This window comes from Silene latifolia, chromosome 7 (genome assembly GCF_048544455.1).
Source record: "Silene latifolia isolate original U9 population chromosome 7, ASM4854445v1, whole genome shotgun sequence".
NCBI lineage: Eukaryota > Viridiplantae > Streptophyta > Magnoliopsida > Caryophyllales > Caryophyllaceae > Silene > Silene latifolia.
The window spans coordinates 83238615-83310703 of record NC_133532.1 but is presented as its reverse complement, the minus strand read 5'-3'; the positions used below and the strand labels follow the sequence as shown (position 1 = coordinate 83310703).

At 39.5% G+C, this 72089-nt stretch overlaps 1 protein-coding gene and 3 non-coding genes across 4 annotated transcripts; 2 read left to right on the top strand and 2 right to left on the bottom strand.

Moving 5' to 3' along the window:
• The first annotated feature begins 13276 nt into the window (after positions 1 to 13276).
• Positions 13277 to 13383, top strand: LOC141593271 (small nucleolar RNA R71). The gene has a single exon (XR_012521371.1). It is a non-coding gene; the product is annotated as a small nucleolar RNA R71 (small nucleolar RNA).
• A 30295-nt stretch (positions 13384 to 43678) lies between these two features.
• LOC141590302 (uncharacterized) lies at positions 43679 to 49093 on the bottom strand. The gene is made up of 3 exons (XM_074410901.1): positions 48257 to 49093; positions 46308 to 47872; positions 43679 to 46214 (listed from the first exon to the last, which is right to left on the bottom strand). Exons 1-3 carry the CDS (start codon positions 49091 to 49093, stop codon positions 43679 to 43681), a joined length of 4938 nt encoding a protein of 1645 aa, XP_074267002.1.
• Positions 48645 to 48751, top strand: LOC141593810 (small nucleolar RNA R71). Its single transcript, XR_012521872.1, has one exon. It is a non-coding gene; the product is annotated as a small nucleolar RNA R71 (small nucleolar RNA).
• Positions 49094 to 66215: 17122 nt separating the features above from the next.
• On the bottom strand, positions 66216 to 66323 carry LOC141593895 (small nucleolar RNA R71). The gene has a single exon (XR_012521950.1). It is a non-coding gene; the product is annotated as a small nucleolar RNA R71 (small nucleolar RNA).
• Positions 66324 to 72089: the final 5766 nt, after the last annotated feature.

Genomic DNA, 72089 nt, shown 5'->3' with positions numbered 1-72089 from the left:
ATCTCTACGACCGTACATATGCATTCCAACCAACAAATGACCATGACACATGCCGAGGCAATTTTGGATATGTGAGGTATGGGTAAGAAGAGGCAAAACGTTTTATGGAAATGAGGAGGTACAGGTGATCAAGCTAGTACCAAAACGGAACCATGTGGCAACATCCACCTTCTTGCTCAAAATCAATCGAAACGGTGCTATAGCAAGCACAAAACTCACAATCTCCGGTATAAAAGTAATCAACTAACTCCCCATAAGATATAAGTGAAACATGGGAGCAAAAATCGCCATAAGATAAGGATTTTTGAATTATGCGAATTGATTCTTTCGGAACCCAGTCGATCGACCAGAAGTAGCAGTCGATCCACCGCTTTGAACAGTATATAACTCTTTTTCTCTTTTCCTTCGAATTATTTTTTTCTTTCTTTTTTCTTTTCTATTTCTTTTTTCTTTCTTTCCTTTCTTTTCATTCTCCCAACAACATCTCAATCGAGCAAAAGGCTACCAAAAACGAAGTAACAATCCCAAAAACTAAACTACTAGCTTGACAAAGGCAGGCTAAATGTAGGATGTAGTAACGGGACAAAAAGGATATTTTTGGCAGTGTGGAGCTTATGGGTAAAATGAGAAAAGGAAACCTCTTCCACATGTGTCAACAAACCTCAAACCGAATGCATACAGGTATTAAGCAGATTAAGTTCATATTTATGCACATTGATGTAACATGTTTCATAAGGAGTACTACTCACATTCCTAGATAAACTGGTCATGAATGTCACCAGTTATAGGCTCTAATTCTCAAAAATATGATGTAGTTTGCCAATTTCCAAAGTCAAGTCTGAAGTCCAGCAAGAAATTTAACGAAAACTCGTAGATATGCATATGTGATTCTACTAATAACATGTTAATTAGCAAGGCTTAGGCAAAACAGATGCAAATGCAATGTCATCATGGAAATACTACCGTTCCGACTCAACCTATATGCTAAAATAAACGTGCATTTTTTTATTGATTTTTTTTGAAATTTTTTCAATTTTTTTGGTATTTTGTATATATAAGAAATGAAATAAACAATGCAAAACAGAAATGTAAACGTGAATGCAAAAAAATAAAATGCAACGCAAAACCCTTCCCCAAACCAAATCGCACAATGTCCCCATTGTGCAAAATCATGTAATGAAGAAAAGAGAAATGGGAATTTTGCGTGAAAATAAACAAATAAATATGACATGAAGTGGAAATCGGGAACTCACAAGACTTTAAGCGCAGCAAAGGAAACCTCCCCAAACCAGCGTAAGCTCGGAGGTTTCAGTAGCCAGCAGTGCTACCAATAAGTACCTGAAAAGACAAACAAAGTACCACGCATAAAATCGAGAAAACAATAATGAAGCGGTATTATGTGCAAAATCGAGAAAATAGAAGAAATATATAAAATAACGGAAGATAAAGTGGAGTAGAAAACTCCCCTAATTCCGCAAATCGACCAAACATAGCAGGAGAGAGGTCGTAAACAGGTACAGCAGTGCAGGGCGGTCGATCGACCATTTAGCCCAGTCGATCGACCAGGGTGAAAGGAACAGTAGCTCCTGGAAACTGCAACGCCGTCGATCGACTAATGTTGCCAGTCGATCGACCGAAGATACTGCTGTAACTTCTTATTTCTTCGTATTTGCTCAATAACTTGAGCTAATGAGGTCTAAAAACCTGCAAATGCACAATAATACGCGCCCAAAATTGCGCAAAACCCAAAGTAAAGTCTAAAGCGTATAAAATCCTAAGCAAGCAAAATAAAATGCGAAGTCTCGCGCACACAAAAGCGATATAAAGTGTCTAACAAAAGCAAGTAAATAAAGATTTTTTTGATAAAACATGTGATCAACTAGTAGTTGATCAAGAACGGCCACGGAATGGCCCACTTGGTCGGCTTCTGGCTACTAGAGGTAGCCTCAACGGTGCTTATCTTATCAGCTGCACCCTTCTTAGCTTCCACGTCCGTATGGCTCAACGGATCAACACTTTCATCATCTCCCCAGTCAATGATCTCTTCGGTGTTGGAATATGTGTCCTCCGACAATAATGCGATCACGACTGATGATCATGATGATCACATGTTTAAGTCTCGTTAAAATGAATACAATTGGGAAGTAATATTGTTACTGTCAACTGGTCAACATATATCGGTAATGATTGGCTGACTAGAGTTTGACATTACTGTCGTGTGACGGTGGTGATCAGTTGACCCCCTAGGTCATACCTAAAGGGCAACACTCTTAATTGATTATTTAATTAATCGCATAACGTTGCGAGTTAATTAAATTACTTGAAAATTGACGGACAATTTTGGAAGTAAAATTTACGTATCAAATTGAAATGTGATTAAATGAGATACGGTCTGAGTAATTAAATTGTATAATTACTCGGATGAAATAAATTGTTTAATGTAACAATTAAATTTGAATGAATTGTTATAAATACAATCCGTTGTAATTTATAAATGGTAAAATATTTTGGCACAAGTAATTATAAAATTACTAAGTCGATTTTTGTATGTGAGGTATTTTTATTAATACGTTGATTTTTAATATGTTCAAAATACATAACAAATTTATATCACATATGACATGTGACATATTGACAATTGACAAAAATAATATGGAATCCATATTATTAAGTGGGCCGAAAATTAGAGGGTTATTGAGCTAATTATATGTTGATTGTAATTAGTGGAAAGCATAATGATTGCACTAGTCACTAGCCATGCAAGCCTATTGTTCATTGTGAAAAACAATTTTTCCATGCATTGGCTCCCCTAAAGCTCTCCTCTTACACGGTTTTGGGGAAGAAAAACCATCATTGTTTTTCTATATTTTTACCTAATAATATACTAAGTGTAGTGTATTATTCATTCATTTTCTATCCATCATCCAAAATACAATTTTTAGAGAGAATAAAAATCCTCCTCTTTTCTCTCTAAAAACCGAAATATTCAAAGTGTTAAAAATATTTTGGTTCAATTTTCTTCTTGATTAATATTATACTAGTATTTGTAATATTAATTAAAATTAAGAGTAGCCTTGGGTATAAAGCTTAGGGAGAGATCTTATACTTAGATCTTGTTCATCCATAAGGAAAAGCTCAAGATCAAAAGAGAAAGGTGATCTCTTTTGTGCCCTTAAATCCGAAATCAACAATGTAAGGACATGATTTCTCTTCTATTATATTATTTGTTTGCATGCATAAAATCCGTTTTAATTTTATGACAAATTAATTTCGACATATAATAGTATGTTAGTATGTATATGAATCTACATTTCCATCAATTGGTATCAGAGCTACGGTTGTTTGCATGCAAATTGGTTAAAAGTTTTTCCGAGTTATAAGAATAACAAATAAAACTTGTAAAATTTGTGTTATTATGATATATCACGAAATTATTACATGCATGTTAATATTTCTGGTCCTAAAATGTTTTAGGATATTTTGGTTAATTTTTCGGATTTTTATTGTTCATAATTTACAATAATGGCATTTAAATGTGATTTTATGAGTAAAACTGTCATTTTTGGTCTAAAATTAGCTATACTTCGAATTTTCACTTGGTTTTTGGATATGTTGTCACATATATTATTTTGAGATAACCTATAAATTTTCATAATTTTTGGACTTGTTATGCTCAAAAAATGAATTTCTCATTATTAAATTCGGATTTAAGTGAAAAATAGGTTAATATGAGTTAAATTTCGAATCTGGTCATAGAAAATTAATATGTTGTCACATGCAATTTTAAAAGATGTGTGTAAAATAATTGGCTATAAAGAAGTCTTTTTGCATGATTTATGAATTTTTGAAGAAAAATAGCATAAATAGTGACATTATTAGTGGAAAATTAATAAAACATAATCTATGACTTAGGAAAACGTCTAATGTTGCATTTTATTATATTTTTCAGATCTAAAATTGAAAAGTTAATGAATATAATTTTTCCATGTTTTTATGATTATTTTATTAAAATCGATAAACCGCAACATTGTTTTTCCGGAAAAATTTCGAAATTTTAACCTAAGATTTTGAACATTATGAGTGTCATAGAAATTTTCCAGAATGTTCATGAATTTAAATTTCAAATTTTGAATTTATTTGAAGTTTTGTGATTTATTTGAAGTTTAATAGCTTATTTTTGTAATTTTGGTCCATTTATGAACAATTTTATAAAATATGGGTTAATTATGGTCAAATTATTAGTGAAGACTAAATTTTGAGTCCTAAGAGGTTAGGGTAATTAACTTATGCATAAATATGAGTTTATGTATTTTTGTGATTGTAAAATGTTGAAATCACGCAAATCCGTAAAAACCAAGTAATATACGATATTGGCACTTTAAAGGCGATTTAGCATAAAAATTGAGCATGTTCATACATATTATAATGCTGCATTTTCTTTATGATTGTCATAATTTTAATTTATGTAATTTTTGAATTATGTAATTTTACTTAGTATGGCCTTAGATTTAATTGGTATTTCCCGAAATGTATGGGAATATCGATTCGGTTGTAATTTTTATTGTGATCTCGTATCACCGTTTTGTAATTTAATAGATTTATTTTATTTTAGTTACAAATGTATAATAGGAAATTATGTAATTTATTATGTAATTTTATTCATTCCGGAGTTCCAAAAGACGGATTTCTTCAAGAATGGCGATACATAAAGACGGTGTTACCTCGAGATGTGTGCCACAACCGAAGTTCAAGGGACCAATGGAGTTGGTTTCCGAATATGTAATAGTTAAATAGTTTTTCTATTTTAGGAAAGGGCCATACTAGGATTTATTTATCTTTATGCTTGCATTTTATTTTATGTCACATGCATCGCTAAATCGCCATAACTAAACATGCATTGTCTTTTTATCGAGTTTATCGACCGTGTCAATTAGAATTATCGTAGTTGACCGCTTTAGTTCACTTAAAACGTGATAGATAATAAATTGACATGACCTCTCGCTAAAACTATCAATTGAGACATAGCCTTACCAAATAGTAGAAACCATGAAAACCTATTTCGTGAGGGAGTGCACTCGGCCACACCGGGGTACAAACCTTGTTACGTAGGGGAAGTGGGTGATGAATGTTAATCCACCGAATTCATGTTGATGAGGGATGTATCGGCCCCACCGTGCCCAAGTTAATGTGGGTTTGGATCATGGACACATTTATTCGAAATTTGGATTGAACTCAACAAAAGTATTTGATAAGGGATGTATCGGCCCCACCGTGCCCTTGTCGATGTGTTTTGGGCTATAGATAATTGTTAATGTAATATTATCGACCAAGAGTTCTAAAAGTAGAATCGATTAAACGTTAATCCACCGAGTTATATTGATAAAGGATGTATCGGCCCCACCGTGCCTAAGTCGATATGAATTTGGGTCTTGGAATCATTTATCTAGTTGGGTAGAGGTCACTAGAAAAATGCTTATAACTTGTTTAAATCATACATTTTTACGAGTATTATTAAAACGACAATTGTTTTACTCCTTATATTTTGTTTTGTAGACCACTTCTTTTTCATAACAAATGGCAACACCAACTCCTAATGCTACACCTCTCGCTAGTTCGTCTTGGCTCCGATCCTTCATGGATCGATGTAAACTTGAAAAGAATGAGTCAAATTTCTCCGAATGGGATGCCCAACTCAAATTAGCCGCCGAAGGTGACGACAAGCTTCATTACCTTACCGAGGCCTCTCCACCCGAACCCTCCACTAGGTCCACCGCGGCCACTAGGGAAGCATATGAGGCTTACCAAAAGGAGTCCGCCGCAATGAAAAATGTCTTGATATTTGCGATGGAGGCGGACCTCCAAAGGAGAGCCTTTAAAATGGGCAATGCTAATGAGATTTACTCCAAACTTGTGACCATGTTTTCACAAACTCCGCGGATCGTCCAATATGAGGCGGCCGCGGCATTCTTGATCTGGACTTCAAAGAGGGCCAAAAGGTTAGCCCTCATGTGCTCAAACTCATGGAGCTTGTCGAGACCTTGAAAATTCAAAAGGTTGAAATCCCCAAAGAACTCATCGTAGATAGGATTCTACACTCCTTGTCCAAAGTCAAGGCATATGTGCAATTCCGGGTGAATTTCAACATGCAAGACAAGGATGTGTCTCTTGAGGAGTTGCACAAGTTACTTGTGCAAGCCGAGAGGGACATGGGGTTAAATGTGAACCCTCCCAAGGATGTGCTTAACATAAGCACTAAGAGTAAGGGGAAATTCAAGAAGAGTGGAAGGAAGGGTAAAAAGCAAGCTCCCACATTCACCAAAGCTAAGTCTTGTGAAGCTAGCACCTCCAAAGTCAAGAAGGGTCCTCTTGATAAGTGCCATTATTGTAATGGCATGGGACATTGGAAAATAAATTGTTCCAAATACCTTGGTGATATCAAAGCTGGAAAGATCACTCCAGTAGGTAAATGACTAACCTTCTTTTATGTTTCTAATTCAACTATGGTATTATGATGCAAAGTTGTGATAATGTATCTTCCCCTTTTTATTGTAAATAGGGCCTCCACCAAGCAAAGACAAGGGAAAAGAAAAACAAGCATGAGAAACCATGGAGAAGCTAAGGATAGCTTTTATGGAGCTTTGTTTTTCATTGTCTTATTTTAAGTAATGTTTTGGATTTTTAGAACTTTAAGTTTCCATGTTTGACATGGAAAGGTATTTTGGATAATGGGTTGTATTTTGGATAATAGTGACTTGGTTTGCAACCCAAGTCACCCGTTTTATCATTTATCCTTTTAATGTTCTAAAATTCATCTTGAAATGCTTGCGTTTTGAAACATAAGATTATTCACTTAAGTGATCTAAATAGACAAATATAATGACGGGTTTCATTATGTGTCCACATGCTTAAGGCGTGTGTATGATCATTTATAAAGCGATTTTGAGTCTATGAACTCTCTTAAAGGAATGTCAATCACCAAGAACACATATGAAATCAATAACTATTAGTCTATCTATGAGATAGTTCTCCTTATACTTCAACATCATTAATTTGTGTCTCATATGCTATCTTTGAATGATTAGTGTATTTATTCTAAAGATAGAGTGGGAGAAAAATGAGGACACCAACACACAAGGCAAGATAAAATTGTGTACTTGTGTAAATAAAGATCTACGCAAGAGAAAATGATTTGAATGAAGGTATATCTATTTACATAGTATGCCGAATAGATGAGATCTATGGTCTCAAGTTAACTCTATATGACTAAAGAGACCAAGTGTAATTATCATGAGAGAATATTCTCAAGATAACTACACGAGGAGACCAAAAGAAAGTTTTGGAATAAAAATGACTAATGTAAAGTCTTAACAAGTTTTTGACTAAGTTTATGAAACATTTGACCAATAGTTTCAACCTTGAGATTTACTTAAGAGCCTAAATGAATCATAGTAACATACTAGTTATGATCGAGTTGCAAAGATTGATATATCGATGTCTTCAATGGCCAAAGTTTTAACCACGTAGATGTCATGCTTAACCTCACTATGAAATGGTTAAACCTCCTTCCAAAAGGGTATTTGCGAAGGATGTATTCTAAATATTGTTTATATTTAAAAATGACATTACTACACATCATTATGACATGAGTGTGTTGGAGATTTAAAATCTCTTTCCGTAAGGTTAAGATAAGACCACTTCAAAATAGGCATTTTGAAAGGATATGATGGGAACATATATGGTTTTATCCTAATAACTTGGCAATGCAATTTATATTTCAATTCTTGATAAATTTCGATTGAGAAGTAAATTTCGAAATGTGTAGAATTGAGTGGGAGTTAGGAAATTCTCATGTGAAGACATGGAATTTAGTGGGAGCTATCATCCTTTGAATGTTTACAACTCATCACTCATTAAAGAATGACGAGCAAATACCTTCTTTCATAAAGAAGCTTTTGAGTTTTCAATTCTGGATGAAAATGGACAATGATGAATCCAATTACATCAAGAGATGTTGGATTAGTATTAAGAGATACACATCATATCAACATTCACATAGGTTATTCATGTAGATGAAAATGGAATTACCATTAGCAGTCATGGTCGTTCATTGAACCTATGAACAGTTGATCTCATGATTATTAGTAACTAATGTTTCCGCCATTAGAATAATCATATACATGTCCAATTATGAATCATATGCATAAGAGCATGATGATTGATTGGTAAGCCATAATAGAAACGTCATGAATTCTCGAGTAGAATCCGATGAGCGATTTCAGTGATTGACGGAATGTTCTATTGTGTGTCAAGAAGTTGCACATATTGTAGAAAATCCGAGCACATATGAGGATTTATGAGAATCCCAAATCTTTCAAGCCCAGAAAGAGAAATAAGAAGTTTTGGAAAGATGCTTGGTTGAATAAGAAGTTATTCAAAGATAATCTTTCCTAGTTAAGCTAGGACTTGTGAGAAGTGCTAAGCTAAATAATCTTGTCAATTGTTACAAGATTCTACAAAACATATACCTAGTGCATTGTGTGTGGATGAAATACTTGATCAGTACAAGTTATATATTATTCATCACAAATTCGTTCGTTATGTGATAGTCGATAAGAAAGTTCTTTCAAGTTAAAGAACCGAAACCAAGGTCGGGAACCTTGATGTGTACTTGATAAGATTCATGCTATGAGAGAGAACATGAATGTGAAGGAAAATGCAAGTGTATGAAGTTTGAACACATGGACACATGGGATGTTAAACTTCTATTGCAGTCAATGAGTGTTTACACTTATGATATACATCACAAGGTTGTAATATGATATTGACTACCCGAGTGTGATGTCGACATTTGTCGTTTGAGTTATAATTAACTCACCTTGTACATTGTTATATCCAAACGGGTTGTAGAGACAATTGAACCCCGTTAAAGTGAACATGGATTAACATTGTTTTTGCCCATAGTCACTTGTATGAGGTGACGTCTCGAAGTGACTAGAGTGTGATGCGATTGATGGCAAGTTCAAGTGCCATAGAGTCATGTGAGATGACTAGTCGATCACATAGGCAGATTATTAGGAACTTTTTGTCGGGCCTAATGACCGCTTATAGAGTTCTGCAAATTTATATAGCCTGGTCGTGGCGAGAGCTACTATAGTATTCAAATGAGTCGATTCTTTTGACTAAAGACTATTCTCCTAAGATGGCACAGTTTCAGATTAACTTTGATTTGTGTTACTACGACCTTCGTAAATGGGGTCAAATGGGCATATTTTGGGTTATGATGGCTGTGGCTAGTCGAAGGGAATGAGTGCGATAGGAATTGTCCACCCCTAGTCAGGGTTATAACAATATCTCAGGGCCACTCGAGGAGTAATGAACTGGAAATGCGTGGCCACGCTCGGAAGGTATCCAGAGTGGATAAATCCGGTCAATCAGTTATTCTCCAGATCGAGGAAACCACTCTCGATATGATCACTTGCAAGTACGACCTGAAAGACACCTTGCATTGAGTGGGAGATAGTAATAGGACAAGAGAATTGGTGACGCACACTTGTCGAGGACAAGTGGGAGATTGTTGGAATATGTGTCCTCCGACAATAATGCGATCACGACTGATGATCATGATGATCACATGTTTAAGTCTCGTTAAAATGAATACAATTGGGAAGTAATATTGTTACTGTCAACTGGTCAACATATATCGGTAATGATTGGCTGACTAGAGTTTGACATTACTGTCGTGTGACGGTGGTGATCAGTTGACCCCCTAGGTCATACCTAAAGGGCAACCCTCTTAATTGATTATTTAATTAATCGCATAACGTTGCGAGTTAATTAAATTACTTGAAAATTGACGGACAATTTTGGAAGTAAAATTTACGTATCAAATTGAAATGTGATTAAATGAGATACGGTCTGAGTAATTAAATTGTATAATTACTCGGATGAAATAAATTGTTTAATGTAACAATTAAATTTGAATGAATTGTTATAAATACAATCCGTTGTAATTTATAAATGGTAAAATATTTTGGCACAAGTAATTATAAAATTACTAAGTCGATTTTTGTATGTGACGTATTTTTATTAATACGTTGATTTTTAATATGTTAAAAATACATAACAAATTTATATCACATATGACATGTGACATATTGACAATTGACAAAAATAATATGGAATCCATATTATTAAGTGGGCCGAAAATTAGAGGGTTATTGAGCTAATTATATGTTGATTGTAATTAGTGGAAAGCATAATGATTGCACTAGTCACTAGCCATGCAAGCCTATTGTTCATTGTGAAGAACAATTTTTCCATGCATTGGCTCCCCTAAAGCTCTCCTCTTACACGGTTTTGGGGAAGAAAAACCATCATTGTTTTTCTATATTTTTACCTAATAATATACTAAGTGTAGTGTATTATTCATTCATTTTCTATCCATCATCCAAAATACAATTTTTAGAGAGAATAAAAATCCTCCTCTTTTCTCTCTAAAAACCGAAATATTCAAAGTGTTAAAAATATTTTGGTTCAATTTTCTTCTTGATTAATATTATACTAGTATTTGTAATATTAATTAAAATTTTTTTTGGGAAAGGTTAAGAATATATTATAAATCAAAGAATAAGAGTGTTTTTGTACAACTCATCAAACTCAAACTACTACATCAAAACAACAGCAAACTAAAACAAGACTAAATCATTGAATGCTTCGAATCCAGGCCAAATCTTGTTGCTTCAAACTAGTGATGTTCCCCCTGTTAAATCTAGCAAACACCTCAGCAAGAATAGCTTATTAATTAAAATTAAGAGTAGCCTTGGGTATAAAGCTTAGGGAGAGATCTTATACTTAGATCTTGTTCATCCATAAGGAAAAGCTCAAGATCAAAAGAGAAAGGTGATCTCTTTTGTGCCCTTAAATCCGAAATCAACAATGTAAGGACATGATTTCTCTTCTATTATATTATTTGTTTGCATGCATAAAATCCGTTTTAATTTTATGACAAATTAATTTCGACATATAAGAGTATGTTAGTATGTATATGAATCTACATTTTCATCATTCGGACACGTCAGAATCTAAATCGGACTCTCTCACTTTGACCGGCTCGTCATCAACTTCCTCATCAGTGGCATAGCTAAGGTAACCAAGACCGCCTCGTGAAATGATTGGCTCCTTCGCAGCTGGAGCAACTTGCAGCTCTTCCTTCCCCAAACCAGCTCCTGCAATATCAGAAATAGGCGAATCCTCCAATTTGCTCCCAATCTGGGGCGGAGGTGTCACAACAGGAGTAGAAATAGAGACAGGCATGTCAGGAAGCACAAAGTAGGATTTCTTTTCAGAAACCGTATTACAAGTTACAGGCCACATGGGGTCTTTCTTCTTAGCAGGTTGGGCAAAAACAATGGAATGCTTCCCTACTTTAAAGGTCAAAGTTCCCGAACCTACATCGATGACTGCACCGGCAGTGTGCAGAAATGGCCTACCCAATATGATAGGAATATGGGCATCCTCAGGCATATCAAGTACGACGAAGTCAACAGGGAAGAAGAACTTCCCTATTTGCACGGGGATATCCTCTAAGACTCCTATTGGCTGGACCGCAGATCGGTCAGCCATCTGTACTATCATGTCGGTCACTGCAAACCTAGTCAATTTGAGCTTCCTAGCAAGACTCAAGGGCATTACACTTATACTAGCTCCTAAGTCACATAATGCCTTCTCAATTGAGAAGGTACCTATATTGCAAGGAACAGAAAAACTACCCGGGTCTTCTAGTTTGTGAGGTGCAGTATGAGACAAATAAGAGCATGACTCTTTGGTGAGTGCGACAGTATGCACTGTTTCAAGTGACTTCTTCTTAGATAAGAGTTGTTTCATGAATATAGTGTAAGCAGGCACTTGATTGACTAACTCAAGGAAAGGCACTTGTACATTCAAGCTACGAATAACTTTTTCAAATTTATTGAAAGATACATGTTCCTTCGTCGGCACTAGTCTCTCCGGATAGGGGGCTGTAAGAAGTAGCTTAGCCCTCTCCTCTAAATCGCGCATGCCGGCATCCGTGGACTTAGGCTGAAAGTCCACCACCTTTTCCTTGTTGAAGCTTGACCCCTCTTCAGACCGTCTCAAATGTGAACCATTGATCGACATCGGGTCGTACTTCGGAGCCGGGACTGACCCATCAGCACTCGGGTCTTGCCCCAATATTTTCGGGACTGTCGTACCCCGAAACAAATGATCCCTCAAGTTGTCGGGCATCGGAGGACGAAAAGGCTCACTATCAGCAGCGATCTCAGTCGATCGACCAGTGATGTCAGTCGATTGACTGAGTTGAACAGAACCAGAAGCTTCTGTAACTCGCACTTCAGTCGATCGACCGGGTATGTCAGTCGATCGACTGATATACCTGGTAGACGCCTTTTTCTTTCCTTTGCTCGTTCCAGCTTTGTTTTGACTCGGTTTCGCCTCATCTTTTGCAGCATCGTCCTCGACCATAGCAGGCCCCTCCAGGGTGGACCCACTCCTCAAAGTGATGGCATTAAGGGTCTCCTTCTGGTCGGTTTGAGTCGGTAAGTGTCCCGGAGCTCGAGTGGTATTCTTGCTAGCCAATTGAGCAATTTGGCTCTCTAGAAGTTTCATTCCGGCCTCTCTAGCTTGGGACTCCTTTTGCAACATATTCTTCAATTCAGCAAAGTCGGAATTTTGGGATTGTTGCTGCTGCGGCACATAGGGAGGTTTCTGATATGGTTGTTTGTGAGGGGGCACATAAGCTTGCTGCTGCTGCTGCTGCTGTGGAGGTTGAGTCGGATTTAGTACATTCTGACTACTCCACCTCAGGTTGGGATGAACATTAGGCTCATAGTAGGTGTTTGTTTGCCTATAATGTTGAAAGGCAGCACAAGACTCAAAGGGACTAGGACAGTTCTCTGACACGTGTCCCTCAGCTCCACACCTTTTGCAGACGAAAGGACCGTCTGAAACAGCATTAACATGGTACATCCCCCCTTTTGAAGCTCCTCCCAACTCATATTTGTCAAACCTTGCAGTGAGAGCTTCTAGTGCAGCTACAAAAGAAGATTCAACAGCTCTCCTTTGGTTTCCTCTTGAATTCCCATATTCAGCCTTATGAGTGGCCAAATCATCGATGATCTTCCACCCCTTGGTTTCTCCCATATTCTCAGCAAATCGGCCATTGGCTGCAACATCCAAAATAGCCCTCTGATCGTCATACAGCCCGTTATAGAACTGATTGCAAAGACTCCATTTTTCGAACCCATGGTGCGGTATGGTTCGCACTAGCTTCTTGAAACGGACCCATGCTTCATGAAAGTTCTCATCAGGTCCCTGTTTAAAGCTCGTGATCTGAGCTCTAATGGCATTTGTCTTCGAGGCAGAGAAGTATTTCTTGTAGAATGCCAGGGCTAAAGAATTCCAATCGGTGATCCCATGGGCAGCCCGGTCCAGATCCCTATACCACTCCCTAGCAGCATCGCGGAGTGAGAATATAAACATAGTTTCCTTTATCTGGTCCTGGGTCACACCGGCCGGCGGGGGTATAGAGCAGCAATAATCGATAAAAATCTCCATATGCTTGGTTGCATCTTCATTTGCAGCTCCCCCGAACTGGTTTCTCTCAACCAAGTTAATATAGGAAGGCTTTGGCTCGAATTTTCTTACCTCCCCTGGTAGTTCGAATCCTTTGTAGAGATTCGCAGCTGTCGGCTCTGAATGACTTGCTATAGTTGCTTCTTCAGCCATGACTGGAATTTCTGGAGAAGTGACTGTCTCAGCTGATGAAATAGAAGCAGGAGATGTAGGTGGATCTTCCTCGAACAGCTCGTTCTCGTAAAAGCTTGACAGAGTACTCAGCTCTTCCTCTGTCGGTAATACCCTTTGTGATCGTCTCAACTCACGCAAGGATTTCTCAATCTCAGGATCAAACGGTAATAGTTCACCACCCTATGACCTGCGCATAAGAAGAAACTACAAAAAGAATATAAGAAAAGTTTAAGGAACGGATGTCCCTTAAACTAAGAAAGACTAAAAATAAAACAACTAAAAATTAGAACAATCGCCTCCCCGGCAACGACGCCAAAATTTGATACCCGTCATGAGGTGTCAAAAATAAATTTATAATCTCCAACTACAACTATAGCTAGCGGCAGTCGAGTCGAACCACAGAGAGGCAGACGTAATTTCTAGTTGTTTAGTTTCGGTCTAAGGTAGCAATAAGATGGGGGTTTGATTGGATTTGGTCTATAGCTAATAGCAATAAAATAAATGTAAACTAATGAAATATATGAAATCAAATATAAAAAGAGGTACTAGGATGGTCGATTCACTATAGTTTCGGCGGCAGCATACTTAACAGGTCTAAATCAAACACATGAGGCGGGAAATAAAGAGGTCCTCTCGGTCCACTCTTAACAAATAGCATCTTTCGATCTCGCTATAGGTCCCTAATATCACTAATACTAACTTCCGTCCTGAAAAGTGACTAACGGTCTAAACTTTACCTATCTTTCGATCTCAGCATAGTTTAGTCATTTTAATTGGTGATCTAACAACTGTCCCTATCTCTCGATCTAATGGGTCAGTCATGTCCTAAACATTCAACTAGTCGTGTGCACTCGATTCGTCGAATAAAGAATTAAAACAATTAAAACGAAGTAAAAACCTCACGTGGTCAGTCGATCGACCAGGTATGGCGGTCGATCGACTGACACGCGATTCAGTCCATGTTCATTCTATTGCCGCCTACACTATAATTCCCCTACATCCTAGCACGAATAATTTAGCTACTCATACTGAAATTAAAGGCAACAATAATATTAAGGATTAAAACTACAGAATTCTTGCTTAATATGATAAAATAAACAATTAACAAAAGATGGCAATTCGGCTTGGGAACTGATCTAGCAATTCGATAACTATGAATGAAAGCAAAATAACAGAATAAAACCAGAGAGTACCGTGTGAATTGCGAAGGAAAAGAACAAAGCCGGAATTGTATTGAATGCGAAAATATCGAAACCCTAATTAATATTCTAAAACCGATGAAAACTGAATGTAAAACTAGGTAAATTTCTGAATGAATAATCTGATGTTCTAGGTTACGTTATATAGGAAATATACGTAACACTTATTATCAAAACCTAAACACAATGGGCTTGCGTTTCCTCGATCTTTTAATTCTCGTCTGGGATAGCGGCTTGGTCGATCGACTAAGGGTAGTGGTCGATCGACTGAGTAGCAGTGCACAGTAGCTTCTGGAACCCGCAACTTGGTCGATCGACCAAGGGTACTGGTCGATCGACTGCTTTAGCTGATACTTGACTTCTATAATCTCGTGGATTTGTCTTTTGGGCCTTGGATTGCGCACCAAGCTCGTTCCCTAAGTGAATACTTCACGTCAAATGCAATGCAAGACACTCGGGGACGGATTTAGCTCAATTTCCGTTGAATTCTTCACATTTCTGCAATAATGTACAAAACACGAAAGTAGACGGAAATAGGGGAAATGGTAGCTTAAACTACACAAATGAGCTCTGAAATGCGTGGAAAATAGGATGTAAAACATCATATAAAAGACACGCATCAGCACCTTGCAAGAATGCATTATTAATGTCGAGTTGGCGTAAACACCAACCCTTGGTAAGCGCAAAAGACATTAAAATATGTACCGTGGCGGGTTTTACAATAGGACTAAAAGTCTTAGAATAATCGACACCGGCATGTTGTAAGAAATTTTGTTGGGAACCAGGCGAGCTTTATACTTGTCAATAGAATTATCGGGTTTGTACTTGATACGTAAATCCACTTACACCCAATAACATTATAGGATGGGTTAGGAGGAATGAGTGTCCACATTTTATTGTTCTATAGAGCAGTAAATTCAGCAATTATCGCATCGTGCAACAAAGGATCGACCAAAGGTTGTTGGGTAGTGTTGGGTAGATCGGATGGTGGAAGAAGGGTAGCAAGCTTTGAATATTTGGTATTAGGTTTACGAATGTTGTTGAGCAATTGGATGACAGCGTATGAAGGTGGTGGCGGTGGTGGCGGGGGTGGTGGTGACGAGATAGGGGAAGTAGTGACATGAGATATATGGGAAGGGGTGAGTACGGTTGTGACAGGCGAGGCAAGGGAAGAAAAAATAGGGGAGGTTGGTGGAGTGGGGTTTCGGCGAGGTGAGGTAGGTGGTGTACTAGGTGGAGAGGCAAAAGGGTGGTGTTGGTGAGCAGCGGATGAGTGGTATAGAGTTTCATGAAACCACAAGGAGGTGTGAATGGGCACGGGGGAGGTTGGTGAGGTGGTTTTAGCAAGGCCAGGATTTGGGAAACAATTTTCGACAAATTTTACATGTCTAGAAACAAATACATTGTGGGTAGTGGGATCAAGACAGTAAAACGCACTCTGTATGGGTAAATATCCAACAAACACATAAGGTTTCGAGCGAGGTTCTAATTTGTGAGACGTATAAAGCCGAAGCCATGGGTAACAAAGACAGCCGAAGCTGCGAAGTTTGATATAATTAGGGTGATGGCCGAAAAGATTGAAATAAGGGGTGGAGTTTTGTAAGGTAGTTGTGGGTAAGTGGTTTATAAGATAGGTGGCGGTGGAGAAGGCATGAGTCCAGAACGTTGGTGGCAGACGAGAATGGCTTAGTAGTGACAACCCGGTTTCAACTATATGACGGTGACGTCTTTCATCATACCCATTGAATTCGGGGGCGTGAGGCGGAGTAGTTAGGTGTCCAATGTCGTTATCACTGAGTGTATGAGCCATTTTAATATATTCGCCGCCGTTATCAGAAAAAATTTGTAACATAGGACGTTTAAAAAATTTCTCAACAAGTTTTTGAAATCGAACAAAAACGGTTGTGGCATCGGATTTCAATTTGAGTGGATATAACCAAATATATTTGGTGAAGTGATCAACAAAAATAATATAGTATTTGAAATTTTCATAGGACATAATAGGAAAAGATCATAAATCGGTAAAAATTAAATCTAACGGATCTTTAGATAATAACGTGGAATTGGAAAATTCTAGTTTATGGCTCTTTGTATATTACAAGAGTTACAAAAATCAGTTAAAGCACTTGGAATGGAAATTGAAAATTTATTAACTAAATAATGTAATATTTTTGCCGATGGATGTCCAAGACGATGATGCCAACCACAGTCTTCAGAGTGTCGGCTAGTGTAAGCGATCGGTTTTGGAGGATGCCATTCATAGATTCCACCATTAGACATCCAGCTTATGAGAATCCGATGAGTTTGAAGTTCCTTTATAGAAAAAGAGTTTTGTGAGAATTCAAATTAAGCATGGTTATCTTGACAAAATCGGGATAAGACAATATATTTCGAGAAATCGAAGGTACAAATAAAAAATTGTTAAAAAATAATTTAGTGGTAGAAGTAGCGGAAGCAAAAAAACGAACCTATGCGTGACATGGGTAATGGGGAGCCGTCACCAATCACAAGTTCATCACTACCATCATAAGAGGCGTGTAATGCGAGATTGTCAAGGTCATTGGTGATGTGATGCGTGGCACCACTGTCGACAAGCCATGGGCGAGATGGGTCAGAAGATGAAGTATGAGTAGTAGCGGTGTGGGCTAGAGGTTGGGTACAGTTTTGTCTAGCAGAGGGAAAGTCATTCCAGGGTGAAAAAACAACATCGAGATAATCACGTTTGAACTTATAACAACTCGAGATCACATGTCCTATAACACGACAATACATACACTTCCCTTTGAATGGGGCAGGGGGTAAGTATCACCAGTGGGAGGTGGTACGGTTGAGGTTGAGGCACGGTTTTGGTTGGGTGTGTAGTAACTGGTGTTGGCTCTACTGACTTGGGCTTGAGCAGGGTGTGGCGAGGCTGGAAAAGGAGTTGGTTCGGTGAGGTTTTTCTGAGTGAGATCGAAATTGATTAGCTTTTCATGTAAGGCATCGAAGGAGATAGGGTCATCTTGTACGTTAATGGCGCCAATGATGGGTTTCTAAGTTTCGTAGTCTAAGCCATGAATAACTTCAGCAATAATATCATCGTTGTCCATAGGTTTGCCTAAGATAGCGAATTTGTCGGTGCAAGACTTTATGGAGTGCATAAAGTTGGTGACAGATTGGGTTAAGTCTTTGGAAATAGATTTGAGACGGTCTTTGACTTGTAGTATGTGACCACGAGTGGATTTGGCATAGGTGTTGGTGAGGACAATCCACACATCATGCGAAGTCGGAGCTCGCATAAATGGGGCATGGGTTTCAAGGGTTAAGGTGCCAAGCAAGACGCCCTTAATGAGCTGATCTTGGCGTTTCCAGGTGTGAAACGCAGGGCTAGGAGCGGTGGCGGTTTTGTCTGTGTCAGTGGGAGCGGTTATGGTGTCGGGTGGGCATGGATGGGAGCCGTCAAGGTATTTGAGAAGGTCGTAGCTAATGAGGAATGATGCAACTTGTAATACCTCGTAGTTCTAAGGCATTCACATGATCGAGTAGACCGAGTGGAACGAGTATAACCAATAGTAGACTTAGTGGAGTTGTTATAATGTCCGTCTATAGAAGGGTCGTCTTAAAACTGTCATAACTTGAGATCTAGACATGATATTGATGTGATTCCATATGGAGGTGATAGATTGTTCTCTTGCGATTCCAACGGTACGTCACACGCCCTAAATGACCATGAAGCATGTGAGATATGACTATTTTACAAAAACTAGTCATTGCTGAGAACTGTGTCGCACTCGACCGAGTGAGGTTCACTCGACCGAGTGGACCGGCACTCAACCGAGTGAGCGACACTCGACCAAGTGAGTGACAGTCGACCGAGTGGACTATCGAGTGCCGCTGTTTTCAGAACACGGGATTTATCCCTTTCTCCCTGATGAGCGTGTCGTTGTACGCTCTCAAACACATTTATACCCAACTACTAGCATAGCAAGCAAGTCGGGGTCGAACCCAAAGGACGGGGGGTACTCAAATTGTTCAATCTAATTGTAGTTGTACTAGGATTGTCACAATTGGTTGGGTTGATGATTCTAAACTAATGAAAGCAATAAAAGGCAATGCAAGCAACAAATGAAGGGATGTAAACAAATGATTAAAAGCACTAGGATGTCATGGGTTCATAGGAGACTCATGGTGGTGATCTTACAAACATGTTTACATAGTTGCAAGCAAATTATTGTTGTAGTAGAATCGAGTTAGTTTATCTCTTACAATTCCTAGGAAGATTTGGGTCCCGGAGCCGAGTCGGTCAAGACTGTACAACACCTACAAGTCGACTTAGTTTCCTCATAGTCACTTCTATGCATGGTCTAACAAGACTCGAGTTAGTTTATATCTTACAAGTCTTGTTAAATAGATAAGACATGTGTAAATACAAGGGTTCATAGTCTAGCATTTCATCAAACATAACATGTGCATAGGTTGACACTACAACAAGCAAGCAATCTCATGAGAACATATTAGATTAAGTATGAATCTACTCCCATGTTATGGTTCCCCTAATTCCCCACTAATCCTAGTTAGGGAACTATTCACTCGTTATCATGTTAGATATGTTATCAATGGTGTCAATCAACTTAACAAGCATAAACATGATGAAAGAGTGAAGAAATAAGCAATAAAGAGTAAAGAGATTATACCAATATTAAGATGAACAAATGGAAAGCAAAGAGTAATAGAAGAGAACTTGATTGATTGATGAAAAGTTGTCAATTCTCCAATAATAACCCAATAATCTTCAATTACCCAATAATAAATCTTGAAAAATAATTAAGGAATGATTAAAGTGTAATTTTGTGGAATGATTGAGACTAATCTATTCTAATATACTCCTAATCTAATCTAAGAAAGCTTGGTAATTAGCAAGGTAGTACAATGGGGTATTTATACTAAAAACTAAGTACAAGAATTAGGGTTACAAAGGGCTTAAATGACGATTAAGTCCTTAAGAGAAGATTGGTGTCTTGCAAGTCCCGCAAGGCCACGCACATCCTAGCTTCCAAGTCCCTCAAGGACACGCACGACTTATCCTGAGTAAGCTTCTTCCTGCCGAACAATCCGCTCGACCCGAGCTGAAATCGCGCGTCTTAACCTTGAACTCGAGCCGGTTGAGCTGTAACTCAGGCTACTTGATCTTGACCCGAGCGGGTTGAGGTGTTGTTTCCCTTTTTCTTGCTTTTAGGCCTATGATCCTTCTATATACTCTTTATTCCTACATCCTTGGTCATCATTCTTGCCTCCTTTTCATACTAGTCCATCCAAGATCATCAACAAGCTTCGGAATATTTGCGCGAGACGGGAATTCCGCCTCATTATCTCCTTTCCTATAAAACATATAAAATGCACTAGGAAAGCAAAATAGAAAGGATTTGACGGATAAATGGCCATAAAATGCTATATTAGTATGCAAAATTAGGTTCAATTTGGGGACTAAATGTGCGCAATTAAGAGCCACATCACTCCCCTAACCCTAAAATCATTTCCACCTTCCTCTTTATCTCTCCAAACTCTCTCCCTTCTCTGTAAAACCCTCACAAACACCATATTAGGGGATTCAAGCTTGGTTTAGTGGATTGCTCACCTTCCTGCTTCCTTCCTCTTGATTTGTAAGTTAAGATCTACCCTTTTCTAGTCTTATAAACCCTAACTTTTGGGGGTTTTCAATTGGGTTGATTAATTAGCTATTAGTATGTGTTTATGGGTAATTAGAGGGTAATAATAAGGGGTTTTGTATTGTATAATAGATTAGGATGTATTATTGACACGGCTGTCGCTAACCTATTAAAAATAAACCAACCGGCTCAACTAATATATAGTAGAGGTAAGTCGGGTATCGTACTCTACAGGAAGGCTATTATATCTACTTGCTATCCTAGTCCGTCACGGTAACAATTGGGTGTTCGAATTTGTTTTCTAACTACTAAATAAGATTAAGGCAGAGAGAAAGAGCAATACGAATAATAAAGAGAAGGGATGTAATCAAATAAGCGGAAGAATGCTAGGATGTCGGTTCACCATGGTAATTAGCCAATTCTGTCATAATGAGATCAGTCGGTCTAATGTGAGCAGGGTAAAGGAAAGGTCCTCTCGGTCCACTTTCTGCCCTAAAATACAACTAACTTAGCTCCCGCCCTCGTTAATGTAGTCTACTGTTCATAACAGATCTATTCATTCCAATCTCTCGAACTAGGTCTGAATTTAACCGGATTAAGTATTTTAGAAGCGTGCACTCAACTAAACGATTACAATTATATTGTTATAAAACAGTTCTCACATGTAAACCATCTAAAATATTTACAACATTATTAATTCACTACCATGGCTCCCCTAATCCTAACATAAAAGGAATTAGCTACTCATGTTTATGATGAAACTAATAACAATAATCGAAGAATTAAACAAAGACATGATATGGAGATTAAAGGAATGATATTGCATAAACTAATAATAACAATTAAAAGCAGTAATTAATAAAATAATAATTAAGAGTGCAAAAGATGAATTAAGTTAAGTGTAAAGAGTAAAGAGAGATTACAAAGTCTCGAGATCCGGCAATAAGAACAAAGCAACGTACGATCAAGAAGAGAGAAAAGTAAGTCCGCTTAAGAGAGTAATTAAGAACTGATTAAGAGAGTAAAAGATAGATTAAGAGTTATTTTAACCTAATGACGTCTTCACCTTATATAGGGAAGATATTCATTAAACAAAACTAAGATACGAATTAAGTTTACACGAAATAAAATCCCGTGTAATATAGCAAAGTGCTCGATCGACTGATTTGAGACTCCTTGATCGAACACTATTCCAGCAAATCCTCTCGATCGAACAGAAGATGGACTCGATCGAGAACCTTCAAAACACCACCCTTCGATCGAGTACAGCAGGGACTTGATCGAACACTCTTGACCACCATCTTCACTCGATTGAACAGAAAATGCTTCGATCGAGTACCGGCCACTGAATCAGCTCGTTCTCTTCATTGTTTAGCTTCCGAGACCACTTCACGCTTCCCGAGGCATAGTGATTCCGCTTCAAAACTTCCATGTCCATAAATGCATGGTAAGGGGACTGAAAAAGGTACAATTCCGCTACTTTCGAGTTCGTTCCTGCAAATAAGGCAAACCAAACCAAAGTAGCCTATTCAGGGCATTTTGCAATACAAAACTACGAGAATTACATGGAAATGCGTGCATAAGAGGCCAAAAAGGACTATGTAAAATGCACGTATCAAATCTCCCCAAACCGAACCTTTACTCGTCCTTGAGTAAACTACATGCAAACTAATGGAACGGAAAAGAAAACTCAGAGCTAGCTACAAGTTGTCCACGTAAACCGGTTAATGCAAACAAAATGACACTTATAGCCACAACAGTCAAGTGCAAATGAGTTGTATGATGTTTATAAATAAGCTGAACTGTCGACCTTGCAAGACATTTAAAAATGGACTCTCACGGGTCACTCTTCTCTCATGAAGCAAAGGGTAAGCATTTACATGTAAGAGAGAAGGAAAATAGTCGCTCACCTAAACTACGACCCACATAAACATGCATGCAGCTAATATGATAGACAATTCTAACTTTCAAACATACATTCCAACCAATCAAGGTCCGTCACAGCCGAGGCCTTACAAAAGATATGGTAAAGTGAGGCGATGGGAAAAGAAAAGGCAAAATATTTATGGGATTGTGAGGCAATAGTCAAGCTAGCTACCTAACGAAACCATACTAAACAACATCCGATTCCTTACTATCTCAAAATTTAAGCACAATGCCCTTAAATTGGCACAACAACTCACTCAACCAGACAACAACTCCTCAAAAGATAGTGATAAAGCATAGAAGTGAAACCGTCTCATCAATACAAAGTCTTTTTTTTCTTTCTTCTTTTTCACGTTTTTTTTTTCATTTTTTTTTCTTCTATTCACGTTTTTTTTTTCATTTTTTTTCTTCTATTCACGTTTTTTTTTCTTTTTCGTTTCTTTTTTCATCCAACTTCCTTTTTTTTTTCAACATATCCTCTTTTTTTTTTTACCAACTCCAAAACAATAAAATACAAACCAAACTCAGCACAATAAAATATATACCATAAAATACACACTAAACTAGCTTGACAGGCAGACTAAATTTGGATGTAGTTAAGGGTTAAAAAGGCTAATTTGGCTAAAAGTGGAGTTAAATGGGTAAAAATGAAAGAAAGGGAAATTGTAAGCACCTCCCTGCATGTGACACCAACCACAAACCGAATGTATGCAGGCAACAAGCAGTTGAATTTCATATTTGTGCAAATTAATGAAACATGTTATGCAAGGAGAATACTACTCTCAATTCCTACATGAACTGGTCATAAACGACACCAGTTATACGGCTCTAAAACTTAGAAATTGTAAGTAGGTTGCCAAATTTATCAGGTCAAGTCTATTTGATCAGCTGTATTTTTAACATTAACTCGTAGATTATGCAAATGACAAAGCTAATAAAATGACAATTTGTTGCAAGACTTAAGTGAAATGACAATTTATAGTGCAATATCATCACTGAAATCTACCGTTACGACTCGACCTAAACGCAAAAATAAACGTGAAACAATTTAAAATTTTTGAAATTTTTAATTTTTTGATTTTTTTCATTATTTTTTGAAATTAAAATACAATGCAAGCAGAAAATAAGTAAACGTGAATGCAAAACAGATGCAAATGCAGACTCAAAGGATGCATTACCCTCCCCAAACCAAAACGGACAACGCCCTCGTTGTCCTCTAGCATACACCAGCAGAATAATGGGGAAATGGGAAAATATAACCAAAGTATAAACAAATGAAATAAATGAAATAAAATGGAGATTAAAAGAAATAAAAGCAGAAAATATTCACAGTATATACGAACTTCCCCAAACCAGCCAGAAAACCGGGGAAGTGAGTAGACCAGCAGCTACTCCTCAGCCTCCTCCTCCTCGTCATCCATCGTAAAGGTGGGGTCCGACTCCTCCTCTCCTCTCCTCTTCTGACGCCGCCCTGCAGTAAGGTCAGCTCTGTACCTCTCCTCTCTCTCAGCTATGTCCTCCTCGGTAGTGGGATATGGGTACCCCTCCGTCGGGTACCGGTAGAAAGAAGGGTGTGGCCAGCCGTAAGGAACAGGACGCCCTCTCATCATGTGGTACTCATATAGAGGGAATAAGGCAAGTGCTTGATCCCGTTCTATACGAGCCACTCTACTGCACATCTCTAAAAGCAGAGCGTCACGACGCCCTTGGTTCATGACCTCAGGCGCCTCAAAAGCAAGAGGAGCAACATAATTAGTCGGTAAAGCTGGCTAAGGGATAAAAGGAGTAGGAATAGGGGTCGGGATAGGCGTAGGCGTAGGCATAGACGTAGGCATAGACGTAGACGTGGACGTCTGCCTAGCCTGTGTCTGTGTGGACCCCTCTCTGGTCTCTCTAACAGTAGTGTCAGATCTCATCCACTTCCTAGAAGCTGAAGGAGCAAGTGTAAGGCGGTAAGAAGGTGGAGGTGGTGGTAACCTACCCGACGCAGTAGTCAAGGGCAAAAGACGGGGTAAGTCGGGTGAAGGTAAAGTCACGGACGTAGAACCACAAATCTTCCACGTCTGTTTGTCTTTTGCTAACCAAAATATAGCCAACATGGCTTGAATATCAATGGCATTGTCCCTATCTAGATGTTTAAGGCCGCGGGGAAAGTCAGTGAAAAGGCTAGGGGCAACGCGGGTTGCCAACCCGCCACAGGAAATGGTGCCCTTCACTTTCTGCCCGACAACGTTAAAATGTTGAGCCGTTAAGTAAGAAATGTTAAGAACAAAAGGGTCACCACAGTCAATGTTCAAGTAAACCACTAAAATCGACAGCTCAACGTTGTTAACGTTGTTAGGCTCGTGGCATCCAAAGATCGTCTCTCCTAGGAGACATAGGAAGTAACGGGTTGGGGGAAGGTGGACGTGAGCAACACGTCTCTGATCAAAGGGAGTCTGTGCAAGTGTGGTCCAAAGCAAAGCCAGGAGCTTCCTAGGAGGCTCCCGAGGACCGTCACTAACTAAACTTAACCGCGTCCCAAACTCAGCTAAGGTCCAGGTGTAGGTTATGTTAAACAGTCTAAAGGAAATGCACGTGCTCCCTGGGTCAGTCTGGTAGGCAGCGGGTGAAAAGGTGAAAGAGCTAAAAAATTCTAAGGTCACTTGTTGATAGGTTAGCTCTCTCATCGTGGTCAAAGCCGACATCCCAGTCCCGTTAAGTAACTGAGCCACGGGCTCAAAAATCCCCAACTTTTCAAGGGAAGGTCGACACAAGAACCTAGTCGACGTAATGTCACAGTCCATCAAATGTGTAAAGCGAGTGCAATGAAGCGGGTTAATAAAGCGTACCTGTGGAAACTCAGGCAGAAAATCCAGAAAAGTGTCAGCAGCGTACCTGGTAGAGGTACGTAAGTTGGCAGCTCTAAAACCCGTAGTCTTCCCCCAACCCCCACCCCCCCGAACCCGGCCGGGAGAAGCAAGAGCGGCGAGCGAGCCCGGAGCGGTAATCGATCTGGTCTCGGTACAAGGGCATAGGAGGTGACGGTGACAGCTGGTATCAACACAGCAGAGGTCGACACCGGGATAGGGACAGTAACGGCAGCGGCAGTAGTAACCACCGTAGCAGTGGTGGTAACAGGGGTAGTAACAGCGGTGGTGACGGTGATGGCAGCAGGGACCACCGTCTCAGAAACGGACGAAACTGTAGCAGAAGCAGAGGCAGAAACAGTGCTACTATCCATCCTATAATTACAAGCAAATGCTAAAAATCAGAAAGCAATCAACCTACTAGATTTTTCCCCAATTCACAAAATCGAAACTCTAATTTCGAATTTTAAGCACAAAATCACAATTAAACATTAAAGATTAGGGGAAAGAACTTACTTGTGATGATTACCCAACAAAGGAAACAATTAAAATCAACAGAAAACGCACAAATCAATCGAAATGAATTCGATTTCCGCGAAAACCCTAATTCCGCAAAAACCCGTAAATAAGACGAATCTTGATGGGGCAAATAAGGGGAAAGATTTAATTGATTATAGGGGAAAGATTTGGGTAATTAGTTTGGTAATTTTAGGGGAAGAAAAGGTTGATTTGGGTGATTAATTGAGAGTGTCGAGGGGTTTTGGGGGAAAAGTAAACTGAGCAAATGAAAATAGAATAGGGAGAAGAAGACTCCCTCGCGTATTATCAAATGATGTTGCTCAATCGAGTGATTTGAAACCACTCGATCGAGAGCTTTTCCTCGCCATTTTCTTGATCGAGAGTTTGGAAAGAGCTCGATCGAATGCTTTCCCTTTTACATTGAATTCCACTCGATCGAGAACGGTTGGGTGTTCGGTCGAGGACTTTGGCTCTTCAATTCTGCTCGATCGAGTACAGTGAATCACTCGATCAAAGGCTTTTCCTGGGCAATTTGCTCGATCGAACACGAAAAGTGTTCGATCGAGGGCTTTTCCTTTGGCACGCCTTCCAATGATCATGTCTCTCCCCAAACCTGTATAAAAACACAAAAATACTTCCCGTAAAAATACCAAATTCACAATACGCAGTCTATATTCGGTCTTACGCTAATAAAACTAACTAATCTAAGCTAATGTCTAAAATCAATTAAAAAAAATCTTGCAAAAACCCAAATTACAAATTGTTTTTACAACGGGACAGCTTCCCGTTTCATCTTTCGAAACACTTTAATAGCCCAAAAGAGGGCTTCTGACTGGAGGAGGTCCCCTCAGCATCGCGGACCGTGCTTTTTAGCTTCCATAAACTTGAATGAATTGAAGAAGAATAATCCGCATCAACAACGCTTTCACTTTCTTCTTCTCTTTGTTCCGTCCTTTGTCTTTGGCATCTTCTTTGGCAGTGAGCTCAAATTTTATTGTACTTTTATCACCTGGATCTCCAATGTCAACTCCGCCTATATCTGTAACAACATAATAGATAGAATGGTCCTCCATATTACTCCCAATCTGGGACGGGGGTGTTAAAATCACAGCAATTCAACATTATCCATTGGAGGATCTGTGTCAGGGTCTGTAGAGGGTAGTGCATTGCAGGGCTTGACTTGCATAGGAGCCCTGCGAACGCTAGACTGATAAAAGGTTAACTCCTCATCTCCTACCTGAAAAGTTAGAGTCTTTCCCCCGACATATATTACTGCGCGAGCGATAAATAGAAATGGTCGTTCTAAAATGATAGGAGTGTAAGAGTCTTCGGGGATGTCCAAGACTAAAAAGTCAACGGGAATAAGGAACTTCCCGATCTTAACAGGTATGTCCTCTAAGACACCTAAGGGTCGTGATAAAATACGGTCGACCATCTACACAGTCATATTAGTACAATGAAATTTGGTCAAACCGAGTCTCTTAGCAAGAGACAACGGTAAGACACTCACACTAGCTCCCAGATCGCATAATGCATTATCTATTAAGTGGGTCCCAATATGGCATAGAATAGAAAAACTACCCGGGTCAGACAATTTAGGTGGGGTCTTATTTTGAATTAGGGCGGTGCCTACTTCAGTCAAAGCCACCATCTCATGGTAATTAATATGCCTCCTACGTGTTCAAATTTCTTTCATAAATTTCATGTAGGAAGGTACCTGGGTTAGCAACTCGGCGAAGGGAACATTAACATGAAGGCTCTTCAAAATTTTAGCAAATTTACCAAATTGTTGCTCGATCTTCTTGTTCTGCAATCGCTTGGGAAATGGGACCGTAATCGAAATAGCTAGCCCTTCATTCCTTTTTGCCAAAGAATTATCACGCTCATTGTCAGATTCACTCGATCGGGAATCATTTCCCTTCGATCGAGTACTTTTATCAGCAGGAGTGCTCCATTGAGCACTTTCATTAACTCGATCAAAAGCTCCCTTTTCAACAGTTCTCGATCGAGCACATTCACCTTCTCGATCGAGAACGTCCTCAGCAATTCCCCTCGATCGACCTCCAGATATCAATCGATCGAGTACCTTTTTTGGATTCAGCAATATTTCGTCAGATGACGACTGTTTCTGCACAGTAACTTCAACTTCCGGGTCTGATTTATCATTTTCAGTCGTCATTTTGGGTCCCTCATAAGAAAGACCACTCCTCAGATTAATTTAATTTACCGTCTCATGATGTTTCTTGTCAGGTTGTGACGTTAAATGACCCGGTTGCCTCGAAGCTTGATTGGTAGCCAGTTGAGCTATTTGTGATTCAAGTGACTTAATGGAAGCATCTTTCTGTTGGTCACTTTTCTGCAATTGAATGGTCAATGATTGTATCATCGACTTCAACTCAGCTACATCACTTATGCCACTAGAAGAGGCATCGTGTTGTGGCGGGGGGAAAGATGGAGGCTTTTGAAAGCCTTGTTGTTGAGCTTTGTGAGGTGGTACATAAGCTTGTTGTTGCTATGGTGGAGGCGTTGGATTTAAAACATTTCGACTTGTCCATCCCAAATTGGGATGGACTCCACCTTGATTATTGTAATAGGAGCCCCCTTGCCGATATTGTTGAAAGGAAAAGACTTGCTCCTTCTCAGCTAGACAATCCAAAACACTGTGACCATCATTACCACCACATCTCTCACATAAAACAGTCTCTTGTCTAGTCAACAAGTGAACCGTTCGTTGATCCCCCGTAGCCTGCAACTCAAGTTTATCAAATCTGGCATTCATGGCTTCCAGCTGAGCCACAAGTGCACTATCAACAGTAGAAACCGTTCTAATGCCGCCTCTCAGATTCCCATATTCAGCACAATGGGTAGCCATCTCCTCAATAATTCTCCAACCTTGTCATCATCAACATTTTTTTGAAACCGACCGTTGGGTGCAGCATCTAATATGGCACGGTGGTCATCATACAACCCATTATAGAACTGATTGCACAAAAACCACTGGTTAAACCAGTGATGAGGGACGGATCGCACCAATTTCTTAAACCGACCCCACGCCTCATATAGATTCTCGTCCGGAGTTTGCTTGAAACTTGTAATCTTTCCTCTCAATTGGTTAGTTCTCTACGGAGGAAAGTACCTGATACGGTCGTTATGTACCAAAAATAAATACCTAAGTTACAACTAACAGAAGCTAGCAGCAAGTAGGGTCGATCTCCACAGGGAGGCTAAGTTGCTAAATATCTGTCTAATTTGGTCTGTCGGATGTCACAGAGTGGGGGTTTTGAAAGTGGTATTCTAAACTAAAGAGAATAAGGAAGAGGGGAATAAAAAGAAGGGAGAAAACAGATAAAGAGGAGCAGCTAAGACAGACGGTTCACCATAATCATCCGGTCAAGTAATCTAGGTCTCAGGTCAATGCAAATACGATCTAAGGGGTAACGAATGTCACCCTTCGGTCCTTAATTCACCCTAAAGTGTAAACAGCTTAACTTTCGCCCTCACTGCAATACCCTATTGTTCGCTACTAGTCTTGCCTCTTCCAACCTTTCGGTCCAGGTCGAGGATCACTAAGAATTATAGGTCTAATTGCGTCGACTCAATCAGACGGATACAATTAATGCTGACATTTAACCAACAAAGACAATACCAAAGATTAACCCAATAAATCGATTACTCTCCCTTCATAATTATGGATCCCCTATAGTCTTAGCATGAGAAAATTAGCTATTCATTACCATCGAATTAACAACAACAAGAAATAGATAATTGAAATTCAGCATTATAAAAAACTAATAAGAATTGAATTGAAGTAATTACGATAACTAATATAGGGAAGAAGGAATTAAAGCAATAAAAATTATTAAGAGATTAAAGAAGAATGAAAAGTACCAGTAACAATTAATCCGAATTTAGAGAGAAAAGAAGAAGCGTCGTCCGTCCCCTCTACTGAGTCCAGGGAATGAATGAATGCTTTAGGTCTAACTTAGTATCTCTTATATAATGAGAGATAATTATTATTAATCTAATTATAAGATAAAACTAAGATATAATCTAATTATTGTCGACTAATATCTTCTCGCTGTAGCTAGTACTCGATCGACCTTAATTCTACTCGATCGAGTACTTTCCAGCGCGCATTTCCTGCTTTGCGCACTGAACTTCAAACGGTTGCCATTTCTTCGTTACTTGGGCAAACAGGGCGATTCCGGTGGCGTTGGAAAGCTAAGAGGACAAACTTTCATCTCCAATTAGAATCACCTGAATATCTGTTGTAAAACTCGAGATATAGTTCTCCAAAGCAGGCACTAGCAATTTGAAGTTCTTCCTTTCCTCGCCTAGCTATTTTACTTCTTTGCGCATCTCAAGACAACTACATTTCCGCTCCAAATTCACTCTTCCTCCAAATGCATGCTAAACGAACGGTAAAAGGCTTGATTTCACTACTTTCTGGTTCATTCCTGCAAATAAGACAAAACAAACCAAAGTAGCATATTCGGGGCATTTCGTAGCAATAAACTACGATAAAAGCATAGAAATACGTGCATGAAATAGGCTAAAAAGACTATATAAAATGCACGTATCAAATCTCCCCAAACCAAACCTTTACTCGTCCTCGAGTAAACTAAAATGCAACTAATGGAACGGAAGTGATAACTCAGAGCTAGCTTAACTTGTCTACTTGAACCAGTTTAATGCAAACTAAAATCAACAGTTACAGCTACAATGGTCATTACGCAAACGAATTATAAGATGTCCATAAATAAAACTGACCTATCGACCTTGCAAGACTAACAAAATCGGACTCTCACGTGGTCACTCTTCTCTCATGAAGCAAAGGGTGAAAGTATATGTATAAGAGAGAAAGAGAAAACAGTCACTCACCTAGACTGCGACCTACATAACATGCATGCAACAAAAATGATAGACGATTCAAGTACTACACATACATTCCAACCAACAATGTCCGTCACAGCTGAGGGCTTACAAATGATATGGGAAAGTGAGGTTCAGGTGAGAAAAGGCAAAACAAAATTATGGAAATGTGAAGGTAAAGCGTCAAGCTAGTTCCTAAACAAGACCATATAGGACCATCCAAATCTCCACTGACTGAAAAATCAAACACAAGTGCCCTTCTTTGGCACAAAACTCACTACCCAATACACAATCTCCTCAAAAAGATATGAATAAAACGTAGGAGTGAGACCGTCACAATATAAAGATAGGCACATACGATCTCAAAAATACAAACCAGCTCAAATATTCCAACTTTTCTTCTTTTGCTTACTTCACTGTATAACGTGATTTTTGATGATTTTTTTTTTTTTGATTTTTTTTTTCTTTTCTTTCACGTATCACTTTCCTTTTTTTTCAATTTTTTTTTTTTTTTTTTCATTCTCATTCTCCTTTATTTTCCACCAACTCCAACAATACACACGAGCCAAACTTGCAGACGGAATAAACATACCACAAAAGACATACTAAACTAGCTTGACTAGGCAGGCTTAATTTTGGATGTAGCTAATGGGTCAAAAAGGCTATATTTGGCTAAAGTGGAGCTAAATGGGTGAAAAATATAAGAAAAGGAAAATTTGCAAGCACCTCCCTGCATGTGACACCGACCACAAACCCGAATGTATGCGTTTGACAAGAAATCGAATGTCATAAAAGTGCAAAAATAATGAACATGCTATGCAAGGAGTACTACTCTCAATTCCTACATGAACCGGTCATGAATGTCACCAGTTATAAGGCTCTAAAACTCAGAATTTGTAGAGTAGGTTGCCAATTTATCAGGTCAAGTCTACACGGTCGGCTAAATTTGAACAAAAATTCGTAGAAATGCGCAAGACTCAGCTAATAAGTGTCAATAAAGTGCAAGGCTCAAGTAAAAAGACAAGTTAAAGTGCAATTTCATCACGGAAATCTACCGTTCCGACTCAACCTATATGCAAAAATAAACGTGAATATTTTTTTTGAAAAATTGAAATTTTTCAATTTTTATGAGATTTTTGATTTTCATTTTTGATTTTTATGAAAATAAACAACAATGCATACTGAAATTAAACGTGATAACAGAAATGCAATAAAAACAAGATGCAGACACAGATATGGATGCAAAACCTCCCCAAACCAAACTGTACAATGCCCCCATTGTACCAAAACATGGAAAGGAAAATGCAAACTAAAGGAGGAAGATAGTAAAAGCGAAAAACTTACAAGACGTCATAAAGAGGGGACCTCCCCAAACCGACCATGAACATGGGAGGTTGCTAAAGACCCGGAAAATCGTCACAAGAAGCTAATCCAAGTCAACACGTGAAAGGGCATCCAAAATCAGCTTGATCGAAGAGAATTGTGGTCGATCGAGCAAAATAGCGGTCGATCGAGGAAATTTTTTTTTTTTTTTTAATTATTTTTTTTTTTTTTAATTATAATTTTTTTTTTTTTAATTATTTTTTTTTTATTTTATTTTTTTTTTTACTCGATCGAGTAGAAAGTTACTCGATCGAGTAGAATTCAACTGAAATTAAATAAAATGCAGAATAAAATCGCCGGGTTGCCTCCCGGGTAGCGCTAGCTTCAGTCAGGTCCCAGCTCGACCTTCTTCTTCTCACCCAACACCATAAATCATTGGTCCACCACTAGGCCTCCGTTGGGACGCGGTAGCTTCAAAGAATCGTCAAACAGACATCCGGTCTCCACTGACTTGGCAATGTAAGAACAAAGCTGACTTCCCACAAAGATCCGGGTCCCAATCTATCACCTCATCACGCAGACTTTTTCCTAGACGGTGTAGCTTTATCAACACCTCCTCCCGGGTCGTCTATCCAGGCAGTTCCAGACTTCATGCTAAGAGCACCCATCTCACCTCCCGGGTCTTTGAACTCGTCAAGACTCGTAGAAAGAGAAACAAAGACACGTTCCTCCATTCGCTCCCAGGATGGGGCGGAGATGTTACAACAGCAACGACAATATGTGACTCAAAATACGGCTCTGACGGAATGTCAACGGAGTCTACAAGGGGAATATCAATGCAAGGTATGATAGGTATGGATTCCCTAGGGTCATCGGACTTAGTAAAAACCAAGTCCTCTCCTCCGACCTGAAAGGTAAGTGTCCCAACCCCGACATCAATAATTGCGCCAGCAGTGCACAAAAATGGTCGTCCCAAAATAATGGGAACATTGCGGTCTTCGGGTATGTTTAAGACAATGAAATCTGCGGGAATATAGAAATTCCCGACCCTAACAGGTACGTCATGTAAAGCTCCTTTGACCCGTACATAAGAGTAATCAGCCAACTGTATAGTCGTCCTAGCGCGCGTAAACTTAGTCAATCTCAATTTCAACGCCAGCGACAAAGGTAAAATGTTGACACTAGAATCGAGGTCACATAAAGTATTATCAAACGAATGGGTCCCTATAGAACACGGAGTAGGAAAACGACTTGGGTCAGACATATTAGGGGGGGTCCCATTCCGAAGAAGTGTGCTACACTCTTCAGTCATAGCTACATTCATTATCGTCTCACCAGCATCCCTCTCAGACCAATCAATTTGAGAAATAAAATTAGCATAAGTAGGTACCTGAGTGATCATCTCGTCATAGTGAGCAGCGACATTGAGAGCCCGTATGCGGTCCAGAAATCTACGGTGTGGCAGCAATCGTTGTGGATACGGGACTGACCGAACAGTAATATTACTTGATCGAGCAATTTCCTCATCATCTATAATCGGTTGAGGATCAGTGAGTAGCTGAATGAGAATTTCTTCCTCAAGAGTCCTCGATCGAGTATTTACATCCTCTCGATCGAGGGTTACAAAGATTCCGCTTTCGATCGAGCGAGTGGCGTGAGCTCGATCGAGTGGCTGTCCTCCAACCTATTCGATCGAGCACGTGAGTTACTCGATCGAATTGATCACCCAACGGAGCTCTTAAATCAGCGTGCATATCAGTACTGTGGGCTGCGTGAACAGTACCAGTGAAGCTCGAGTCATCAACATTAGCAATAATAGGCGATTCGGGCACTTCATAAGACGGAAGGATTTCGGTGTTGATAGCATACACCGTCTCATATTGCTCTTGGGTTTGCTCGACAGCTAGTTGGTTCACCCAAGCCTCTAGCTTCTGTATACGGATGGAAAATTCCTCACCAAGTGCCCTTATCATTGACTTAATTTTTTCAGCCTCATCATTCCGAGCAAGTGGGGGAATTGGTTGCGGTGAGAAGGAATAACAAGGCGGTGGGTAGCCTTGTTGCAGCAACGGTTGTGGTCTAGGCCTCAGTGGAGGAGCAGCATCATAGTGATTACCACAACCCCAAGATTCTTTCCTCTCCCCATTAGTAGATCTTTCAGTTTGAGCTTCAAACTGAGCAATAAGTCGAGAGACGGACGTCATCTTGGCAAAAGGGTCGAAGGTACTCAAGCCTTCCCTTCGACAATCTCCTTCTAAAATCTGTCTAATAGACTGTAAGACCTATCAAAACAAAGACTAAAGAAAAAGATAAGAACGGCCTCAAGGTACTCGGTCTTCCCTTGAGGCGAAAAACAGACAAAATTAAAACAGATAAAAAGCGTCGCCTCCCCGGCAACGGCGCCAAAATTTGATACGGTCGTTATGTACCAAAATTAAATACCTAAGTTACAACTAACAGAAGCTAGCAGCAAGTAGGGTCGATCTCCACAGGGAGGCTAAGTTGCTAAATATCTGTCTAATTTGGTCTGTCGGATGTCACAGAGTGGGGGTTTTGAAAGTGGTATTCTAAACTAAAGAGAATAAGGAAGAGGGGAATAAAAAGAAGGGAGAAAACAGATAAAGAGGAGCAGCTAAGACAGACGGTTCACCATAATCATCCGGTCAAGTAATCTAGGTCTCAGGTCAATGCAAATACGATCTAAGGGGTAACGAATGTCACCTTTCGGTCCTTAATTCACCCTAAAGTGTAAACAGCTTAACTTTCGCCATCACTGCAATACCCTATTGTTCGCTACTAGTCTTGCCTCTTCCAACCTTTCGGTCCAGGTCGAGGATCACTAAGAATTATAGGTCTAATTGCGTCGACTCAATCAGACGGATACAATTAACTGCAGCATTTAACCAACAAAGACAATACCAGTATTAACCCAATAAATCGATTACTCTCCCTTCATAATTATGGATCCCCTATAGTCTTAGCATGAGAAAATTAGCTATTCATTACCATCGAATTAACAACAACAAGAAATAGATAATTGAAATTCAGCATTATAAAAAACTAATAAGAATTGAATTGAAGTAATTACGATAACTAATATAGGGAAGAAGGAATTAAAGCAATAAAAATTATTAAGAGATTAAAGAAGAATGAAAAGTACCAGTAACAATTAATCCGAATTTAGAGAGAAAAGAAGAAGCGTCGTCCGTCCCCTCTACTGAGTCCAGGGAATGAATGAATGCTTTAGGTCTAACTTAGTATCTCTTATATAATGAGAGATAATTATTATTAATCTAATTATAAGATAAAACTAAGATATAATCTAATTTTGTCGACTAATATCTTCTCACTGTAGCTAGTACTCGATCGACCTTAATTGTACTCGATCGAGTACTTTCCAGTGCGCATTTCCTGCTTTGCGCACTGAACTTCAAACGGTTGCCATTTCTTCGTTACTTGGGAAAACAGGGCGATTCCGGTGGCGTTGGAAAGCTAAGAGGACAAACTTTCATCTCCAATTGGAATCACCTGAATATCTGTTGTAAAACTCGAGATATGGCTCTCCAAAGCAGGCACTAGCAATTTGAAGTTCTTCCTTTCCTCGCCTAGCTATTTTACTTCTTTGCGCATCTCAAGACAACTACATTTCCGCTCCAAATTCACTCTTCCTCCAAATGCATGCTAAACGAACGGTAAAAGGCTTGATTTCACTACTTTCTGGTTCATTCCTGCAAATAAGACAAAACAAACCAAAGTAGCATATTCGGGGCATTTCGTAGCAATAAACTACGATAAAAGCATAGAAATACGTGCATGAAATAGGCTAAAAAGACTATATAAAATGCACGTATCAGTACCTTTTATAAAAAGCAAGGGCTAAGCTCTCCCAATTATTGATGCCAACTGCAGTCCTATCTAGATCAGTTAGCCACTCTCGGGCTCCATCAGTAAGTGAGAAAGGAAAAAGGACTTCCTTTATCTTATCTTGCGTCACTCCCTTAGTAGCGGGAATGGTAGAATAATAATCAGCAAAGACCTCCATGTGCTTTCGCGGATCCTCACCGGCTACTCCACGATACATATTTCTCTCGACTAGATTGATGTAAGATGGCCGAATATCGAATGTATTACCATCTTCAGTTGCAAGGTTGAAACCTTTGGGAATAGAGTCAGCAGTAGGCTCAGAATGGCTCGCAATATTAGGCATCTTCGCAGATTTGGCTGCAGAAATAGAAGTATCTTCTTTGAAAGATTAGTCTTATGCAAATATAAAGTGTTCAAGATCAGGTTCAAAAGTACTCAAGGCTTCCTTTTGACGATTCTTTCTCAACAAGCTCTGTGTATGATGAAAAGTCCGCTCGGGATCAGGATCAGCGGGTACTAATTATGACCTTTTAGAACTGGGCATTAATAAAACTAGAAAAAATAAATAAGAACTGTCTCAAGGAATTAGAAATCCCTTGAGATGAAGACAGACTCGAAATAAACAAATAAATAGACTAATTGCCTCCCCGTCAACGGCGCCAAAATTTGACACGGCTGTCGCAACCCTATCGAAAATAAACCAACCGGCTCAACTAATATATAGTAGAGGTAACTCGGGTATCGTACTCCACAGGGAGGCTATTATATCTACTTGTTATCCTAGTCCGTCACGGTAACAATTGGGTGTTTGAATTTGTTTTCTAACTACTAAATAAGATTAAGGCAGAGAGAAAGAGCAATAAGAATAATAAAGAGAAGGGATGTAATCAAATAAGCGGAAGAATGCTAGGATGTCGGTTCACTATGGTAATTAGCCAATTCTGTCATAATGAGATCAGTCGGTCTAATGTGGGAAGGGTAAAGGAAAGGTCCTCTCGGTCCACTTTCTGCCCTAAAATACAACTAACTTAGCTCTCGCCCTCGTTAATGTAGTCTACTGTTCATAACAGGTCTATTCATTCCAATCTCTCGATCTAGGTCTGAATTTAACCGGATTAAGTAGTTTAGAAGCGTGTACTCAACTAAACGATTACAATTATATTGTTATAAAACAGTTCTCACATGTAAACCATCTAATCTATTTACAACCTTATTAATTCACTACCATGGCTCCCCTAATCCTAACATAAAAGGAATTAGCTACTCATGTTTATGATGAAACTAATAACAATAATCGAGGAATTAAACAAACACATGATATAGAGATTAATGGAATTATATTGCATAAACTAATAATAATAATTAAAAGCAGTAATTAAGAGACTAATAATTAAGAGTGAAAAAGATGAATTAAATTAAATTTAAAGAGTAAAGAGAGATTACAAAGTTTCGAGATCCGGCAATAAGAACAAAGCAACGTACGAACAAGAAGAGAGAAAAGTAAGTCCGCTTAGGAGAGTAATTAAGAACAGATTAAGAGAGTAAAAGATAGATTAAGAGTTATTTTAACCTAATGACGTCTTCACCTTATATAGGAAAGATATTTATTAAACAAAACTAATATACTAATTAAGTTTACACGAAATAATATCCCGTGTAATATAGCAAAGTGCTCGATCAAGTGATTTGAGACTCCTCGATCGAACACTATTCCAGCAAATCCTCTCGATCGAACAGAAGATGAACTCGATCGAGAACCTTCAAAACACCACTCTTCGATCGAGTACAGCAGGGACTCGATCGAACACTCTTGACCACCATCTTAACTCGATCGAACAGAAAAGTCTTCGATCGAGTACCGGCCACTGAATCAGCTTGTTCTCTTCATTGGTTAGCTTCCGAGACCACTTCACGCTTCCCGAGGCATAGTGATTCCGCTTCAAAACTCCCATCTCCATAAATGCATGCTAAGGGGACTGAAAAAGGTACGATTCCGCTACTTTCGGGTCCGTTCCTGCAAATAAGGCAAACCAAACCAAAGTAGCCTATTCAGGGCATTTTTCAATACAAAACTACGAGAATTATATGGAAATGCGTGCATAAGAGGCCAAAAAGGACTACGTAAAATGCACGTATTAATTATGATTGTTATTATGTGATTATTGTAGGATGAGACGGTTTTATGAGATGGACTCTGGTTGTCTTGGATTAGCTCATGGAGTATGCTAAAAGATAGATTAATCCTACTCGGTTTCAATAATATGGTGTTGTTTATGTTGATGTTGTGATTAGTCTCACATAATTAGGGCATTTGCATTATAACATGTTTAATGTTTAATTACATCATTAAGAGGATGATTATGATATGTTGGGTTATAATTCATGTTTTGGTTATTATTGTGTAATTGGAGGATTTGTTGTTGTTGTTGTTGAGGAGATGTAAGACGGTTGCGAGACCGTCTTGCGCTTGAGTCGCCTCTTGGAGCTTCCCACTCCAAGAGGGATGTGCACATTAATGGCTTGAGTCAAGGAGGGACTCGTGTGGTTGAGACACGACGTATGGCAGGGGATCCGGTTGGCTTCCGGACCCGGTATGTCTGAGCGTGTCCCGGTACCTATTTGTGGTTATCGGTATGTCTGGGCGTGTCCCAGTACCAGTGTGGTTGTCGCTATGCCTGAGCGTGTCCCGGTGCCGTGGTGGTGGTCATTCGATGTTATGACATTCATACTAGTAGTAATGTTTCATGTTCACACTTGAGTCGTGTCATCTTTTACTTGTTTATTGAAACTGACGTTTGTGTATCTAAGCATTGTCAGCTATCTCTTTTGGGGTGGCCTGTGTCGATCCATATGATATCCCTTGGTCATATGGGGAGCAGGTTAAGTCCAGATAGTTTGGATAGCACGTGGGAGACGAGACGAGCTTGATGAGTCACGACACGAGTATAGTTGGCTAAAAAGTATAGATGTTATGAGATGTACTTTTATTCATTTATTTACGTTTATGTAATTCACTAAACATTATGTTTATTTATAAATTGTTCTTTTATCGAATTTTTAAAACACTACCTCGGGAAACCGAGATGGTAACGCTCCAATTATCTTGGCCGGATAGTTGGGGTGTTACAAAGTGGTATCAGAGCGACTATTTTGGAACCTAATCCACTGAACCAAAATGAATCTAGGAGTGTCTGATAAAATGAACCCGACCTGAGTGCAATAAGAGGTCAGTTTTAGGTGAGTAGAATCCCTCATTTCAAAACTAGATCATATTGTTTCGGTTGGTCACTACGTGGGTGGTTATGAGTCGGGAAACGTGAAGTGCAATGTTGTGTGATTTCATATGTGCAATGTTAAGTTGGCAAGTTATTGCATGACGTGGTTTTGTATATGTTGATACGAGTTCATAGGTTTCTTGTCTTGCTTGATATAACCTTTCATTGGCATTTGATAACATGTGGTAGTGGAAATGATGAAATTTGAATGTTTACTTTAGTAAGATATATGTGATATGAATAGAGAAATTTTTCTTTTATGTGAAATGCTTTCCTTTGTATGATTGTTGCGTGTTTGGATATGATGAGTTTGAAACCGTAAATTTCATAGTTGATATGATTCTTACATAATGTAGTTATTCATTTGGTACATGTTTGAACTCTATTAGTGCTATAGTTAGAATGTACTTAGTAATGTTTCTTAGTAGATTAGTCATTAGTATAAAATGGTATTTGTTAGTCGAGAATTGCAAACCATAGAGGGGCACCGAACTGAGTGCGACCTAGTACCCGGCCGAGTACAAGTCACTCGATCGAGTGAACTCGATCACTCGATCGAGTGGACCATTTTCCATAATCCTGAAAGTTTCTGGAATTGGGTCACTCGACTGAGTGGAGAAGGCACTCGACCGAGTGGGCATGCACTCGACCGAGTGGACTCAGCACTCGACCGAGTGTCATTTTCTGGGTTATGAATTTTGCTAAAATTGTGTTATTGCCTTATTTTATCTCTTTATTCATTCATTTAAAATCATTTTTTTCCTTGTAAACTTCATTGTTGACTGTTTATTGCTAGAATTCAAGTTCCTAGTCTATTTTAATCCCTTAAATTGGCTAATTTCACCGTGCAAGTGACGCTTTCTTTCCTCTCATTCTTCCAACTTGATTTTTGTGTGTAAATCTATGTTAATTCCTTCACATTTTGTCAATTCATTACATGTTGTGTTAGATTCATTATATTAATCACCTCTTACTTTATTTATGATGTCAAGTATCAAATTCTTATGTTGAATTTTGCCCAAATTTTTTTTATGAACTCGAAAATATATATTCTGGTGTGAATAATTTGATTTTGTATTTGTTGCTTGGTTAATTGTTTAACAAGGACCAAGGTTTAGTTGTTATTGCTAACTTTTGTCGTATATTTGCAATTTGTCTTGAAAATTTATTCCAAAATTTTTGAAACTTTGATGATCATGCTTAAGTTTGGATTTTTGCGTTTGAAGCCTGGTTTAATTGGCTAATGAGGTAACTATCCATGTTAGTAACGACATGTATCATATTGATTCAAAATTTCATCTTAATTGTGGCCCAAAATTTTTGGAATTTCATGAATTTTGATTTTGCACTCAAACATGACTTAGTTAATTCTTGGTACTTAGTCCTTATTGATGTAGTATTATGTGATCCAAATGTTGTTTGTTGATGCTAGGTATGGTCTTAAAATTTGAATATTTTGTTTTAAAGCCTTCTTGATTTAATTGAGTAATAAGACTTCAATTTTGTTAATAATGATATGCATTGCTTTAATTTGGGAATCTTATCTTAAAATTTTGCTAATTTTTTTTATATATACCATAGGGTATATGATTAAATTTTAAATCTTCATGTTTAAAACATGGTTTCCTTGTCTCGTAGTGTTGCAATCTTCGTTTATAGTGTGATGTTTGCTTATATATGTGTCAATGCCTTGTTTACCTTCCGGGTTGTATGGTCTTGATGAGTAATGTCGTGTAGACATATATGGTTGTGTTGGAAAGGATGTGTAATGGGAGTGAGTCGATGTGTTTATGAGGAAAAATGGGGTACTAATAGTATGCAAGGAGTGAATAGAGTATCTTGAGAGTTAGGAGCGAGAGACATGGGTTATGATAAGTTGCTCAATGGATTTGGATTTGAGCCAAGTAGAGAGTTACATGTATGATGTGCTAGAGATTAAATTGGAATTGGTTAAATAGTGATGAAAGTATTGTGAGTAAAGGGATAGTGAATGGAAATGGGTGTTTAAAAGCATATGTTACCAATGTAGAGTATAAATTTAGAGATATGAGAACGTAACATGACTATTGACTTTTGAAGTAGCAATCTTTCATGCTAAGTAGTGTTGTTTCGCGATTAAGGAACTATTATTTTGGTGATCCAAAGTTATGCCAAAAACTTGATGGTCTCAAGTTAAACCTCGCAAGTGCACGATTTTATCGTTGTACACTTAAAAGGGTCGATCCCACAAGGAGTAGGTGGAGTACTAATCGTTCTAATTCACCGGTTTAGCTAAGTCGATAAATAACAAAGAGGGTAGTAACAATCTAGTGCTAAACTATCAAATTTAAAGACAAACAACAAGATAAGGTAAAAACAAGCTAAAGATAAAGGAAAGATCAAATAAAGAGAAGGACTAGAACTCGGTCCGACCATAAACATGAGTAATTCCACATACTAATCGTCTCGGCTAATCAAAAGGGGTAGAAAGGTAAGGGGGAGATGGCTCTAATTCGCCTAGAACCTCCCTTCCGGTCTCGCACTAGGACACTAGCTACTCCGACTAACCCCCCTCCCGGGTTCGAAAGTCGGTATCCCTAACTCAAAACTCGACAACCCCAAGAACATGCAGTTTCCCAAGGAGGTCGAGTGAATGGTCAAGGTCATTAAGCCCTCATCATATTCCGGGTCATCCCACTCCCCCTTCCGGAGGTCGATTTCAAACGCTAGCCTAGAGGCACCCTCCCTCGGTTCTCCCTTCCGGTCTCAACCTTAGTTGGTGACAAGGGTCGGTCCCCAAATATTCGACTAACAAGCTAACCAACTTCCGTTGGTGGACGAGGGTCAAAAGCCGACACTACCCGGAAACCAAACCTTAAGCATGAAAATTCCCCTAGACTACCCTAACCAATTTTCCCCACAAATTAGCCTTGGTGACAATTAGTTAGTGAAATTACCCATATCGGGTCAAACCGAGTCCTAGACGGAGACTACTCACTAACCATGGTCCTAATTGCAAAATAAACAATAAAGATGGAAACTTTGGTCACAAACATGGTGAGGAGATGAATCTTACTACTAAGCATGCAACAAATCAACAATAATTAAGAGAAGAAGAGATTATTTCTAATAACAAGGTTAACTAATCTAAAAGGCACAATCTTTAACCAAATCAACTCAAAGATTAAGTCTTTGAGGACAACTATCCAAGGATGAACAAATGAAAGAGAATCAAAGCAAAGAGGGACAATGAAAAGGTGAACAATGATGAAATCAACAACAACAAACAAACAACAACAACAATTTTAACATAAACAATCAAATAAACTTGAGGGAAGAACAAAATGTAAACAAATGAAAATAAGGAGAGAAATAATACCAATCAAGAAGCAAGAAAGGAATTATGATAGAATAAATAAGTATAAACTTTCAATCTTCTTCTTACAACCCAAATTCAATCACAAATTAATTGAATTACTAGTCTAATTAAGGAATGATTAGCAAAAGGATTAGCAAAGTTTTAAACTTGAAAGGGAAATATTCTCAGATCTAGGGTTGTGTTTTGCCGGTTGGTGAACTGGCAGCCGGTCTGCCGGTAAAACGCACTCTTCCTTTTTCCAATTTTTCGAATTTTCTCCACAAAATTTTGACCTCGCTGCCGGTGGACCAACCGGCTGCCGGTCCACCGGCAAAACACTCTTCTCAATTGATTTTCCCAAATACCAGGTGTGTTATGCCGGTGAGCCGGCTGCCGGCCTACCGGCATAACACACTCCTCACTCAAAAATCCAACTTCCCTGGCTTCAATACATGAGTGTCTTGCCGGTGAGCCGGCTGCCGGCCTACCGGCAAAACACTCCTCTTCACCAATTTTCAAAGTTTTCTAAGTCATCAGGTGTGTTATGCCGGTCTACCGGCTGCCGGCCTACCGGCAAAACACACTCTCAATCATCAATTCTTCTTCTTTTTCATCTTGACAGGTGTGCTATGCCGGTGAGCCGGCTGCCGGCAAAACACACCCTTACTTCAATTTTTCAAAAATTTTGTTTGGCCTCGCTGCCGGTGGACCAACCGGTTGCCGGTCCACCGGCAAAACACAACACTCAGCTATTTTTCGTTGTGTTCTTCAAATTTGCTCAATTTTTCTTCAACTCAACTTTGAGCCTTTTCATTGACCCCGGGATTTATGTTTTCCACAACTACTCCGACGCATGATGTCGGGATTTCGGGTCAACGAAAATAGTGCTTGTGTTCTTCAAAAGTGACCTCCGTCACCAATCCAAAGAGACAAAATACGACTCCAAATCCCTCACTACTAGTCTAGAATGCAAGTTATTTACAAAGATGCATGGGTTGCCTCCCATGAAGCGCCCTTGTTTTATGTCGTAGGCTCGACCAAGTAAACAAGCCAACAATTTTTATGATGAGGACGGAAAAGAATCTTAACTCACTAGAAGGGTTTCAAGGATCTTCATTTCCTTTTGGACGGGATTGCCAACGTGGTAGTGCTTTAGTCTTTGACCATTCACTTTAAAGGTCCGGTCTTCTTGTCTTATTTCCACCGCCCCATGAGGAAAAGATCGGACCACGGTGAAGGGTCCGGTCCACTTCGACCTCAATTTTCCGGAAAAGAATTTCAAACGGGTATCGTATAGGAGAACCAATTCACCCTCCTTGAACTCCCTTCTAATTATGCGCTTGTCATGAAATCTTTTCGTCCTTTCCTTGTACAACTTAGCATTCTCATAGGCTTCTAGCCTAAATTCTTCCAATTCATTCAAGTCAAGAAGTCTCTTCTCACCGGCCGTTTTCAAGTCATAATTAAGATGCTTGATGGCCCAATACGCCTTGTGTTCAAGTTCAACCGGCAAATGACAAGCCTTGCCATACACCAATCGGAATGGTGAGGTACCGATCGGTGTTTTGAAGGCCGTCCGGTAAGCCCACAAAGCATCATCAATTTTCAAGGACCAATCTTTTCTTGATTTGTTCACGGTTCTTTCGAGTATAGTCTTCAACTCTCGGTTGGAAATCTCGGCTTGCCCATTAGCTTGAGGATGGTAGGCAAGACTCTTCCTTTGTTGCACTCCATACTTTTTCAACAAAGCTTCCAATGCTCTCTCTCCGAAATGAGTACCACGATCTCTAATGAGGACTCTCGGGACCCCAAACCTTGGGAAGATGACCTTTTGAAGTAGCTTGATCACTTCCTTAGCATCACAAGTCTTGGTTGGGATCGCCTCAACCCATTTGCTTACATAGTCGACCGCTACAAGTATGTACTCATTTCCGAACGATGATGGGAAGGGACCTTGATAATCTATCCCCCACACATCAAAGAGCTCAACCTCAAGCATGAAATTCATGGGCATTTCATGTTTCCTTGTGATGTTCCCGCTCCTTTGGCATTTGTCACATCCTTTAACATAAAAGGCAACGTCACGGAATAGAGAGGGCCAAAAGAAACCGCATTGAAGTACTTTAGCGGCCGTTTTCTTTGAACTTGCATGGCCACCACAAGGTAAGTCATGGCAATGGCTCATTATGGAGGTAGCTTCCTCTCTTGGAACACACCTTCTTATCATACCATCGGCACAAGACTTATACAAACATGGGTCATCCCAATAATAGTGCTTCACATCATGAAAGAACTTCTTCTTTTTGTGATAGTCATAATCATGTGGTATTATCCCGGAGACCAAATAATTGACAATATCCGCATACCACGGTGCTTCACCCAAACTTAGGGACAACAAGTGGTCATCGGGTAAATAATCATTGATAGGGAGCCCATTGTCGACATTGAGGTTGATTAGCCGGGATAAATGATCGGCCACCACATTTTCAACTCCCTTCTTATCCCTAATCTCCATGTCAAACTCTTGGAGAAGTAATATCCACCTAATCAATCGAGGCTTGGACTCCTTCTTGATGAGCAAGTGTCTCAAAGCAATATGATCGGTGAACACTATAACCTTAGCTCCCACTAAATAGGTTCGGAACTTCTCCATAGCAAATACCACGGCCAAGAGCTTCTTCTCCGTTGTTGAGTAATTTGTTTGAGCATCATCTAGAGTCTTGCTTGCATAATGAATTGCATGCACCTTCCCATCCTTCCTTTGGCCTAAAACCGCGCCCAAGGCATGATCGCTCGCATCACACATTAACTCAAACGGCAAGCTCCAATCCGGAGGTTGTATAATAGGAGCACTTGTCAAGGCTTCTTTCAACCTATTAAAAGCATCAAGACACCGGTTAGAGAACACGAAAGGGGTATCTTTGGCTAACAACTCGGTCAAAGGTCTCGCAATCTTAGAGAAGTCCTTGATGAAGCGGCGATAAAAGCCCGCATGTCCAAGGAAGCTTCTCACCCCCTTAACATTGGTGGGAGGCGGAAGACTAGCAATGACCTCTATCTTAGCCTTATCAACTTCAATTCCTCGGTTGGACACTATGTGTCCCAACACAACACCTTCTTGTACCATGAAATGGCACTTTTCCCAATTGAGTACAAGGTTAGACTCTTGACATTTACTCAAAACTTTCTCCAAATTCATCAAACAATTTTCAAAACTTTTCCCAACAACCGAGAAATCATCCATGAAAACTTCCATTTCTTGTTCAATGAAATCGGAGAAAATTGACATCATAGCTCTTTGAAAGGTAGAGGGAGCATTACATAGCCCAAACGGCATCCTCCTATATGCATAGGTGCCGAATGGGCAAGTAAAGGTGGTCTTTTCTTGGTCGCTTGGATGGATGGGGATTTGGAAAAATCCCGAATAGCCATCCAAGAAGCAAAAATAGTTGTGTTGAGCTAATCTTTCTAGCATTTGATCCATGAACGGTAAGGGAAAGTGATCCTTCCGGGTGGATTTGTTCAACTTCCTATAGTCCACGCACATTCTCCACCCGGTTACCGTCCTTGTAGGAATCAATTCATTCTTGTCATTTTGCACTACCGTCATGCCTCCTTTTTTGGGAACTACATGAACCGGGCTTACCCATCTACTATCCGAAATAGGATAGATAATGCCCGCGTCAAGTAGCTTAAGGACTTCTTTCCTTACAACCTCTTTCATGATGGGATTAAGCCTTCTTTGTGCCTCTATTGATGATGCGTCCTCATTTTCAAGAAGAATTTTATGAGTACACAAAGAGGGACTAATCCCCTTGAGGTCACCAATAGTGTACCCAAGGACACCCTTGAACCTTTTGAGCAAAGAAATGAGTTTTGAGGTTTGGGTGTCATCAAGTGCACTATTGATGATGACGGGAAAAGTGGAATTATCTCCTAGAAATTCATACTTCAAAGAAGAGGGAAGAGGTTTAAGTTCAACCGTAGGAGGAGGCGTGGAACTCTCCTCCTTCTTACCGACTTCCAACACTTCAAATTTGGGAGCTTGTTCATGAATGGGAGCCGAATCCAACATCCACACATTTGCAAGAGTCTCAATATCTTTGTCATCGACCTCATACCCACTAACAAGACAAGTCTCCAAAGGATCCATGGAGGAAGCTTTCGGGTCATGCTCCTCCATGGGATTCTCAAGAATGTCAACAATGCAACAAGTGTCACCTAGAGAAGGAGCTTCCATGGACTTGTGGAGTTCAAATTCCACCCTATCCTCACCCACTTGCAAAGATAGTTTCCCACTCTTTACGTCGATCATAGCTCCCCCGGTGGCAAGACAAGGTCGCCCCAAAATAATTGGCACATTGTAATCCTCGGGCATATCCATAACAAAGAAATCACAAGGTATGACAAGCTTCCCAACAACCAAGGGTACATCTTCAATCACACCTGTGGGAAATTTAACCGACCGATCGGCAAGTTGAAGTGAAACTCTAGTAGGTTTCAAATCTCCCAAATCAAGCCTCTTGAATATTGAAAGTGGCATGAGGCTCACACTAGCCCCCAAATCACATAAAGCTCTTTTAATAGCCACCCCTTGGATAGAACAAGGGATAGAAAAGCTCCCCGGATCTTCTAGCTTGTTAGGAAGCTTGTTGGTGTGAGTGAGTATAGCACTACATTCCTTAGAGAGGTTGATGGTTTGCACCTCTCCATTCTTCTTCTTCAAAGTGACAAGTTCCTTAAGAAACTTGCCATAAGATGGAATTTCGGTAATCATGTCAAGGAAAGGAATCGTGACATTCATTCCCTTCAAGATCTCCACGAACTTCTCATATTTCTTTTCAATTCTAGGCCTTGCAAGCCTTTGTGGAAAGGGTACCGGTGCTACATACTCCCTTGGTGGTGGAGTACATTCTTTGGCCTTAGTTGCAATAGGCTCATCTTGCTTTGGAGGGTCAACCATCTCCACCTCCTTAGACTTCTCCACCATAATCTCATCTTCTTGCACAACTTCAACCGGGTGTTCCTTCACTACTTCACTTGACACCCTCTTCCTCTTCCACTTAGGGGATTTCTCAACCTCCTCCAATTGCTTACCACTCCTCAAAAACACCGCATTCATCTCCCTTGGGTTAACCGTATTACCCGGAAACTTCCCCGGATTTTGAGCCAATTGACTCAATTGTTGAGAAATTTGGGCCACATGAGTTTCTGTAGCCTTTTGTGATGCCCGTATTTCATCATTCACCCGGTTTTGTGAGGCAATGTGGTTATCAAGCTTTGAGTCGGATTTTTGATTTGCAATAACCAATTGTTCAAAAGCTTGTTCCCAAGATGGTTTTTGAGGGGTTTGGAAGTTTTGGTTTTGTGGTTGGAAATTTTGGGTTTGTTGTTGATTGAAATTTTGCCCCTTGAAACCCCCAAATGGTTGTTGGTTTTGGGTGATGAATTATTTCCCTTGGAAACCGGGTGGAATTTGTCTTTGGAATTGAGAGTTTTGATTGAACCATGGTTGTTGTTGAGGTTGGGAAGTGGTGGGATTTTGAATGTTTTGTGAAGCATAAGACAAGTAGGGGTGAGTTCTTTTTCCATTGACAAATTGGTTGTTGTTATTATTGTTGAACCCTTGTCTTGCACTTGTGGACTCCCAAATCCCATTTACTTGCTCATAGCATTCCTCACCTAGGGGTGCAATCAAGGGACACCCAATGGGAGTGTGCCCTTGTTCACCACACAACTCACACGACAAGACTTGCCTCATATCGGAGCCCTTAGGTTTTGAATTTAGCAAAGCAACTTGTTGGGTGAGTTCATCTAGCATACCCTTAACTTCCACATTCAAAACCGAATTAGAATCCTTGCTCTTGCCTTTCCTCATTTGCCTATCACTTCCCCATTCCATAGTTCTTGAGGCCATCTCCTCAATTAGTTCCTTTGCCGCTTTATGCCCCAAAATGTCTAAGGCACCTTTCCCCGATCCCGCATCCAATGAAAGCCTAAGGTCTTGAGTCAACCCTTTGTAAAAATTGTTCACTAGCTCGGCCTCAGAGATGCCATGGTGAGGGCATAACCGTTGGAGCTTCTTATACCGTTCCCATGCCTCATATAAGGTCTCATCCTCTTCTTGAGTAAAGCTTTGTAGTTCACTCTTGACTTTGGCCGTTCTTGAGGGCGGGAAATACTTGTTCAAAAATGCCGAAGCCAACTCATCCCATGTCTTGAAGAAATCCGGGTCGCAATTATTCAACCAATCCTTGGCCGAACCCCTAAGAGAACGGGGGAACAACCTAAGGCGAACCGCGTCATCGGAAACCCCATTTGATTTGTACATATCACAATTTTCAAGGAAATCATTTAGATGATCCTTTGGGTTCTCCAAGGGACCTCCTCCAAATTGGTTGTCTTGAACAAGGTTGAGCAAGGCATTTTTAATCTCAAAGTTATTAGCTTGGATTCGTGGCCTTTGGATGCTTGGATTGACTATGTGCTTAGGAGCCATAGTGTCTCTTATCGAGTTATCGGAACCGGATCAACCATGGTGTTAGGTGACACGTCTGTCGCGTACCTGTCAAAAATAACCAACTGGCTCTAACTAACTAATATAGCTAGGGAAGTCGGGTCGAATCCACAGAGAGGTAGGAATTTGTCAACTGAACTTAAGTTCGTCTAAGTAACCAATTTGGGGGTTTATAAAAGGTGATTCCTAAACTAAGAGAATAAGGGAAAGAGAAATAAAAAGAAGGAGTTTAACAGATAAAAGAGAATAGCTAAGACAAACGGTTCACCATAATCATCGGGTCGAGTAATCTAGGTCCCAGGTCAATGCAATACGGTCCAAGGGGTAGCGAACGTCACCTTTCGGTCCTTAATTCACCCTAAAGTGTAAACAGTTTAACTTCGCGCCTCGCCGCAATACTCTATTGTTCGCTACTAGTCTGCCCCTTCCAACCTTTCGGTCCAGGTTAAGGTCCACTAAGAATAAGGGTCTAATTGCGTCGACTCAATTAGGCAATTACAATTATTTGTAGCATTTAAACAACAAAGGGAGTCTGGCATTAACCTAGTAAATCGATTACTCTCCCTTCAAATCATGGATCCCCTATAGTCTTAGCATAGGAAATTAGCTACTCATAATCGTCGGATTAACAATTACAATAACCAAATAATTAAAACCAAGCATGATGAACAACTATTAAGAGATGATTAAACAATTAATAAGCAAAGGGAAAAAGGAATTAAAGCAGTAAAAATGAGTAAGAAATAAATTAGATTGATAATACCGAATCCGAGTGACAAATATAGAGAATAGAAATCCAAAGAACAGTAACAGGAGTAACAGTCGAAATGTACGTAGTGAAGAGATGGGAGTAACGTGATGTTCTCCTCAGTCTTATACTGCAAAATTGTCTTAAACCTAATCTATGGACTGATTACAAAAGCCCATAAAAGATTAGGCGGAAATAAACCAAAAGCACACGAAAACCCCTCGATCGAGTAGAAAGATTACTCGATCGAGGGCCGAATCACTCGATCGAGGTCCGAATCACTCGATCGAGCCAGGACAACTCTCGATCGAGCGCTGCTTGCTGAACTCCTCGATCGACTCCTTAAACTGGTCGATCGACCAATCTTGAGTGTATAAAGCATTCGATCGAGCAGTAAACCACTCGATCGAGCTACATAGGCACGTAAGGACTTGTATTTCTTCCTTTACTCAGCTCATACGTCCTCCAAGTGCAAGATTCCTAAGCTCCGACTCCTTATTTCCCATGAATGCGTACAATTGGGACAATTAAGGCTCGATTTAGCTCCTCCTCAGTCAATTCCTGCAAATTACAATAAACGGACCAAAGTAGAATATCCGGGGGCATTTGTAGCCAAATGCTACATAAAAAGCACAGAAATGCGTGTAAAAATGAGGTGAAAACCTTATATAAAAGACACGCATCAAATCTCCCCAAACCAAACCTTTGCTTGTCCCCAAGCAAATATGAATGCAACTAAGGGTGAACAACAGAACGGGACCAACGCATCAGCTACAAATCATCCACTAGAACCAATTTAATGCAACAAAATGACAAAGTGGCAACTGAAAAGTGCAAACGAGTTAAATTAATATTTCAAGCTTACTGAACCGTCGACCTTGCAAGATTCAAAGATGTCGGACTCTCACGGGTCGCTCGTCACTCAAAATCAGGTACAAGGTGAGTATATATGTGACAGATAGGAAGACGCAAGACACTCACCTAACTCGACCTATAAGAACATGCATGCAGTTAACATGAATAAAGTCTCTACAACCGTACATATGCATTCCAACCATACTAATGACCAAGATACGTGCCGAGGACTTACATTTGGGTTAGTGAGGTAATGGGTAAGAAGGGGCTAAAATGAATTTGGATATGTGGGGTTAATAGCTAGGCTAGCAACAACGGATCCAAATATAGACTGCATCCCAACTTCGTACTCATAATGTAAAGAAGATGAAACGGTGCAAAATTATGCACTAAACTCACAAAACCAAAAGTCGTCAACTCCCCATAAGATATAAATAAGGCATGGGAGTGTGAAACATTGTGCAATTCTCATTCTTTTTTTTTCATTTTGAATTTTTCTGTCTCTTTTCTTTTCGCACTTTTTTTTTTCTTTCTTCTTTTTTTTTTTCGTTCCATTTTTTTTTCACAATTCAACACATTTTTTCTTTCTTTCCCCTCAATTCTTCCACCATCTTCTGAAATCAGATGAAATAACCATATTGCAATAACACATTCCAAGAACTACTCGTTACTAGCTCAGCTAGGGTAGGAAATAATATAGAAAGTAGTTGATAGGACAAAAAGGCAATTTGGCTATGTGAGGCTCATGGGTAGAATGAAATAAGGGGAACTGCCTCTCCTAACACGTGTCACCATCCACAGACCGAATGCATACATGTATTAAGAAGACTAGACTCATGCTTATGCAAATTGATGTTACATGTCTTAAAGAGAGTACTACTCACATCCTAAATGAAACCGGTCATGAATGTCACCAGTTTAATAAGCTCTAACCTCAGAATGTAATGTAGCTTGCCGACATAAAGAATCAAGTCTATTCGTTCAGATAAGAGAGAAACAAAAAACTCGTAGATTATGCACATAAACATGCCAGCTGAATGTCAAGAATATGCCAGGCTCAAGTAAGGATTCAAAGTAGCGTCAATGTTCAAATGTTCCGACTCAATTTAAACATGAAAAGTTTGAAAATTTTTGAATTTTATGATTTTTATATGAATTTTTTTTTTGAATTAATTAAAACAACAATGCATGCAGAAATAAATAAACGTGCAAGCAAAAATGCAAGAAACATGCAGACACTGATATGGATGCATACCTCCCCAAACCAAACCGTACAATGCCCTCATTGTACCAAAAATAGGGAAAGGAATGCAAACTGAAAAGAAAAGGAGAAGTGGAGTCGGAAAACTTACAAAACGTCATATAGCGGGACCTCCCCAAACCGACCATGAACATGGGAGGTCAAAGAAAGTCAAACAGTGGCTTTGTAGACGTAAAACAGCGGCTGGAGGTCAATACTACTCGATCGAGCGCCTGGAACAACTCGATCGAGTGAACCAGTGTATTGGAAGGGCTCGATCGAGTGACAACCCACTCGTTCGAGTAAGCACGGGTAGGGATCTGGTCGATCGAGGACATCATCCCTCGATCGAGTAGCAGCCGCGTCAGAAAGTGCTCGATCGAACACAAAAACCCTTCGATCGAGTACCTTAACCTGCAAAGGACGCATAAAAGCAAGGAAGGCACAAAAATTGTTCATAAAGCAGCGTCTAATGTTTAACGTAAAGCTAAAGAAAAACAAATAAAACAATTAAAACAAATAGTTCAACAAAAGTACAAATAAAACTGTCCGGGCTGCCTCCCGGAGAGCGCTGGTTTAAGAGGTCCCGCACGACCTTTCTGGTATCAAGTAACTGGCGCTTCGAGCTCGTCGAAGCGCAGGACTTCAACGCGGTTGTCTGCTTCACTCGCCTCATGGTAATGCTTCACGTATTGGCCATTCACCTTAAATCTATGACCCTCGGAATCTTCAAGCTCAACGGATCCAAATTTGGTAACAGCTGTCACCGTGTATGGACCACTCCATCTGGACTTCAGCTTGCCAGGAAACAGTCTCAAACGGGCATTAAATAGCAACACCTTCTGCCCCACATGAAACTCCCGAGGTAGGATTCTCTTGTCATGCCATCTCTTCGTCTTTTCCTTGTAAATGCGCGAGCTGTCATAGGCATTAAGCCTAAACTCCTCTAATTCATCTAGCTGCAAAAGACGATTCTGACCACACAATTTAGGATCATAATTAAGCTCACGAATTGCCCACCAGGCCTTACATTCCAGCTCAACAGGTAAGTGACACGATTTCCCATAAACTAACCTTTAAGGTGATGCACCAATTGGTGTCTTAAAGGCAGTTCTATAAGCCCATAATGTGTCATCTAGCTTAAGACTCCAGTCTTTCCGTGATTTAGAAACTACTTTAGCTAAGATCTCTTTCAGCTCACGATTAGAGACCTCTATCTGACCACTAGTTTGGGGATGATACCCCAAACCACGCCGGTGTTGGACACCAACTCTAGACAGTATGGAAGTGAGTTTCTTTTCCTTAAAATGCATCCCCCCATCACTAATGACGACCCTAGGGACACCAAAACGGGGGAATATGATCTTTTTGAACATCTTTATCACGGTCTTACCATCACAATGAGGTGAAGCAATTGCCTCAACCCATTTTGACGCATAGTCTCTGACTACCAAAATGTACTGTTACCTTTACTGGACGGGAACGGTCCTTGGAAGTCAATGCCCCAGACATCGAAAACCTCAACCTCTAGGATGCCGTTTTGTGGCATCTCATGTCTCTTCGAAATATTCCCTGATCGTTGGCATGCATCACAAGCTGAAACAAAAGACTTGGCGTCAGCGAATAAAGAGGGCCAGTAAAAACCAGACTGAAGTACCTTAGCCACGGTGCGCGATGGACCGTGGTGACCACCATATGAAGAGGAGTGACAGCCTTCCAGGACTATTTTGGTCTCCCACTGCGGAATACACCGTCTGTAGAGACCGTCTGCACATTCCTTAAACAAGTAAGGGTCATCCTGAATATCGCTTAGCGTTATACGTAAAACGCTTCTTTTCTTTGATGAGAAAGGTCGGGCGGCAGCTTGCCGACAACGAAGTTAGCTATATCTGCATACCAAGGTTCCTGGTCAACAATAGACGATATAACAGCAATTAAAGTATCGTCAGGAAAAGAATCATCAATAGGTAGAGAATCTTCCCCTTCTTGTCGCATCAGTCGCGACAAGTGATCAGCTACAACGTTCTCAGCTCCTTTCTTGTCCTTAATCTGCAAATCAAACTCCTGAAGGAGGAGTATCCATCTCAGTAGCCGCGGTTTCGCCTCCTTCTTAGCAAGGAGGTGCCTCAAAGCTGCATGGTCAGTAAAAACAGTGACTTCTGACCCAACTAAATAAGTACGAAACTTCTCTAAGGCATAAACTACAGCTAACAGCTCCTTCTCAGTGGTAGTGTACTTCACTTGAGCCTCATCCAGAGTTCGGCTCGCATAGTAAATAGCATTCAAGGCTTTGTCTTTCCTCTGGCCTAGCACCGCTCCTAGTGCATAGTCACTTGCGTCGCACATGATCTCGAACGGCAAGTCCCAGTTGGGAGGCTGTATGATCGGCGCAGAGACTAAGGCCTGCTTTAACCTGTTAAAAGCAGAAAGACAAGCGTCAGTAAACACGAAAGGGGCGTCTTTAAGCAACATCTGTGTAAGTGGTTTAGCAATTTTGGAGAAATCCTTGATAAACCGGCGATAAAAGCCAGCGTGACCAAGGAAGCTCCTCACCCCCTTAACATTAATAGGAGGTGGTAATTGCTGAATCACTTCCACCTTTGCTTTGTCAACTTCTATTCCCCTATCAGAAACTAAGTGCCCTAAGACAACTCCCTCGTTGACCATAAAGTGGCACTTCTCCCAGTTCAGCACAAGATTAACCTCAATACAGCGTTGCAACACTTTCTCAAGGTTAGACAGACAGTCAGAAAAATCACTTCCATATACACTAAAGTCATCCATAAAAACTTCCATGATAGACTCAATATACTCTGAAAATATCCCCATCATACACCTTTGGAAGGTGGAAGGGGCATTGCACAAACCATAAAGCCTTTCTGCGATACGCAAAAACGCCCTTAGGACAGGTAAATGTAGTCTTAGCCTGATCGTCTGGGTGGATAGGGATCTGAAAGAACCCTGAATACCCATCTAAATAGCAGAAAAATTTATGAGAAGCTAACCTTTCTACCATTTGATCAATAAAAGGAAGGGGGAAGTGATCCTTCTTAGTGGCGGCATTCACGGTATCGTAGTCTATGCACATCCAACCAGTCACTACTCGGGTAGGTATTAATTCATTTTTCTCATTCTTAACTACAGTTGTCCCTCCTTTCTTCGGGACTACATGACCGGGCTTACCCATCTAGAATTACCTACAGAATAAATAATACCGCATCCCAGACTTCATTACCTCAGCCATCACAACATCCGCATCTTCTCGGTTCACCCGACGCCGACCCCGCCTGCAAGGTTTGTGATCCTCCTCCGACTCTATCCTGTGCATACAAATATCGGGACTAATCCCCGTGATATCATCCAGTGAATAGCCCATTGCTTTCTGTTTTTTCTTAAGTACTGACTAACAAAGAAGTCACTGATCATCACTAAGCTTAGCACTAACAATGACCGGAATCTTGCTCTCGTATCGTCTAGAAAGGCATATTTAAGATGAGATGGGAGAGACTTACGTTCCGGTACCTTTACCTCAATGGAGCAAAGAGTGCTGATCATTTGTTCCACCTGCTCTCCCTCATGCTCATCTAAATCATCAACAAGCAAATCCAACGCAGCGTCATCGTCCTCGGGCTATCTCGCACACTCATCAAAAAGCATGAGAGCTTCCAGTGGGTCCTTCATAAAAGAACCCGACCAGAAGTCATAAATAGACTCATCAATGATATCGACCGAATAACAAGTGTCCTCTATCATTGGGTGGGCTAAAATCTTGGGCAAACCGAATGTGATAGCGTCATCCCCCTCGCAAGAGTCGACGCCCTTGTCGACATCAATAACGGCCCCACTGTACAAAGGAACAGTCTTCCTAAAATAATTTGGGTCGGGTGTCCTCGCCTATATCCAAAACAATGAAATCTACCGGGATGTAAAGCTTGCCTATTTTCACAGGCACATCCTCCAAGACACCTAAGGGTCTCCTAACAGATCTATCGCCATCCGTAGGGTAATGTTAGTCACCTTGAAGTGACTCATCTTCAATTTTCTTGAGACGGGAAGGGGCATGACACTGACACTGGCACCTAAATCACAGAGGGCCTTATCAATAACCATATTACCTATGACACAGGTAATAGAAAAGCTGCCCGGGTCTTTCATTTTTGGAGGGGCCTTATTTAACAGCAGGTTACTAGACTCTTCCATAAATAAAATTGTCTCAAATTCGCTCAAATTTCTCTTACGCGTCACAATATCCTTCATAAACTTAGCGTAAGTGGGAACCCGAGTAACAAGTTGAAAACGGGACGATTACGGAGGTTCTTCACGATGTCCACGAACTTACCGTACTGTTGCTCGACCCTTGCGTCCTTCAGACGACTTGGGAAAGGTACCCTGGTAGCGATGAGCGGTCCCGCAACCTTTTCTTTACCCTTATCGATGCGTGACGTCTCCACAGCAGGGGAAGATGACACGGTGGCGGTATTAGATACTGAATTAGGAATTCCGCCACTTAATGCACTGGATCGAGTACTTTTACTGGTCGATCGACCAGTTTCTTCTTCAATTTCACTCGATCGACCTGTCTTGACACTCGATCGAGTGTTTTCTTCAGCATAGTTACTCGATCGACCAACTTGGAGTTCTGTACTTCTCGATCGACCGCCACTGTCACTCGATCGAGTGACTGGATGATTAGAACCGCTCGATCGAGTGGATGAGTTGCTCGATCGAGTGGTTACTGCACACGCAGCAAGTATTTCTTGCAGGAACTCGTTCAGATCATCATCTGAGTCATCATTAGCTGCCGAAACCTCGTCTTCTTCATGAGGAGGGTCACTTTGAAAGTTCATTGCACTGACTGGATCGCAAATTGGAAGAAACTTGGCTTAATCCGTCGCGTGTGTCAACTGCGCGACTTGCTCTTTCAATTCCGATATAACCGTATCAGATTTCTGTGACATACTCATCATAATGGATTTCAACTCGGCGATCTCTTCTCTTGCACAGGGAGAGACCGGTCGTGATACTGGCGTAGAAGGGGCAGAGACGCTCTTTATCTCTTCATAAAGCTGAGAAAAAGGAACCCCTTGCTTGTACTTCTTGTAAGCAAGAGCACGCTCTATACTCGCTACACATTCGTAGAGGTCATGTCCTTCCTCGCCACATCTACCACATGGCTCTGTATGCTCTGTAATCGTAGGCATATTGTCAACCAACTTTCGAAGCAACAGCTAATCTGCAAAACTGATCAAAACTTTGCAGAAAATAAGATCAGCCTCAAGGAATAAATTCCTTGAGACGAAAGACAAACTTAATTAAAGCAACAAAATTGCGCCACCTCCCCGGCAACGGCGCCAAAATTTGACACGTCTGTCGCGTACCTGTCAAAAATAACCAACTGGCTCTAACTAACTAATATAGCTAGGGAAGTCGGGTCGAATCCACAGAGAGGTAGGAATTTGTCAACTGAACTTAAGTTCGTCTAAGTAACCAATTTGGGGGTTTATAAAAGGTGATTTCTAAACTAAGAGAATAAGGGAAAGAGAAATAAAAAGAAGGAGTTTAACAGATAAAAGAGAATAGCTAAGACAAACGGTTCACCATAATCATCGGGTCGAGTAATCTAGGTCCCAGGTCAATGCAATACGGTCCAAGGGGTAGCGAACGTCACCTTTCGGTCCTTAATTCACCCTAAAGTGTAAACAGTTTAACTTTCGCCCTCGCTGCAATACTCTATTGTTCGCTACTAGTCTGCCCCTTCCAACCTTTCGGTCCAGGTTAAGGTCCACTAAGAATAAGGGTCTAATTGCGTCGACTCAATTAGGCAATTACAATTATTTGTAGCATTTAAACAACAAAGACGGTACTGACATTAACCTAGTAAATCGATTACTCTCCCTTCAAATCATGGATCCCCTATAGTCTTAGCATAGGAAATTAGCTACTCATAATCGTCGGATTAACAATTACAATAACCAAATAATTAAAACCAAGCATGATGAACAACTATTAAGAGATGATTAAACAATTAATAAGCAAAGGGAAAAAGGAATTAAAGCAGTAAAAATGAGTAAGAAATAAATTAGATTGATAATACCGAATCCGAGTGACAAATATAGAGAATAGAAATCCAAAGAACAGTAACAGGAGTAACAGTCGAAATGTACGTAGTGAAGAGATGGGAGTAACGTGATGTTCTCCTCAGTCTTATACTGCAAAATTGTCTTAAACCTAATCTATGGACTGATTACAAAAGCCCATAAAAGATTAGGCGGAAATAAACCAAAAGCACACGAAAACCCCTCGATCGAGTAGAAAGATTACTCGATCGAGGGCCGAATCACTCAATCGAGGGCCGAATCACTCGATCGAGCCAGGACAACTCTCGATCGAGCGCTGCTTGCTGAACTCCTCGATCGACTCCTTAAACTGGTCGATCGACCAATCTTGAGTGTATAAAGCATTCGATCGAGCAGTAAACCACTCGATCGAGCTACATAGGCACGTCAGGACTTGTATTTCTTCCTTTACTCAGCTCATACGTCCTCCAAGTGCAAGATTCCTAAGCTCCGGCTCCTTATTTCCCATGAATGCGTACAATTGGGATAATTAAGGCTCGATTTAGCTCCTCCTCAGTCAATTCCTGCAAATTACAATAAACGGACCAAAGTAGAATATTCGGGGGCATTTGTAGCCAGATGCTACATAAAAAGCACAGAAATGCGTGTAAAAATGAGGTGAAAACCTTATATAAAAGACACGCATCATTAGGCTCTTCTTCTAAAACCCCAAAAGGATTTTCAAACACTTCGGTAGCTTCTTGGTGATTAACTTCTTCAATCGGTGGAATATCAAGTAAACCCCTTCTTCTTAGAGAATTAAGTCTTCTTGTCGTGGCTTCAATTTCGCGGTTAAGTTGATATATCGGTTGACCTCGTCTTCGTCGCCTACTCATGAAAAAGACCTAAGCACTTGAAAGAAAGGATTAGTAACAAAGGACTTAGTCTAAACTAGAACAAAAACGATTAATATCAAGCCGTGTTCCCCGGCAACGGCGCCAAAAACTTGATGGTCTCAAGTTAAACCTCGCAAGTGCACGATTTTATCGTTGTACACTTAAAAGGGTCGATCCCACAACGAGTAGGTGGAGTACTAATCGTTCTAATTCACCGGTTTAGCTAAGTCGATAAATAACAAAGAGGGTAGTAACAATCTAGCGCTAAACTATCAAATTTAAAGACAAACAACAAGATAAGGTAAAAACAAGCTAAAGATAAAGGAAAGATCAAATAAAGAGAAGGACTAGAACTCGGTCCGACCATAAACATGAGTAATTCCACATACTAATCGTCTCGGCTAATCAAAAGGGGTAGAAAGGTAAGGGGGAGATGGCTCTAACTCGCCTAGAACCTCCCTTCCGGTCTCGCACTAGGACACTAGCTACTCCGACTAACCCCCCTCCCGGGTTCGAAAGTCGGTATCCCTAACTCAAAACCCGACAACCCCAAGAACATGCATTTTCCCAAGGAGGTCGAGTGAATGGTCATGGTCATTAAGCCCTCATCATATTCCGGGTCATCCCACTCCCCCTTCCGGAGGTCGATTTCAAACGCTAGCCTAGAGGCACCCTCCTCGGTTCTCCTTCCGGTCTCAACCTTAGTTGGTGACAAGGGTCGGTCCCCAAATATTCGACTAACAACCTAACCAACTTCCGTTGGTGGACGAGGGTCAAAAGCCGACACTACCCGGAAACCAAACCTTAAGCATGAAAATTCCCCTAGACTACCCTAACCAATTTTCCCCACAAATTAGCCTTGGTGACAATTAGTTAGTGAAATTACCCATATCGGGTCAAACCGAGTCCTAGAAGGAGACTACTCACTAACCATGGTCCTAATTGCAAAATAAACAATAAAGATGGAAACTTTGGTCACAAACATGGTGAGGAGATGAATCTTACTACTAAGCATGCAACAAATCAACAATAATTAAGAGAAGAAGAGATTATTTCTAATAACAAGGTTAACTAATCTAAAAGGCACAATCTTTAACCAAATCAACTCAAAGATTAAGTCTTTGAGGACAACTATCCAAGGATGAACAAATGAAAGAGAATCAAAGCAAAGAGGGACAATGAAAAGGTGAACAATGATGAAATCAACAACAACAAACAAACAACAACAACAATTTTAACATAAACAATCAAATAAACTTGAAGGAAGAACAAAATGTAAACAAATGAAAATAAGGAGAGAAATAATACCAATCAAGAAGCAAGAAAGGAATTATGATAGAATAAATAAGTATAAACTTTCAATCTTCTTCTTACAACCCAAATTCAATCACAAATTAATTGAATTACTAGTCTAATTAAGGAATGATTAGCAAAAGGAGTAGCAAAGTTTTAAACTTGAAAGGGAAATATTCTCAGATCTAGGGTTGTGTGTCAAAAAGGGTTTAAGAGGGGGTATTTATAGGCTTTTACAAGATTAGGAAGAAAAGAGGAAGAAAAGAAGGAAAAGCCCAAATTCTCGTGCTGCTGTGTTTTGCCGGTGCACCGGCAGCCGGTGCTCCTACCGGCAAAACCGTGCAAGGATTTAAAATGTCTGGCATCCGTGTTTTGCGGTGGGCGATTCTTCGGCCTGCCGGCAAAACACCTTCTTCAGGACTTCTTCTTCTTTGTTGATGTGTGAAATGCCGGTTGACCGGCTGCCGGTGCTCCTACCGGCAGCGAGGTCAAGCTTGTATTTCACCAATTTCTTCAATTAATTCCACTTGCTGTGCTTTACCGGTGGGCCGGTTGCCGGCCTGCCGGCAAAGCACCTTCTTCAGCTTTTCTTCAAAACCTTGAGTGATTCTCTGGGGTGTGTTTTGCCGGTGGCTAGACAGGCTGCCGGTCTGCCGGCAAAACACACTCTTCACCATTTCTTCACCTCTTCTTCATGTAAAGGCAATGGGGTGCCTTTCTTGCCCCAATTTCCCTATACTTGGGTCGTTTCCTACAAAAGGATACGCAAGGTAACAAGTACGGGCATTGGGCACAAAATGCAAGGAAAAACACCCGAAACCGACTCGATACGAGTCGGTATGCATCAAAGAAAGAGGGGAATTAGAAGTAAATTAATCGTATATCAAACCTCCCCACACTTAAACCTTACTCGTCCCCGAGTAAGTCCCTAAACCAAATGTACAAAGCATTATTATGATAGATATGGAGAGTGGATGCACAATATAAGCATCACTCAACTAAACTACTACTTTAGCCGATCGAGTATTAGCGCACTCAACGCCCCTTCAACTCACAATTTGACACCCATGAGGGGAGAGTGCCCTATTGCAAGGCAAGTTGGGTCTTGCTACAAAACTTTTGACACATTCATCATGAAAGCACGTAATCAACAAGTAGAATGCATCTAACAAAATGATCCACTTCCCTCATCTAAGTGGCCGAATTTTTCAAATAACTAAACACGGTCTTGGTCGGGAGCACCGTCTCAGAAGTGCCAATTGAGGTGCCATCCCCCTAAATGTGACTAAAGCAACCCTCGTGTGACCAATGCTCAAGAAACAAATTCGAGAGCGGGGAAAGGGGAGAAAGGGCAAGGCCGCCGAGAATTACAAAACCGACACAAGATTCAACCAAAGGACCCATGACTAAGGAGACCAAGGCAACGACATCCTCACGGTTTTCACTCGTCACTCAATGAAAGAACAAGGTGATTTTTGTGACAAAAAGTAACCAAAATCACTCAACTAACTCGACTAGCGAAAACGTGCCCGCAATCTAATGTGTAAGACCGTCCTACGACCGATGAAATGCAAGCAAAGGTAGAATGCACACAAGATGAAGCAAGGGTTAAAACGGGGCTAAGGAGAAGGTCGAAACGGGATTGGTGCAAGCACCGTTTGGACATGTGGGGCTCAAATCAAGAATCGTCGACACATCACATCCCATCTCTTATTGCAACACATGAGACACGTCTATGCCCTAACATAGCAATGATGACCAAAACTATGCAAAAATTTAGAGTATAACTTTAGAGATATGAGAACGTAACATGACTATTGACTTTTGAAGTGGCAATCTTTCATGCTAAGTAGTGTTGTTTCGCGATTAAGGAACTATTATTTTGGTGATCCAAAGTTATGAGTATGTTTAGTAGATTAAAAATGGAGAAGTTGGGTATGATTTTATATGTGATTTATGTCGGAAATTGGGAATATAAGAAGGTGACTTAGCTTGCGTAAGGAGTCTTGAATTGAGTAAGAGGATTGTGTGAGTTAAATTGTGGATAATGAGCTATGTGTGATCTAAGTTGAATATATGTTGAGTGTTTGAAATTATGGATAGTGAATGAAGTTGAGTTGCACACTAAGGAATAGTATTGTTAAGCATAACTTGGTAGCTATTGTTGATTGTTGATTGAGATATATGATGGTGGACTTAGTATTACCAAGCTTCGTTTTCGTGGTTATGAGAGTGAGAGTGTAATATGTGAAGCATGTGGGCTCAATTGTGTCGTTAAGGTATCCTTATTCCTTGTGTTATGTAGTATGGCCGCTTAAGCAAACTGTGTATGCATGGAGTGTGAAAGTAATAGGGTGAAATTTTGGACTATGAACGGTAATATAGATGTTGTTTGTAAAGTTTCCTCCCAATCGTCAGGTGAAACACCAAATCATGACCTTGTCGTAGTACCTAATTGAGTGATGAAATAGGGAAGCTTGGAAACGAGTTTGAGAATGAAAACCTCATGCCCAGGTGACACTCGGCCGAGTGCACCATGTACTCGACCGAGTGGCCTCATATACTCGACCGAGTGGTCTGCTTTGACCCTTGTTTTGTTCATACTCGACCCAAATATTGGGTGTATACCCTTATATAGCGGTTTATGTTAGTTGACTCGTGTTGGGTGAGCATGTGGACCTAACATGACTGATATTTTGCGAATTATTTACGTTTGACCATATTGGGTAGTTTTGCTATTTAAGAGTGAAATTCAAATGAAAGTGGTAATTGACATGTATAATTGGATGACAAGAATGATGTGATAATCTTGTTCGATTTGGTGTTAATTGAGGTGATTTTATTTTCGGAAAATTTACGTGGTATCCTCGAATTTTGTCATTTTGTACGTGGTACCCAACTTTTTAAGTTTGTGCACGTAATATCCTTGAGATTTGCTTTTCAAGCACAACGCGCCCTTTTTATCGTTCTTAAAATTTTCAATTGAGCATAAATCATAAAACAAAAATCAGAATTGACTAATTTTTTTTTTCAAATTGATTATCTTTTCGGGATCTATAAATTGATAAAACGAAAATGGTCATTCAGAAGTTTAACATCGAAAATATGGTTGGTTTGAGATTTCCGTTAAAAAAACCTATAAAATATCAGCCGACAAATTTTTTTTTTCTCAAATCGTAGATTATGAGGAGATAATCATTTTAGGAAAAAATTGGCCGATTCTAAATTTCGGTCTCGGAGTTATGCGCAATTGAATTTTTTCCTAGCGACAAAAAAGCGCATGTTGTGCATGAAAATCAAACATAGAGGGTATCATGTACACAAACTTAAAAATTGGGTACCACGTGCAAAATGGCAAAATTCGAGAGTACCACGTGAATTTTCCCTTTTATTTTTATTGTGTACAAGTAAGATGAAAATGCAAGTTATGTGTCACATAATGGTCATTGCATGATAGTGATTGAGATCTTCCGTACGAGCGGAAGTATTGATGAGGAATTGGAACGGATATGGAAACACGTGTGTGATCACATGGTGGATTTGACGCGGTATATGCGTGGCATGATGTCCAGAAATGGGAATGTTGAATATGGTTGAGTCACATAACGAGAAATTGCATTATTTGAGTGTTTCTTATAGTCCACATATTCATGATTGATGTGCATACATGTGAAAGCATGAAAGTTGACGTGATATAGATATGTAATAATAATCAATTTATACACCGTGATAGATACGTATACTTATAACCGACTTGAGTTGGGAGTGAGTTATGGGATTATAGATTGGTATTGTGGGTTTGACCTGGCGCTTGACCTTTGGGAGGCTTGTAGGTGGGGGGGGGGGCCTTAAAGAGGCTTCTAAATTGGGATTATAGCAATGGCATAAGACTATATGAGACTTGATAATGGAGTTGCAATAGGTAAGAGAGAGTGTTGAACCTCGAACATAGTTATTCGTGGAATTTAGTAACGAGTGTGTATGAGCTCATTTTGAGGTTTGATGGCTGAACTTCGGGTCGAAGTTCTCATTTAGGGGGAGTGGATGTAATAATTCGGAAATTTAGGAAAGAGAGAGTTGCTACTCAGGCCGTGCATGTCCCTCGGGATTCGCAAATCATCAAGCTTCTCTTAGGGTCTTAATCGTCATTTAAGCCCTTAGTAACCCTAATCCTTGTACTTAATTTTAGTATAAATACCCTATTGTACTACCTAGATGATGATCATATCATCAATAAACCTTAGAATCATGTACTAATCTCCTTCTAATCTCTTAATTTATTCTTAATCCAAGGTGTAATACACATTTTTAATATTAATCACATCTTAATATTTCCTTAATCTCTCAATTGTCATTAGTTTTAGTTGGGTAATTAAAAGACTATTTGGGGTTTATTGGAGGATTGGCAACTCTCCATCAATCATCAAGTTTCCTTCTATTATTCTTTGCTTTATATTTGGATCATCTCAAGTTGGTATAATCCCTTTTACCTTTGCTTAATTATTGTTAATTACATTTCTTATTCATCATGTTTTGCTTTGTTAATATAATTGACATCCTTATTAGCATGTTAAACTTGATCATAAGTGAGTAATCTCTTAGCTAGGGTTAATGGGAAATTAGGGGAATCAATCATGGGATTAGATCTATGCTTAATTTAATATGCTTTCATAATTAAATGCTTGCTTATTGTGATTTCAACTTATGCACATGTTATGTTTGATGAAATGCTAGACTATGAAACCTTGCATTTTTTACCTATCTCTTATCTTTTCAATGAGGCTTGTAAGATATAAGCCAACTGAAGCCTTGTTAGACCATGCATAGAGTTGAATAGGAGGAGACTAAGTCGACTTGTAGGTGTTGTATAGTCTTGATCGACTCGGCTGCGGGACGTAAATATTCCTAGGAATTGTAAGATATACACTAACTCGATTCCATCACAACAATAAGTTGCTTGCATCTATTTGAGAACATGTTTGTATGATTTATTTCCATGATTCCCTTATGAACCCATGACACTATAGTGCCCTTAATCAATTGTTTACAAACCTCTTTAATTGCTTTACTTTCTTTTCATTAATTTACATTCGTCTTGTTGATTAGTTTAGACTACATCTCATTTCAACCCAAATTGTGACACCCTAAGACATAACTACTTGCAATTGAAATCTTAAATCGATACCCGTCCCTTGGGATCCGACCTTTGCTTACCACACTACTAAGAGTAGTTTGTAAAGATATAAATATTGTTTTGGTTGAAAGCTTTAACGAGCAATAACGACTACGCTCGACCAAAAATGGCGCCGTTGCCGGGGACGGTTCAATTGATTTGATTTTCGTTTATTGTTTTTAGTTGTCTTTATTTACCTTGGGGAAGTCAATCTCCTCAAGGTTGTTCTAATTGTTTTCTAGTTGTTTGATATTTTGCATGACTAGGAGATCACAAGGTAATTTATTACCTATTGATTCCGAGATTGAAAGGAACTTAACCAACAATAGAAGAGTTGCTAGAGGTACTTCAAGAGTTTTGGATATTGGAGAGATTGTGGTCATTCAACCAAATAACATTGAGTTTGTCAACCCTTTTGCAAGAGAAGGAGAGGATAACCCAATTCCAAACCAACCACAAAATCAACCCACAATGCCTAAATTTTCATCTCATTCCGTACCAACCGAGGAGAACCTACCAAACGGTACTCCTACACCACCACATTTAACCGATAATTTCATTGTCAAATCCGCATTCATACAATTAGTTGAGAGAAGTCAATTTGGAGGGATGCCTAGTGAGGATCCTCATTTACATATGGAGACTTTTTGTGACTATTGTGATGCAATCTCTCAAACCGGAGTTACTCAAGACCAAATCTGATGGGTATTATTTCATTTTTCCTTGATCGGTACCGCAAAGCAATGGTTAAAGAGCCTAGACAAGGCTACCCTTGGTATTGATTCATGGAAGAAGTTAGCACTTGCTTTCTACAAGAAATTCTATCCTCCGGAGAAGACTAATATGTTGAGAGCCCAAATCACCGAGTTCAAACAAAGGGATGAAGAATCATTATATGAAGCATGGGAGAGATTTAAGGACACTTGTCGTTCTTGTCCACACCATAGACTTAGTGAGTGGTTCCTTGTTAAACAGTTTTGGAACGGCTTATATGAAGACTCACGCAATGTTCTTAATATGGGATGCAATGGGCGGTTTACCGAAGTTGATGACAACCAAACATGGACCAAAATCGAAGAGATGGCGGTTCATAATTCCCAATATAGTAGGCCTCGAAAGGCCACTAGAGGAGGAAAGCATGAGGTAGATTCCATCACACAATTGGGTGCTCAACTAAGTGCTCATATCGACACCATCAACTTGAAGTTTGAGAAGGCTATGGCTAAGCTTGATGAAGCTTCCAAATCACCCAAACAACATGTCAATGCTATGATGGCATCATCCTCAATTCCAAATGGAGTATGTGAAAGTTGTGGAACCTTAGGACATGATCAAAACGAATGTAGGGGAACAAATGAACAAGTGAATGCTTTCCAAGCATACAAGAATGGCACCCCTTATTCCAACTATTATAATGAGAATACCAAATTCCATCCAAATCTCTCATACAAGAGCCAAAATGTTCAAAATCCTCAACCAACATACACCCCACCTCCAATGAGAAATTCAACTCAAAGACCCTTTTTCAACCAAAGCCAAGGATATCAAAATCAACCATCTTACAACCAATCCAATAGCCAAAGCTTTGATGTTCAAAAAGCGGTCCTCCAAATGCAAAAGAACCAACAATAATTCTTCACCCAAATGCAAAACGATAGCCAAGTTAAAGAAATCACCATGAACAACATTCTTGCCCACACCAAAATGTTAGAGACTCAAATGACTCAACTAGCATCTTCTAGCTCCCAAAGACAAAAGGGGCAATTACCTCCTCAAAGTAACCCCCCAAGACATAAAACGGTTAGTGCCATCCATTTGAGGAGTGGTACAAGATATGAGGGGCCGAAGAGTTCAATTGATGAAGATATTGTGGGTAATAGTAGCAAGCAAAGAGTTATGGAGAACTCTAAGGAAGTAGAGCCTACTACCAATGAACTTTCAAAGAAGAAAAATGAAGAGAAGGCTAAGGAAATTGAGAAAGAGCCTATTGTGATTAGACTTCCATTCCCAAGTCGCCAAGCTAAGCCTAAGCTTGATGAGCAACTTGGAAAGTTTATGGAAATTGTGAAGAACTTAGAAGTCTCAATCCCATTCACGGAATTGATCAATCATGTTCCGGCTTATGCAAAGTATATGAAGGATATTCTAACCAAGAAGAAATTCATCCGAAAGTTGGAGACTATTGCCTCTATCAAAGTAAGTAGAGCTATTCTTCAAGGGAGTTCCCCTCCAAAGCTCAAAGATCCAGGAAGTTTTTCTATCCCATGTACCATTGGCGACACTACAATCAACAAGGCATTGTGTGATCTTGGATCGGAGCAAGTGTAAGCGTCATGCCATACTCGGTATGTAAGAGACTAGGAGTGGGAGAGCTCAAATGCACCAACATTACCCTTCAAATGGTGGATCGATCGACGAAGATACCTCTAGGGGTATGGGACGATGTGCCCGTGAGAATTGGCAAATTCATCATCCCGGTAGACTTTTGTCATTGTAGACATGGAGGAAAATTCCAACATTCCTATCATCTTAGGAAGACCTTTCTTGCATACCGCCGGGGCGGTAATCGATGTGAAACATGGAGAGCTCACACTTGAAGTAGGGGATGAGACAATTACTTTTAATCTTGACAAAACCATGAGAGCCCCCCGATTACATGAGCCATGCTTCATGGTCAATCACTATAGCCGAGAAAGTGATAGGAAGAAGTTAGAATTTTTACGCAAAGATCAAGCCAAGGGTAACGAAACATCACCCATATGGAAGAAGAAAGAAGATGACATTCAAGTAGCTCTATTCGGAGAGCATGAAATTTTCAACAACGATGAGAGCTTGAATAGCTCACCCATCATGACAAATAATGAAGAAGGCATCATCGGCCATGATAACAAGGAAGGAGAGTTGCTCTTGTCAACACATGAACCACCCTACATAGGGGAGAAAGCAAATGAAGTTTGTGGTCTATGGGACGATGAATTTGAAGGATTGGTCAATCCTTATATTGGAAATGCTATGAGTCTAGACCAAGGCTAGATGGATCCTTGTCAACACTTTGACTCGGACTACAACAATGAAGAAACTGCTGCACAAAAGTCTATGCAAGACCTTTACCATGAGAATGAACAAGCCTTTGACTACTTCTACAAGGTGTTGAGCAACATCAACAACACCTTGACTTTGCCCCCTTGATACCTCTCACAAGAAGGAGAGTTTGGTGGAGTCCTTCCTAAACCACCATTTGTAAATATTCTAACCCCTCTAACTAGCATTTCATTTCCTTTATTGGATTTTTGTCTTTTTGCATTGCATTTTCATGCTTTGTTATAAGATTTTTGACATGAGAGCAAATGAGGGAGGGATTTTTAATGTGTAGTATTTGATCAAGTGTCGGGATGGCACATGCCTAAGCTAAACCAAGCCTTTGTAGTGCAACCCACAACAATTAACAAGGAAAGGAAGAAGGAATGACACGGGAAGATAATCCCCACGAGCAGACCCGAGCTCGTGGGAGCAGAGAGCAAGACGAGCGTCTACAGACTCGATCCGCGAGTCCTGGCTTTGGGACGTGGGAGCTGGGAAGCTTCAAGTGTTAGTAGAAAGTCCTGTAAGAGAATTTGCATGAGCCGAGCTCAAGACGCTCGTCCTCCAACTTCAGGACGCCCGTCCTACTATCGAGCCGTGGGTCCTAGGAGGCTTCAAAATCATGAGATTTTCCTGTAGGAAAATCCGCCCGTCCCAAAGTGAAACGAGCGTCCCACCTAAAAATACGCTCGAGCCGAAGTCAAGCCGCCCGTCCCAGACCTGCTTTGCCCTTTCAGAAATTCCTGTAAGGAAATCCGCGCGTCGTGACCTCAATCTGCCCGTCCAAGACCTGCTACATAGCCTAACATGGGATTTTTCCCTTCTTCCCAATTCATTTTCCCCTTTCAAAACACAAACACAGACATGTTCCCTCACTTCAACCTTCAATCCCCTCATCCAAAAACATTAATTTCTCACCAAAATTCATCACAAACAAATCAAAACTTGCTCAAAACACAATTAAATTACTCCTTCATCAACAAAAGACCATTTAATCATCAATTTCCTCACAAATTGAATCAATTTTCTAGGGTTTGGGGCAAAATTTCGAAAATCCCTAATTGATTGAGGAATTGATTGCAATTTAATAAATCAAGGAGCATTCAGGGAACATCTTGATTTGTTGATATCAAATTGATAAGGAGTATAATATGGCAAGGACTAAAGGCGGAACTAAGGTACCCAAATGTTGGAGTATGTGTCCTCAACAATAGTGCAATCACATGATTTAAAATCATTATTAAATCTCATAATAAGAATACGAAAGGGATGATAAATTAAATAGTCAACTGATCAATATTAATCAGTAACTATTGGCTTGCTAGAGTTTGACGTTACTGTCGTAGGACGGTGGTGGTCAGTTGATCCCTTAAGGTCACACCTATAGGATGATGCCCTTATCTGTAAAGTTAATTAGTTGTATATTGATACGAGTTAATTAATTCCTTAAATAAGAACAATTTATATTTATGAGAGGAAATATGTATCTTATTGTAATGTCATTAAATAAGATTCGATTTAGTGGGTTAATATATTAATTCACTAAATTATGTTGAAGTTTTATAAATATTTCGAGGTAGAGGTAATTAGTTATTTACATTTAAAAGAGGTTGTAAATTTAACTAACTAGCCATTATGGGACTCATTATATGTTGATATAATGGTAAAATATTATTCAATAGGTTGAGTGAATATATGTTTATTAATTTGTCACATAATTGTTGTATGATCAAATTAATATTTAATTATGTAAGATAATTAACCATAAGACTTATAAGCATTTGTGGGACAAATATTATAAGACAAAAATGGAACCATATAGGCACAAGTGTGCCGTCCAAAGTGTGATGATGGTGGAGTTTTTGCTTTTGTCATTTAGTTGTTGGAAAGATGCTCCAACATCTTATGACACACCTTATAATCATACCCTACTACCTACACTTATAGATTATTGTGAAAGACATTTTGAGAAGAGAAAAAATGCTCTTAAAAGAGCAAAGTGGCCGGACCACTTGAGTGTAATAGGACACTTTGTTGTTCTTATTTTTCCACTCACTTGTTCTCCAAAAATGTACACATCTTCATCACATGCAAACCTCTCTCATTCATATTTTTCATTCTCTAAAACTTGAGAAGTTTTAATCCAAATTGTTCATCAATACTACTACTATTATTATTGTAATATATGAGTATTAGTAGTCAATTTTAAGGTATACTACTAAATAAACATCTAGCAAATATTATTTAGTAGTGATAAGGGATAATCTTGGGTGCAATCAAAAGGAGGGCTCCTAATATAGAGTCTTGGAGGATCATCCTAATACTCATCATAGCTCAAGAACAAGTGAAGGTAAGAGACCTTACTTGTGCCCAAAAATCCGAAAATAACAATGTAAGAATCATTGTTTTTTCTAACTAAATCACTTATTTTGTTATGCATGCACTAGATCTAATGAACTCACATTAATATATTAATTAGTTCACTATTAGAAGAGTCTAATAAAAGGTTAATGAACCTAACAATTGGTATCAGAGCATAGGATGTTGCATGCATAATCGATTTATAGTTTTTTCGAGTTATTAGTAACTAAATTAAAACTAAAAATTTGTGATTTATTAGAGTAAGTCACGAAATCATGATGCATGTTATATATTCTGGTCCTAAAATGTTTTTAGGTCATTTTTATGATTAATGGTATTTTATTGCTCATTTTAATGATTTTTAGTTATTTTATTACATTTTATAACTGAAATGGAAATTAAATGCTAAAAATAGTTAAACTAAGTTTCTGACCTTAAAATTTTTATATGACCTCACATGCATATTTTACTTATTGTATGTAAAATTTCGTATTAATGTGATTAATATTGCATGATTTATGATTTTTATGAGATAAAAATGGATTAAATGGAGATTAAATGGTTAAATATAGTTAAACGTCGAAATAGGCCATAAAATTTTAATATATTGTCACATGCATGTTTTACTCACTGTGTGTAAAATTTGAAATGAAATTGATTCATTTAGCATGATTTATGAATTTTTAGTGTAAAAATGACATAAATAATGACTATTTTAGCATAAATAGCTAAAATGAATTGCATGGCATGAGAAAATTATTTTAGGTTGCATTTATATCCCACTTATCAGATCTAAATTAGTAAAATTTATTTGATTAATTTTTGTATACTTTAGAAGTTTTATTTGATAAAACCGATAAATCGCAACTATATTTTTCTCGAAATAAATTCGAAAATTTTAACCATGATTTTTGACATTATGAGTGTCATGGATATATTTCAGAATGTTCAAAAATTGAAAATTCAAATTTTGAAATTATTGTAATTTAATTTGGATTTATTTCATAAATGTTATGATTTTAAGGTAAAAAATGAGCATAAAATTAAATCAAGTTGAATTATTATCAAAAATTGAGTGATGACTAATTTTTGAGTCCTAAGAAAGTTAGGATAATTAACTTGAGTTTAAATTTGATTTAAGTATTGATTAGTGATTTTAATAAGTTATTATCACGCATTTCCATAAAACCGGGTTATATAATCGATATAAGTTAAATAGGGCGATTTGGCACATAATTTGGCATGATAGACACATATTATAATGCTGAATATTTC

What these genes read in the sequence shown, in the direction of transcription:
- LOC141590302 (XM_074410901.1), bottom strand. Translation starts at nt 49,093, where the DNA reads ATGGCTCCTAAGCACATAGTCAATCCAAGCATCCAAAGGCCACGAATC. An exon ending in GTGAGGAATGCTATGAGCAA is followed by an intron (nt 47,873 to 48,256) that starts GTAAATGGGATT and finishes TCCGACTCAAAG; the next exon opens with CTTGATAACCACATTGCCTC. An exon ending in AATCCCATCATGAAAGAGGT is followed by an intron (nt 46,215 to 46,307) that starts TGTAAGGAAAGA and finishes TGTAGTTCCCAA; the next exon opens with AAAAGGAGGCATGACGGTAG.